At 42.6% G+C, this 72,089-nt stretch overlaps 1 protein-coding gene across 1 annotated transcript; it reads right to left on the reverse strand.

The window, feature by feature from the left end:
- Positions 1 to 1,560: 1,560 nt before the first annotated feature.
- Positions 1,561 to 37,371, reverse strand: C1QTNF7 (C1q and TNF related 7). Its single transcript, XM_037384518.1, has 4 exons — positions 37,172 to 37,371; positions 4,457 to 4,655; positions 3,294 to 3,539; positions 1,561 to 2,560 (listed from the first exon to the last, which is right to left on the reverse strand). Exons 3-4 carry the CDS (start codon positions 3,529 to 3,531, stop codon positions 1,929 to 1,931), a joined length of 870 nt encoding a protein of 289 aa, XP_037240415.1. The 5' UTR covers positions 3,532 to 3,539; positions 4,457 to 4,655; positions 37,172 to 37,371; the 3' UTR covers positions 1,561 to 1,928.
- Between the last annotated feature and the right edge of the window lie 34,718 nt (positions 37,372 to 72,089).

Below are 72,089 nucleotides of genomic sequence, written 5' to 3' on the forward strand. Positions count from 1 at the left end.
GCTGGGGTCTGGCTGGGGTGGGCAGGTCGTTGCTCGGGGGCTGGCTGGGCACCGGTCAGCGCATGGTGAGCAGTTGTGTTGTGCACCACGTGTTCCTTTCTTCCTTTCCCTCCCCTCTGGATGTTATTCTTTCCCTTCCCCTTTTCGTTATAACTGGTATTGTCATCGTTGTTAGTGGTCTTTCATTTTCATTCTGTTTCAATTATTAAATTGTTCTTATCTTAACCCTCGAGTTTTACGTTCCTTTCCAACTCTCCTCCCCATCCCTCTGGGTGAGGGGGGAGTGAGTGAGTGGCTGCGTGGGGCTTAATTACCAGCCGGGGTTAAACCATGACATCAACACAGACCACTTCAATGCATCTGAAAATGTCTGAATAACTGTTAGAAATAGCAGGTTTCTGTAAATCTGGGATGAATAAAATAATACTGAAAATTCTTGAAAAGTAAGAGCACCCCATTAAAGATTGCCAGTCTTGACTTAAAGCTGTTGAACGCTGGAGAACTCGTGATGTTCCTAGGTACTTTTACAATGATTGATTACTGGCAAAATGGGTTCCCCATTTGCAGTGGGAATCGATAGTTTCTCACTGGTGGATCTTCCTGTGCTCCTCCTATCTGATAGAAGGAAGTGCCAGCTACTACCAGAAATTTTATCTCCAGACGGGTACTTGCAAACTTCAATCAAATCACCTCTTAACTTCATTGACAAGAAAAATAAATTGACCTTGTTAGATCTTTTGTGTAAACCACATGGAGAGAATTACAACCATATCTTTTTTCCAATGTTTGAGTAAGTTTTTAAAACACTGACAGAAGTAGCAGCTTTGTAACTACTCTTTACTCCTACTTGTAATTCCATTTATCATACATCCAAAGGGCTGCAGCAGCAGCCTACTCTGATGACTCGTATTTAGCTGATTATCCATGAGGTCCTGTGTACCTTTTCCAAGTTCACTGATTTCCCGAACTCAGTTTTTCACCTTGTGTGTGAGACCTAAGTTTATTTCATTGCATTTGGCCATACTCTAATATACGTAAATCTGCTTTAATGATGTGACTCAGTTTGTTCCATATAATTTATTCTTAATACTGTAATGTTACTGTTCTATCAGGGGTTTTGGCATCCATATTTTTCTTCAGCAAAAAGGTTTTTTTCTTCCACATTTCTCTTAAAGATACTGAACAGCGTTGAAAGAACAGCAGATCCTCTTGGAATTACATGGAAAATACCCATATTGAATACTGATTGTCTGTCTCAGAGTTTTTACATCCCCTAGTTTTTAATGACTTTAAATGTTTAATACTTTGTTCTGGTTTTTTATGACTGTCATTGGGCAGTCCTCAGCTAGTACAAATCTTCATGTATTTATGAGGAGGATAGTTAATTATGAATATCATTTGTTGGTGTAAATATTAGATGGGACTGTCCTTGTGATCTGTTCAGCTGCACCCTGAAACAGGCATTCGTATTTTATTCCTCTCCTTTTTTAAAATCAATGTTTTCTCTGGTTCTATTGTATTTCCTGTCTTAAAATGACCAAAGATTATATTGCCATCAATTGTTCGATTTTACTTTAATGTCATATACAAAATAACCATTCTACATTGCAACTTAATATATTTTATATAAAATCCAATGTACAGTATCTTAGATTTGTTTAAATAGTATTATAAACATAACTTTCAGGAGGAGTCAGTCCTGGAGTGATGCAGTCTTTTGTTAATTACAGTTCCTTTTGATATCCCTGCTGTTTAGTAAAAAAATCCAGCGTAGATTCTAGAAAGATTCTTATGAACTCAGATTTTGTTCCTGTGAAAGCAAAAATAAACTCCTGATTATTTTTTTTCCCCACTTTGTGTCCCCCACACAGCTAGATAAGATCCTGTGCTGGGGTGTCCAGTTTGAATGTCCTTTGACATCATCTGCTTCAGAGCTCATCTTCATCTGATAAAGCATCAAGGTAATCTGTATCAACATATAAAAGAAATCCAGAAAACAAACTGTCTGCCCATGTTGGATCAGAAAAGAGACCATTTTGGTCAGTGTAGAAGATCTCAAGCCATACTTCATCTTCTGGCTGAAGGTAGATCACTGTGGATCCAGAAGCTACATCGTGGTTGCCTGTGTTTGCGTCAAATGTCTTTATCCGGTACTTTCCATTGTGAACCAGCCCAATCGCGAGATGCTTGTTTGCTAAGGTGATATCATAGGAAAAATAATAAATCCCTGGGATGGCACAAATAAACTTCCCTGTGGAAGGGTTGTAATGCTCCCCCTCATTGAAGAGAACTTTATTGAATACAATTGGTAATCTTTCTTCTGGGTAGCTCGTGGTGATGCCAACAGAAAAGGCAGATTTCAGCACTATCTTTCCACACTTACAGACCCCTGGTGCACCTGGCTCTCCTCGGTCTCCTTTATCTCCCTTAAGTCCAGGTGGTCCAGCTGGACCTACTTCGCCTTTGGCACCAGTCAATCCTCCAGGTCCTTTTTTACCAGACTGACCTTGGTCTCCTTTTTCTCCAGCTGGTCCTAATGGCCCAGTCTTTCCTCTTAAACCTTCAAAAACATTTTAAGTTAGTTAATCGTTGCACATATTATCTCAGTAAATGATTGTGTGACCTATTGTGTGTGCCTGAGCAAACAAGAAAAACAGGTCAGAATTCCAAAACACTCCAAAAATACTTCCAAAATCTTATAGTAAGTTTGTGAAAGGAATAGCAGGTTGGAACAGAGGACTGGGCTTCACAGCCTAGGCCTCCTTTGTTTCTATATTCCTACTTTTCTTCATTTGTTTTGATAACACGTTGAAGAATTTTATATGTAATCAGTCAATTGCTGACGGAACTAGGGGCACTGCGGATGGGAAGGACGGCAGCGTGGCTGCCTATATAATGATACTTGTGCACTAAATATCTCCTACTATTTGAGCACTTCTAGTGTGCGCCTAATACCTGCTAATCATTTAATCCTGGCTAATGGCACAAAAGAGACTTTTTATTTGACACCACACTAGCTTCATTTTCCCAGACTTTTTCTTAGCATCTATGTGCAGGTAGGCTACGCATTTACATTTATTTACACAGATTTCAGTATATGCATATTAGACATATCTAAAATATATCTGCATATTTTTTTTCTCTCACTATATATACATGCATCACACAAACCCACACAGGCACATACACACATTCATCATATATATGTGTGTATACATACATATGTATAACAGTGATGAAAAAAGGTTTTACTTTGTTGTACTACTGTGTTAGATTACACAAATGTTCAGTACCTGCACTCCCTTTTTCACCTTTTTCTCCCTTCCTGCCATCTCTACCATCTCTTCCTGGAAGACCAATGCGTCCGTGTGGCCCCGGGGATCCACTGGCTCCAGGGGGACCCACAGGGCCTGGCAAACCAGGGATGCTACAGATGTATCTGGTGTAGTAATTTTCTCCTTTGAACTGGCTTTGAACAGGTTGTTCGCTTGTGTAGATGGCAAAACTTGTAATGTAAAGCAACACAAACATCCTTGGATCTGAAAAAAATGCATACAAATAAGATTATTTATACATATTATGGCATTCAAGTCACATGCAGATGGCTGTGACTATGCTAATAAGTGTGATGCTGCAGTGCATTATGCACAGGCACATATTCAGAGATTAACCTGGGATTTCTGCATTACCAGAATCCACGTAAGAAGCAAGGAGGAATATCTGTGCAATTGGACCTTTTTCTCATCACCATATGTGTTACTGTATGTCTTTCAAGTAGCCTGTAGACGGACATAGTATAACTAGCAAATACCAGCTTTTTTGGATCAAACTTTGACATGTTAAAAAGGGAATCTGGACTTTTCAATGCAAAGTCCTTTGCTTGCATAGTTTATTTTGTCATTGGGACCTGTATAAGCTTTATGGAGAACAGCCTTCTTGCTGAAGGGAGTTTTATCTGCCGGGAGGATGTGCCCGTAGGAGCAGTCTCTCCTAGTAAGAACAAAGCTTACACCTTGATTTCATTTTGAAATTTGCCCTTATGATTGCAAATGAATCTCCAAGCTGAATAACTGCAGCAGAAACTTGCTGACCCTGCAGAAAGGATACTAGAAAGACTGTAGCTACAGCTTCAGTGCCTGGTTGGAAACCCTGCTGACCACAACACAAATAATTACTTCACCTTTAATGGGTCGAATCAGGCAGCTGCCCTGAGGGGAATGGAGGGAGTGTGAATGGGCTGCTAGTGGGATGGGGTTTTTTAAGCCTGGCTTGGACTGTCATATGAAATGAACTGCGTTGCAATATCTTGCAAGAAAATTGTTTAAAGTTTGATACATAGTATTTGGGTGTTTTCATAAACATATGAATGTAAATTGGGTTTTTCTGTTCCACCATATACTGGGAGACTAAAGAAAAAACACTGTGCAAACAGTAACATGCTGAGGATTTGCAGTACCTTATGTACAAAGGTGTCTTAAATTAGTGTTGCATTAGCAAAGGGTCAGTCATGGGTCATGTGAGATTTTGCAATTCAAGCTGTTTTTTCTAGTTCCCTTGCTGGTTTCTCAGAAGACTTGTGTGGGGTTTTCTGTTAGGGTTGTCCATTCCTGCAGAGATAATTTATAGCATTCAAGGAAATCAGAGTGCACCGGTTTCTGTGGAGAAAAAAAGAAGAAATGGAATGGGGCATTCAGAAAAATGTGTGAAATACCATCTATCTTTTTTACTGTGAAACTCAGTTTCATTCTCAAACTCAGTTAAGAAATTGCAAAGTGAATCAATCTAGAAATCATTGCTCCCTTTCCCTTCTCTGTGATACTGATTGGCATTGACTGATTGATTTAAAACCCCAAACTGTTACATTTATTTGCAGCTCATGATATTTCATCTGGTATATGGCATGGTCAAGTCTATTCAGCAAGGAAAACATCCAGCATATACACATACACAGTCTTTATGAAGAATCTTTACTGTTTTACAGAATAGAAAATTAGAAACATAGAATAGAAAATTAGAAACTCTCTTGGTATCAATGGCAATGCAGAAAAAAGCATGAAAATATTGTAGTCGGAGAGAAATAAGTAATGCTCCAAAATTATCTTCAGTGATGTATATTCTGCTTTTCATCTTCAGCATCTTGTATCAAATTGGCAGAAGCCAAACTATTAATTTTGCTGTCATTTGATAAAGCCTTACAGTAGAGTCAGGCACAACAGCCTGCAAGAGTGGATTAACATATGAATGCTTGACATTACAGCAGAGCAGCAAATGATAACTCCACAGCAGTAGTTAGCTACAAGCACAAATTTCACAGCAACATTTGCTCTGATGCACTACTGAGTATACCCAAATAAAGCTCATGGATTTTCATAGGGCTTAAATCAGGGACAACAAAGCTTTCTGCAGAGAACAACTTTAAGCACTTTGCCAGGAGGGAGCAGCTCAGAGGAAGTTCATGCCTAAGACTGCGTATGTGTTTTGCACAGAGCTGATGGATAAGAAGCAGACCTGACCTAAGGATCAAGGGCTGGAACAAAACTGCCTGTTGCCAGAAGAAGGTCTAAATCAGTAAGCTAGATGTTCCCACAGTGTTGCACACAAGCCAAGCAAAACCAATGTCAACAACCTCTGGTTTTGCCTATGTCCAGGATCTTTTATAAATCAGAGTAAGAGCCTTAACACAAATGGTCCTATCACTGGCTGGCCAGTAACCTATTGATGTGTGGTGTCTCCAGCTCCCAGACCTCCCCTGCTGTTCTTCTCATGTGCCTACAGAAAATTAATTAATCTGAAACATGTGTTTCTGCTAAGGCCATAGGAAAAAGACATTTGGGAAATGGGAGCAGAACAGGGTTGTTGAGTAAGGATGTGCCTTAGATGGCTGGAGCATTGTGGTTGGAGAAACAATTTGGGAAGTACAAGGCATGGGGGAGAATTCATGGAGCTTTCAGCTATGGGTTGGGGGTCCTAAGGAGTGATGTGGCTGTGAAACAGAGTGGTGGGACTGCAGGAAGGGGAACAGAGCTGGGATTGGGAGGTAATGGTGATAATGTTCAGGTGATGTTTACAGTCCTGAATTTAGGCTTTGGGGGGAATACAGAAGGCTGCTTCCAACAGTGGTACCCAACAAATGACATTTGGGAAACCATGCATTAGGCCACAGAATCAGGACTTCTCTTGCCCTTTGCCTTTAGACACTTGGATTTCTTCCTGCACCATGGTCCAGTTTTAAAAGGAGAGGTGGAAGGTGTCTCTGTTATTGCAGCAGTCTCTTGGAATGTGTGAATCTCCTCAGATCAAGGAAGGATGTACAGTGTTGAACCCATGCCCCTGTTTCCTGGTGAGTGCTCTAAAAGGTAAATTACAATGTTAAAGGTGAAGGATAACATATGGCCATGCTTTTGAAATTGCAGGCTGAATTAGGAGGCCAAAATCAGAGATTTCTGTTCACCTGGGCTTATGAAGTTAGAGAGTGGAATAGACCTCCCATATCCTTTCTCAGGAGTCATCTGTGTTGCAGTGAAATATTTGATCATAGAGAGTTAATTGGTAGGCAGAAAGTGATTCAGAATTTACACTTTGGTCCTGGCTTCTGGTTGTCCTTTTCAAATATACAAATTTTTGTCCATAAACTGGGGTAGGAAACAATGTCATTTATGTATACCAAATAATTTTTCTTCAGGGAAAGGCAACATTTGAGGAGTTAATTCTTTTTTCCAAATATTGAAATCCAGAACAAGCACTTGGTATTCTTGTTCACAATAACAATCATCTTCATCAAAACCATCACCAGAAATAATAATGAGAATGGTAAGAACACAGGATTAGTATAATGTTATTCCAAGTTTAGAAAATGCATTTAAATAGGTCCCAAATCCACTAGGTAGAGCAAGAGCACACACCAAGGCATTCACTAGAAGATGATGGACATGCTGATCAGTTCTAATGTGAAGTGATTTCTGGAACAGCTTTTTTAAGTGAGGGTGGCAGATTCATTTGTTCCATCATCATTCAAATTGCCCAAGCAGCATAATCACTGCCCTTATGCATAAACCCAAAAGATCATCTGATTCATTTGGTATTGCAGAAACATTACAAAACCTATTATGGACCTAATACCTTGTCACAGTCTGTTAAGGTGACAGATCTTAAGAATCAAAAGAAGCATCAAAAGAAGCATGGCCAGGTTGAAGGAGGGGATTCTGCCCCTCTACTCAGCTCTGGTGAGACCCACCTGTAGTACTGTGTCCAGCTCTGGAGCCCTCAGCACAAGAAACACATGGATCTGTTGGAGCAGATCCAGAGGGCCACAAAAATGATCAGAGGCATGGAACATCTCTCCTATGATAAAAAGCTGAGAGAGTTAGGGTTGTTCAGCCTGAAGAAGAGAAAGTTCTGGGAAGACCTTTTTGCAGCCTTTCAATACTTAAAGGGGGCTTTAAAAGGATGGGGACAGACTTTTCAGTAGAGGCTGTTGTGATAGGGCAAGGGGTAACGGTTTTAAACTAAAAGAGGGTAGATTCAGACAAGATATATGGAAGCATTTTATTACATTGAGGGTAGTAAAACACTGGAACAGGCTGCCCAGAGAGGTTGTAGATGCCCCATCCCGAGAAACATTCAGGGCCAGGCTGGATGGGGCTCTGAGCAACCTGATCTAGCTGAAGATGTCCCTGCACATTGCAGGAGAGTTGGACTAGGTGTCCTTTAAAGGTCCCTTCCAACCAAAACTATTCTATGATTCTATGATCTACCTTGAGAAGATAGTCTGTATGTTACATTCCCATCAAAGCTAGGTGCTGGGCAGAGGATATTTAACTCAAGCCTTTAGGAAATCTCACCTTATAACTAATTATTATGTCATTAACATTATTTTAAGCTTAGGAATTAAGGGATTGTAGCAAATTCCCAGTTTTGAGACTTCCTGGTATATGATCTAATTTTCTTCTCTAGTTCAGCTATGCAGGTCTTAATTCTAAAAATTTACTTATTGGCATTGTTTTGAAACAACACTAGAAGATTTCCCATGAACCTGTTAGAAATAAAACCTTGGTCAGAAGCCAGTAATTATTATTCACAAGTTATCCTGGCTGTGTTCTGACTTTTGTCTTTCCTTGCTAGCTTTGAATTCGCTTCCAATACATAGGCACAACTATTTGAGGAGAAGATGTGTTTTAAGTTCCTTGTGCAAAAAGATGTAGATGAGACAGAGCAATGCTCCTGGGCCTTTTCTGTCTGCAGCACTGGCAATGGCTTAGTGGTGCAGAACAAGACAGTCTATATGTCCTCTGGCTGTCCAATAGCATAGGTCCATACTTATTCACATTGCTTCCTTGCATCCCCACTGTGAGATGTACAGACCTTCCCCAAGTTGTGGTAGGAGAAACAAGGTGGAGAAGGAGGTAATAAGTCAGGATGAAAAGCAGAGAGAGACACCCTCAACAACTAGACTGAAATCTCGCTAGCTATGCCTGTCTTTTCCCTCTCAAAACATGATCCACAAAAATCAGTTGTGTCCACTTGCCTGAAGGGTCCAAACCTGCCATTCAATTTGCCACCAGCACTGACCTTTCTACAAAGCCTCAGAAACAGTGGCTTGCAGTTTAGCATGCCACACTCTGCAGTTTCTTTGGACTGTATGATTTTTATGCTATTTAAAATATGAGACTTAATTATGGATTTTCCCCCAGGTATTTTACATTGGTCATTCATCAGTTGGGCACAGGTTTATGCATCCCCCAGCTCGTTTTGTGTTATGGAGACTATGCTGGACTTCTAGAGCTCCACCTGTAAGACCATTCCTTACTCTAAGGAATCAAGACCACCACTGGCCACCACCACACTCCTTCAGTTAGCTGCACAATCCAGCAATCTTCACATGGCTTTACATTGTCTTTACTTCCCTTGTGTAAGAAGGGGAGAGTGACCTGACACTTTCTGAGCAGTCTGAACTTTTGATTCTCAGTCCCAGAATGGCTGATGGCACCTAAAAGGATCAGTCTTCAGTGGGAAGGAACATTAGCTAAATATTTCTGAGAAAACAATTCTTAAATGCCTTATTAGCAATGCTGGCATTTAACAGCCTCACTTGCTTAAGTTTGTACTCAGTCATGTTTGAACAGTCTCCTTCAAAACTGTATTGAATGCAGTCAGATTCTTCAACCATGTCTCAAGCCTTCATGAAAAATAGAGCACTGATAATCAAGAGCAGAAGTTCAATGGGTTTGATTTTCAAAATGTCAAAGGAGTGGGAGTAATTTTATTTCTCAGTGTCTGACTTGAAACATAGTGTCTCTGATTCCAGCCAGTCACATTACTTGGAAGGGCTCTTTTACTAAAAATGCCCTAGAAGCTGGTCAAGGCGTGTATCAGTGAGATAGTCTGGCTCAGCTGGGGGGTAATTTTAACATGAGGGCTGGCAGGTGAAGCTATTTCACTGCCAGCTGTACCAGAACACACAAATAAATGAAACCTGACAGAATTTGTCTTGACAGAGAGCCGAGAAGCTGGGCCACTTGTTTGCAGTTGGCAATTAACATGGAGACAATGTTATGTTTGCTTGCAGCATAGTGAAAAATGGCCAGGATTTAACAGTAGAATACTCAGGATACAAATATCCCTACACCTTGGATGCAGACTTCTTTAAAAGGTTTTCTCTGTTTTCTTAAAATAAAATAAATATATATAAAAAAAGAGAGCGAGACAGGAGCCATAAATCACAAGTTGTCTTCAGGGATGACCTGCAATTTGTAGGGTTAGTTATGAATCTGAACCAGAGTCAAGCATGTGGAAGTATGTAGACATCTAAAGATGAGGACAGATCCTAGAGCAGTGTGCCCATCTCCCACCTTCCAGTTCAGGCAGGCTTCCTCTTCTTGATTCCTCCCCAGCCCTTGCCAGGAGAATTTCCATCTCTATCTTAGATCATTCTGCTTTACCAGCTTTACAATGATAGAAAAGAATTGGAGAATAGACGAGGAAAACCATTTCAGATGGCATGGAAAGAGGAAAAATGTGCGCAAAAAGAAAATGCCAGACTGCAAGGCACAGGAGGACAAACAAGAACAAAACTCATGGATAAGTGCCACAAGTCATACGGAACAGACTTCCACTGCTTGTGCCTTGTGCTCACGTGTTCACACCTGGGCTTTGAGAGCAAAAGTCTGTAAAGAGCTCCCATCATGAGAGTGATCACTTTGTGGGGAGGTGAATGATGGGGACCAGCCAAAGAGAGCTCAGGGGACACACAGCAACAAGAGCTTTGGGAACTTCACTGGATTTGTGGCTGAATATGTTCTAGTCCCTGGGCATGGCTTAATTCTCATCTCCTCAAGGTAAATGTCGTTCATAAAATCACAGACACTTCTGAAGATGGACTCTCCTTCATGTAGTTGCTCCCTTGGTGACAGCATATTGTACTAAAAACAGTGTTCACCATTTAAAAAGGCAATTGTGTACACAAGAAAGCTTCCAGACCCTGAAAGGGACATTCCTCCCCCAGCACATTGTTTTCTTCTGGAAGTTCATCAAATGATATCACCCAGGCACATTGCCTTTCTGGGAACCCCACGGAAAAGTAGGCATCCAGCCAGGGACTACATTCTACATCAAACTAAGCAAAGACCAAAGGAGCAATTTAAATGCTTGGGCAGGACTAAGCTGGTTGATTTCCCCTGAAGCAAGTTGGAGAAGGCTGCCATAAACTCCTTTGTCAGAGGAGCTGTGGAGGCTGTGACCCGGGGCAGGGAGCAGCCATGTTCAGCTGCATGCCAGACTTGTCCCTGTTCTGCTCTGCGTGGAGGAGGACATCTGTCTGGGGCTTGACACAAGTACATTTTTCAAACTGCAAACAGTCATAGTTAAGTTAGCAATATTTTTAAGTGTAAAAAGGATCCCTCTGCACTGCTGCTGCAACACAGCAAGCCATTAACTTTTCCAAGATAACTGGAAATTTTGCATACATGGGCAAATCACTAGCTAGAAATGGCTTGCGCTGTGGTTCCTTCAATCCAGATGATACTGTAAACAGTCTTCAACATACTGGGAAGTGCAAAGGTAGGATAAAATATTAATTTTCTAAATGCAATATTTGGATAAGTATGCATGTCTGACAAGACTGTGGAGGACTAATTAGTTGTTATTTATATGACACTTAGAAGATGGAAGGCATTGTTAAAGCCCTATAGTATGAATTTAATTGTTTTAAACCTCTCTGAACTTTATTACTGAGAGTTTATATGTTGCAGCATAAAAGCAGGAATTTCTGAAGTGCTCCAAGCTGCGCTCCCAGGAACAGCAGACCTGCACAACAGAGCTCAGATAATACCAGTCCTGAAAAATACTCAGTACAGCTCCCTCAAAAGGTAACTGCACAATTGTGCATTTGAAAGCAGACTTAGAAAAGCAGCATTCTGGAATTAAATATTCCTGGGTAACAAATAATTTCATGATGCTAAGACCTTTGGGCTGAATTTACAAAACTTCCTGTAAATTCCAAGTTTTACATAGGACTTTCACACATATGAAATGCATCATGGGGGGAACTGGGTGCCTAAGTCTATGAATGACCATAAATGATGATTGAACCATAAAACCTCTGATATACCAACTGGAGCATGAGAAGGCTGTCTTAGCCTAGAGCAGGGGTCCTCAAACGACGGCCTACGGGCCGGACACGGCCCCCCAGGGTCCTCAGTCCGGCCCCCGGTATTTACAGAGACCCCCGCCCCACCCCCACCCCCCCCCCCCCGGGGGTTGGGGGGGAACCAAGCAGCCGCAGATGGCTGCCTGCCACTTCATCCGTGTGCTGGGCCCCTGGTTAAAACGTTTGAGGACCCCTGGACCAGAGTTTCTGAAGAAGATCTCTCTTCAGAAACTGTGCTTTGCAACACAGATACTCAGGACAGCAACATGAGACTGAAACCATGCATACCTGATGTGGCTCAATACCCAAGCAACCTGGTACAAACATACAGGTCACTGTACTATCTACTGCCCGGAGTTAGCTGAAAGGTCTCCATCTTCTGGACCCTCGGTGCACTGTTGGCATGTTCAGGAGCACCAAAGAGAGCACCTCAACATGAAACTAAAGAGTCAAACTTAAGGGAGAGGTTGTGGCTGTGAAGCTGAATCTCACAGAGGCGTTAGTCTTAGCAGGCCGTGCCTCATTGGCACAAACAATAAATGCATTTAAAAGCCTAAGCCATACTGGGGCTCAAACTGCTGTGGGGCTGAAACTTCTGAAAGCCTAAGGCATTTTGAAAGCTTAGGAAGCCTCACGTGCTTTTCAAAATGCCACCCACATTAATGTACGTCCCCAGCCTCTGGGACTGCCAGGCTTTCATGTCCACCCTGGTGGTCTCCTCCATGCTGGGGTTCTAACTTGGCAGTACAGGAGATAAAAATGTGGTCTGAAAATCAGCATGCTTTCCTGGCTGTGGCTGTTCTGAGAAAAATCCCGTTTAGTGAAGTGAGTCTACCTCAAAGCTATTACTTCAACAGTATTACTTCTATATTTATACTGGAATAGAAAAAGAAGAATTTGGCCCGGTTTAGTCACATGTGTGATTGTTATGGTTAATGTCAGATTCAGGAGATCAGAGCCAAGAAGATATAAAAATAGAAAGAAATTTATGTAATGTCTGCTTTTGGGTAATAGCACTTCTTTAAAGTATGCTTCTTCCTGATTAAATCAAACCTTTAAATAACAACTTGATTTTCAGAGAGGTTAACCTCTTTGTGACACAGAAGGACATGCACATTAGTAAGACATCTCTAAACAGTTTGGAGAATTCAATTCCATTTGAATTCTGAAACAAAGACTTGGGTTTCGATAGAAGAGCAGAAGGCACAAGGCATCCTGCCTCTGATCAGGCTTCACAGGAACACCAGCTCCACTCAAGCCCACCCTTTGATAGCCCCGTTGATACCCAGCAAGCACTCACACAGGACCTGCATTTCTTGTTGATGGGCCTGAAGTTCTACAACTTCACATCTTGTGTCGGCCAAAGGCTGGCTGCTCCCGGGGGCTGGGGGCGATGGAGCTCCCCACAGGGTAGCAGGGCAGGGTCTAACCAGCCAGAGCCCATCCCATCATCCCATCACCCCAGCAGTGACCAGGGCAGCCTGGAGGCAGCTGGGGCATCCCCAGCACCTGAGGCCAGGCCAGGACTTCAGCCTGCAGGTGGGGGTGCAGCTGGGCTGAAATGGGGTCCTGGACCATGGGCGGGGTGGTGGGACACCCCAGAAAAGGCTGGCAGGGACAGTCAGGGGTGTCAGTGCCCTCAGGGCTCTGACAGTCTGTACTTATTAAAAGAGGAAAGAAGCATTGTGATCCCACTCTGGTAGCATGAGTCAACTCTACACATATGGAAATAACAGTTTTCAGCACAAGGTATTAAAAAGTCTGTTTAATTCCATATGGATCCTTACCCCTCTCCCCACTGTAGCATTCACTGAGCCACATAGCCAACTCGGTCCTTCAGGATTTGCTCTTGCTTTCATCAGTTCTATGGCGGACTGTTTGGATTAGTAGTCTCAGTCTGGGTTGTCTGGGTTTTTGGATACAGAAACTGGTATGTATTGTGAAGATGTAAGTGTCAAGCTTGCTTATTTGAAGAAATGTTTGGATTGTTCTTACAATGCATTGAAAAATCTAAATTCTGTTATCAGACCTTTTTCTTATTTGAGTAACACTAATCTGTTTTCCTCTACATTTCCAACCTGAACATTTCAGGCAGGCAGCTTTAAATCCCCAAGAAAAAAGCTTATGAAGAAAAAAAATATTGTTTTCTAATTTGTAAAAACCTTGAAAGTGAAAAACTCATGCTGTTGTATAGAGCTCTGGAGAGCCTATCAGTCTATTTTGCTAACTGCTATAGCTGACTATTTATACTAATTGTAATATATCCTAACAAGTCTTTAAAAAGAGTTTAACGAGCATAATTTATTGAGGAGAGGAGAGCTTTGTCTTCCTTTGACTCAGATTTGCCTGACACAAATTCACTTACAAGAATGACAGTTTTTCCTGTGATATGATAACTTCAATTTGATACACATAATCATTTGTCAGCATGATGCTGTACACACTGAAATCAAATGCAAGCCTCTCTCTCTTATTAGTGGTGTATGATCAGATTCATGGAGAGGAAGAAAGAAAGCAGAGCTCAGAGTTTTCTTTCAGGAGATCTGATTTCTGTTCCTCAGTCAAATGTCTATTCCATGGCAATTATTTATTCTTACATGCTTCTATTTCTTCATCAGCAAAAAGCAATATCAATAATATCAGGAATAATACTGTTCTGCTGATGTAAAAGCAGGTTATTTCAAAAGTGCTTTTTAGATTCTGCTTTTCTTAAGTAATTGTGAACTGCCATTTCATATTTCAAATCAGTTCTCTCATAGGAGATTAAAATGGATGAAGTTAGCATAATTCCTGAAGTTTTTTCAGTACCGTGCACATGAGGTCTAGTGTGATAACTGGTCATTTACGAGTTTGTAACACAGCATCAGCTATACTTCTGCTTATTAAGAACAAAATTTGGGCTTTATGGGCATAGCTCTATTGAAACCATGTGCCTTATGTTTATATCTGGCATTGAACGTGTTTTCTCACTTTATTTCTTGCAACAAAAATTTTACAGTTTTTTTAAGTCCATCCTATCTGGGAAGTACTTTTTCTTTGGGTTTCTCCAGGGAACAGCACGAAGAAGCTGCAGCTGTCAGTCAGCTTGCCACTCTTCGGCAGGAAAGCCTGACCTTTGGCTGGTAAGGAGTGAGCTTTACCTTGACTTTGTTCTGCATGCGTGTGATACTTCAGGGTGATCTCAGCAGGATCTCCACAGGACTCCTGGATGGTCTGAAGATCAGAGTGTTTAGCAACCGATTTAATTTCACTTTCACTTGAATTTGCCCTGATCACAGCCTGCCAACAAGTCCCACCTAACCTTGAATCATGGGGTGTTAGAGTCACCCTCGGAGGTCCCCAGTCCAGCTGGTCTTCCCCACACTGATGAAGATGCCACTGTGTAGCAAATAGCATAGATGGAGACATCTTACCCAAATGCAGCATGCTGAGGTTAGCCCACATAACCAGTACATTGGGTGGACCCTAAGCTGTGTGGTGCACTGTGGCCTGGTGGTACCAGCTGGATTGCCCAGACACAGCACTAGAGGGGTTCCTTTGGGGAAGGAGTAAACGGGACACACAGGTAGCACAGAGTTATCCACAGATGACACAGACTTGGGTGCATCTGCAGTGCAAACACAGCCCGAGTTAGTGGTATGTGGTGGGTTATGCCAAAGTATACACATTTCTTAAAAGTCAAAGGGATCATAGATAACCCTCTTCGCAATTCCATAATCAGTGAACATGACTTTGCCTTATTATAGCATCTGGAGTTTTGCTCAGGTTTCTCATTCAAGTATCTACTGATGTAATTTACAATGATGACAATAAACTCAGTGTTGTTTTACAGCTGCAACTCCATGGCAGCTGTCTGCCATGAGCCTTTTTGCATTTTAAACAGTAACCTTGATTCAAATTTATTTCTTAAGAAATTCTGGCTAGTCTAAGACAATATGCCAGAATCACTTCTAATGATCTGTCCTCCAGAAATTTCCTTATAATTGTTAATACAAATAAAATTTATAAAAAAGGGGAGTCATGCAAGGCTTAGAGCATATTAACTTCAAGTTTCCATCAGGGTAAAGCGTTTTGCAATTTCCACTTTAATGGAAACCTACAGAGATTCAGAACGTATTGACTTGCAAATAAAGTTGAAAATACATAAAACATGGAGAAGTTTTCTCTTGACTTGGTTAAAATGACCTTTCCTCTCAGTGATAAAGCTGTTTAAGTTTTATGATATGGAATCAAGATGTAAAACTGAAAAAAGTTATTATAATTTAGTTCAGGCAGTTGCTTTTCGCTCAGACAGGGCATAATTTTACCACAGACAAGTGTGTGTATGTGTGCATGTGTGTGCATGCATACACATATACATCTGTAACTTCACCAGCCAAAGGGGTCTTGTTCTCACTTAGATTTTCTTCAAGACCCTGGAGGATGGTGGATGCATTTTATGTCAAATATATTATTAAAGAGGTTTTATCTATTTGACTTTGACCAATGGAGTTAATTTTCTTTAATACAGATCTATTCTCTGATGGCCTGAATTAACGATGTACTTAGATGTGTTTCTAGCTGATAAACAGTAAGCTGGTATGTAATAAGCTGCTTTGTTGTTTTTATCTTTGTGATAGGTATTCATTGGGCACTGCAGAAAGTTCTATTTTGATATTTGTGATTTTGTCTATCGCTTAAAATACACATTATAACTTGAATAGGATAACTGCAACTGAAAACTCTCCTATGTTCAAACATCAGATCTTTCTTGCTTAGAATTATCCTTTTCTTTGTGAGATGCTGTGATTTCTTATGAGACTTGTTTTTTGTCTGGGTTTGGGAAAGTTTCAGTGTATGTAAGTGCATATATATGTATGTATGTACACACACTGTAAAGGTAAAAAAAAATTATAAATTTATCAGCTCATGGGAGAGAATATTGAAATACTTCATTTGGAGACAATTTTATTGGCACAGCTTCTCTCTCTTAGTTTTTAATCTGTTTTGTTAATGCATGAAACTAGGTCTCTGTAGAAGTTCATAATCCACTGCTATTTCTTCTCCATAAAATTAATTGATGTCCCCGCTTGTTCTCTTGGGATGATTATGAAGCCATCCGTAACAATAATTTCATTATGTCTGTGTTTTAGGATTAATGTTACATATGAATGACTGGTAAATATTATCAAAAGCCCTTCTAGCCCTGTGCCCTTGCTGTCTGGCAATGCCCTGTAGCAGGCTCTTGCACTCTTCCCAAGGGTGTGGGAAGCATGCAGTGATGCTTGCCGGGAGGTTATCTTCCTGCTTCCAGTGCTCTGCAGCTGAGGTCTTCTGAACTGGAGGTATTTTCTGAGTCTTTGCTTTCTGTCAGCCTTGCTGGACTCTTTATCCATAAACTCAGAAAGAGCTTAAACTTTGGCTTTTCACAGATTCCTCATTGGTAGATTTGTTGGATTAACCATGCACAGAACACATTTGTCTCCCTTAAACCTTTTTGTCTTCTTTAAATCTTTTAAACTGATAATTTCATTTGATTCCTTCTGTTTCTTGCATTATAAAACACAGTGATTAATCTGCTCCTTAGTATGCTGCCTTTCTCAGAAAAAGCAGTAACCTTGGACTCCTTTTGATTGCCACAAATATTTCTTTAATATTTTTAATTTACAATTAAAAGTTCTAGTAGTTATATGGTCCACTAAATTGTAAAATCTTTTCCTCTAGTGTATGAACATTAGTAAGCAAGATTCTGAATGACACACAAGTGCAGCTTTCATGTTATGTCCTCAGATCAACGTAAACCCATCATCTCTAACAGAAATGCAGACATACAGCTGCAAAAAAATGCAGCCGCCTAAGACTGTGTTATCTAGCCTCTGCCAAAGACTTACAACATGGGACAGAATCTCCCCACTGTAGCAATCATCGTTCTGCTAGACTTAAAAGCCAAGAAAAGTAGTAAAAAGTAAATACAATGTTTTCCAGGAGACATCGGTGGCTCTTACAGAAAGAAAAACACTCTTTGAATTAATCAAAATTGCATTAACTCTCATGTGTTTGCTAGAAATAGCTGAAAGGACAGTCTTCCAGATACTCTATAAAACACTGCTTTGATTGGCACTTTTTTAACAAAACAATAATGGTTTCTTAATACAGATGTGTCTCATTACTATTCAAAATCAAGTTTATTTATTTACCTGTTTTAACCATAGAATGTCAAATTATAGAGACTCTTGCTTTGTTCTCCATGAGTAGTCGGCTGAACACAGTGGTACCACTGATGACCTCATGTCCTTACAACCACAGTGCTGGTTAGGTTACAGGGTGATGACATTTGCCATTCCCTGTCAGGGTGGCTTTTCTCCTTCTTTTCCTCCTCCTCCTCCTCCTCCTCCTCCTCTTGTGCCTTCCAGCACAGAGCTCCCCTCTCCTTGCTGGGCTCCTGACACTGCTGAGCTCTCCTTCCAGCATCAGGAGCCCAAAGGTCAAAATCTGTACTGCTCCCAACAGGTATATCAGGAAAGGACCCTTTTCCCCTTTGTTCCCTGTCTACTGGGATGCAGATTCCTCTGGGTTTTCTCTTTAATTGCCAGTCCCTGAGGCTGGAGGTCAGGGGGATGGAGAGCTGCAGCAGCATGTGAAGCCCAGGGGCAGCCAGGGCCATCCTGGTGCATCTCTGCGTGGCCCTCCAGATTGCCACCATGTCAACATGGGACAGAGAGAAAGGGGCAGCTGTCTGGAGAGTAGTGGTGGCAGGGAGGTGGCAGTGGAAAGGCTTGTCACCCCTGCATGATGCTACAGCTGGCAGAGTTGAGAGATGGCTGGGAGAAGTCCTTAAATGGGAACTCAGATGTGAAACTTGTTTTTCCTGCCAGAAGTCTGGCTGAAGTAGATCGTTGTAGCGTATGTTCAAGCTGTGGTGAGCCCAGATATCATAGCCATTTCTCTGTGTTTGAGGCCTGTCTTCAAACCACGACAAGGATGCAGTATGCCAGCAGTTACAGAAGAGGGACCTGTTGGAAGGTCACAGCGTGTAGGGTATAGCCCCGAGCCCCGTGCACTGCCGCTGCCCTTTCCTCATTTGCAGACTTTTGAAGACTAGTCCTCCCTTGTGAACCCTGGCAACAGAGATGCTGTGCAGGTGGTACCACTTGTGCAGAAGTAATCGCAGCCAAAACAGCCTCCTCTCCAGAGGCCCTCGACTGCAGAGAGGGCAATAATGACTCACTGCCTATTAGCAAACATAGTGTGTTTGGCAAAAACAAGGATCCTGTGAAGGAAAGAGGTTGTTTTGTTTTGGAGTTTCATCTGTAAGCTGTGGGGTTTATTTTTTCTATCTTTTTTAAATGTTTCCTGTTTCTGCCCTGTCAGTGGGTGCCACAGCAAGGCCCGAGGAGAACCAGACTGTCTGTGACTCTTTCTGTGCCCAAAGTACAAAGACCTGAAGGCAGACGGGCAGCTGAGACCTGCTGTGTGTAGTGCACGTATGGAAACGATGTTGCTGCTGTTTCCAAATGACAAATGGTTGGTAGCTCTTGAGTTTTGCATGGCTTCATTTTGATATCTTTGAGGGAAAAAGGTTGTGCAAGTCTCTCTGCGATAAGCAAAAGGGGAGTTTGTGCTCTCGCCTGGAGGACGTCTGCTTTCCAAGAGCAGCAGGACATGGCTGAGGCTCCTCAGCCTTCTCACCTGCAACAGCAGCTAAAACCCACAGTGGGGAGAGGCCAAATAGAGCCCTTGTTCAGTGTGCCTCTTGCCCATGAACTTGGACCATTTCCCAGAAACAGCAGGCAGCTCAGGAACCCTAAGAACCCCCTGTCTGCCTATGTACATTGCTGTTTATCATCCTGGTCTAGTCCAAATACCAGGAAAAGGCCAAGGGAACATGAAGTCCAATCTGACTGATGAGTTAGCAATATTATTTTCTCCATAAACCCCCCACATTTTATGAAGGGTTCCATTCTGCTCATGACTTGCCCCTTGCTGTGGCCTGTCTGTGTAGGATAAAGCTGCTCCAGTGTATCAGGCCATTTTAATGCTCGTGGTCTTCCCTCATTCTTCTGAGTTACTTTTACCTCAGGCTAAAGTTTGTAAATCTTTGACTCCTGTTTACAAATAGACAGTCTGGATAACATTAGCAAACATAAACAGTACTCTCCCTGAAAATCCCATTTTAAACACAGGTTTGTAAAGACTAATTTTATCTCTGCCATCTGTAACTAGTTAAAATGCCAATTGTTTTTCTTTAAAAGGATTTTAAGCATGGATAGTAACCATGAGGTAGATTAAAAGTAATTTAAATTGTAGGCTTTTATTAAGAGTTTAGAAAAAAATCTGTTAGAGACCTGGGTTATCTGCGGTCTCCAAATGGTGCTGAAAAAATGATAGTGCTCTCAGTTGCCATAGGAGATATTTTTCTTTTAAGCTGTATGATATGTTTTTCTAACATTTATGCTCAAACTTGCGTTGGTTTATCTTAAAATAATTTAGTTAAATGCCACATCCTCAGCAGACACTGTAATTGATCTAGAATCAACCAATTTATTTTTATTTGGCCTAAGCTGGAAAAAGGAGTTACATAAAGTAAGGATATAGTCGGGCTATATAAACCAAGGATATAGTCAGGCTCTTGTTGCAGAAATATGTGTACCAATTTAAAATGTAACTGTCCCTCTGCAGTTCATTACTGCTGTTCTGCTGGGGCTCCCTTTCTTTGTAGATTAGCTACTTCCATAGGCTGTTTAACCCAGCTGACACTGCATTAAATCATATGAGGAGCATTTGCATGCTTTGCTATCCAGTACTGTTTTGCAGGGCAGCGTAAGGGTTGGGGAAAGCTTCCCACGTAGTAAATGGCTGACCAGGGCATAGTGCAGTATAAACCATTCCTACAGTCATTGGACCCACCAAAATCAGCTGTTTCAGCTGAGACACTGGGCTTTGCACAGCTGCAGGCATACGTTCCTCCTGCTGCCCTTTCTGGGCTGTGGCCACCTTAGGGAGATCTCAGTGGGTGGCAACTTCATAAAGCACCTTGTCAGGATTCACCAGACATATCTGTCAAAAATTTAAGATGCTAGCATGGCTGATACATCCTCCTTTCCTTCTGGCCACTTTGCAACTGGGGCAGGTGAAAACAATTTTTATCCGTTGCCATTGTTTGCTAGGTGGGAGCCAAAGTGCTAAAAGTGTCCAGATGGGTGCTTGCACTGGTCTAATTAAATCAGCTTTGAAACACATCTTTAGGCTGTGGACAGATGTTAATTTTGTAGAGAGCTGTGCCAGATGAAGATTACAAGCCACACTGCTGGAGGTTATTGCCCTCACAGCTCCGCTGGCGCAGCTGTCCCAGATCCTCTTCAGCTTAGGGTGCAGACATGCATCTCAGGTGGTGAAGGCTGGAGAGGTCACCACCTGCCTGCCCATGCTGGCACCCTCGGCACAGCACCAGCTGTGCTGAGTGCTCCAAAGTGTGTCTTCTGGCCTCTTTCAGTCAAAATGAACCAGGCTGGCCTGTACAGTAGGAATAAGAGAGCTCTTGTTTGCTCTGGCTCATTGTGTCTGAAAAGGAGTGGGGAGCTCTAACTGGGCAGGGGACAGTGGGAGCACAGGGGACAGGCTTGGGTTGGCACAGCTGGGTCTGAAGGAAGCTTCTGTTTGCAGCCTTCCTGTGCTGGGGTGGGAGCAGAAACCATAAGTGGGGTGACCCACGGGTGAGGAGTTTTGGAGAGTGGCAAGAGACTCAACTGCTTTGGGCTGCTCACTTACCAAGGTCCGGGCATGGCTTAAGCTAGGGCCGCAGGGGCTGATGAAGGATTGTCAAAGGCAGTCCAATCCAAACAAGCAAGCTTTTCTTGTCAAGCAGTTATATTTTTACCAAATGTGTTAATGTGTGTACAGACAAAGTATGACACAATGTTGACCAAGTCTGGTGAGCTACTAGCTTCACTTGGCCAAAACTATCTTAGCAGACATTATTAAACTTCCTATGTTATACAAAGGTCAACTATGACAAATTAACATGCTTTTTTGTGTCTTAAACCCTGTCTGCATTAGGAACCATCATATTCGTTCTCATGACGAATCTCAGCTAATACGTATTAGCTTAAAAGCACCTTAAATGCCTTACGAAAACTTCTATGTGGTCGTGACCTTAGTTATTGAGCTGACCCATTTTCAAGCATGCTAAATTTATGGTTTCTTCCTGTTGTTCAAGAGCTGCTTATTATTAAAGAAGGCAGGTAGTGCTGTTTCCACTGAAAAGTAGGAAAAATGTCACTATTGCTGATGGTGCTGTCTGTTTCCTCAGCTCTCCAAGCCAGTTTTTGATTAAGCATACATAATGCAGTCCTTCCTTACTGCCCTTGCTGGGGGAGTATTTCTTTTGATTGCACTTTTAAAGATCATAGTTACATGCAGAAATCAGCCCTATCTTTGATTTTCAAGAAGTGAATCAAAAAGTGGCTGAAAATAACCCCAGGTCCGTGCCCCATCCCCAAGCTCCTGCCCGTGCATTGCGTGCCCTCCCCACAGGGACCAGGTGGTTAGCCCAGGAGGGCAGCCAGCTCCATTCTCTGAGGCACCTGGTTGTGTCCATCTTCTCAGGAAACAAATTACAAATCCTCTGTGTATACAAGCTACTATTATTTATTGGTTGATTCATCATTCCCCACAGTTTCCTTCAAAATCTCCAAGCAGTGAAGAAACGTGTTCCCTATTCCATAGAAACATGGCATTTATGTAAGCTGAAAGCGCTCCTGAGAACATTGATTTACCTAACTCTGTTTTCTGGCCACTTCCTAATGCAGCTTTCCAAAGTTTTAGCAGCACAGCTCACAGCCATCCAAGTGAAAGACTGGCAACAGGAGCAGCAAAAGAAAAATAGGTACAAGCATCCCTAATCAGGGCAGGAGCTGGATTTGCTGTGGCACCTTTGCTGGGTGGCACACTGGGTTTGAGCATGGCATTTGATTTTCTATGACCACTAGATGGCATAAAAAAATGCTCTTGTAGGCATCAGCTTGTTCTAGAAAAATTACTGTGTTGGGGTCATGCTGCAGTTAAAGGGGATTCTTACGTTGCTTTTAATCAAAGGCATATTTTGATGTTCCTCTTGGATGCAAAAATGTAGGAGTCATCCTCCTGAGCAAAAATTAACCTTAGCAGCAAAATTCAGCTTAAAATAGCAAGCACTGCTGAAGTCAGTGCCATTCTCAGGTGGAGGATAACATAGCAGAAGATGAGGAGTAGGGAGGTTGCTCTGCTAATTGCATTACAGGACAAGGTGCTATGAAAAATCATCAGTTCTCATCTTGGTTTTGATAATGATTCTCTTTGTAGCTTTGAGCAAATCACATAATCTGCTTCATTTCTCAATTTCCATATAAAGGGCAATGATTTTCTGCCTTGCAGTGGTGCTGCAGGAGTTAATTAATACTCATAAAGCACAAACGGAGAGAAGAAAAATACCGATGACTCCCAAAAGCTAATTGTAAGAAAGAGCTCTCCTGGTCTGTCTATCCTGCACTATCCAGCTATTGCTGTGCCACTGTGATGGTTATAATAAGATGATGGATTATGGGTAAATTTAAAACATACTGGAAAAATGTTGCTAAATGCTACTGAAACAAAGTAAAACCACTGAAAGAAATGAATTAACTTTTTTTTTTTGTTCCATTTGTGGTATAATTCATTATGGAAATTTCATGGGAAGCGAAAACAGCCTGCCTGCAGCTCTCTAAAACCCGTCTGAGTTAAAGAAACAGCCTGATGGATGATGGCTTGCATGGCCTGACCCCCGCCTGCAGTCCAGCTTCCCTCCAGCTGAGGGCAACTTTCAGTTCAAATCTGCAGCTTTGGTGCAGTCTCCGGTTCGGTTGCTTATTCATAATTAAAACTGCTAGTTACTCGGAGCGCTTTGCAGCTGCTGTGAAGGGTAATGTCTCTTGTACATCCTCAGGATCAAGATCTTTGGTGATTTCACAGCAGAAATATGCAATCTGATGATAATGGCTTCTGATATTTCTGCTATAAACCAAGACATTTTTGAATGCTGTTCGGAGCTAAGTGAAAAGGATAGGGAATCCACTGTAAATTATTAGTGACTTGGAAAATCTTGCCGCAGCAATTGGTATGACTGCTGTGGTCAGGAGATGACATATTTCTCTTTACTCTTCTCTTTATTGAGTGTAGTGGCTATGAATGCCCTAAGGAGAGCCAGAGGATTTTACAGGGTGTAATGGGAACTACTTTTCATCATTTAGAACGAAAGGGTTTAAAGGTTCAGATAAGGACAGTACTGAAAAAGAGAATTTGGCATAATGTCCCTGAGAAAACAATATTGCAACAATGAACAATGATATTCAAGCATGCTTTATACACTGATTTCACTGCCAATGAAAAGAGACTGACTGTGTGTCTTCCCATAATGACAGAGGGTATTTATGGCATAAATGTAAGTTTTGGTTTATCTGAAACTGAGTTTTATCAGCTGTCCTTTAACAAACTGAGGAATCAGACTGTGAATGAGAGACACGAAAACTGTCAGACCAAAACACACCCAACCAAACAAATGATTACTGATTGGCCTTGAAGAAAGCTGAGAAAAACATTTTTCATAACAAAAATAAGGCACTGAAATACTGTAGTTGCAGTGCCAAAGTGATTTCCAACCACTCACAAGAGTATCAACTTTGTTTTTCCAGCGATAAATTTAGTTTTTCCGCTTGTCCCCACTGCACATTTCAGTGATGGTGTTGGAGACTTTTCAATTTCCATTTAAGATTTTAAACAGCAAATAAAGTGATCTTGGCAGCCTGTGGGAGAGCTAATGCAGGAGATAGAAGATGTGTAGAAAATGGTTTATACAAAGGTTGAGTTCAGGTTCAACTACTCCCTCCAAAGCCATACTGCGGCCAGGTGACAGCAAGCACTGTGCAGCCTCAGGAGCATCCAGGAGTCTTTCAGATGGACCAGAAGTTCAATGAGATGTTTTATCAGCTTGTTTCCTTGTTCTGCTACAGCTGTGATTCCCCTGCGCCTGGGCCTCACTGGCTGCAATGCATTACCCTCTGTAGAGGAGAGGCCCTATGGCAGCACCCATCCCTTATAGCAACATGCCTCCTGGGTACATGCAGGATGAGCAGACCCAGCGTATGCTATAAAACCTGTGAACCCAAGCAAGGCCAGCCCTGCTGTGTTCATATACCAGCTCAGTGGTGAGAAGGCCCTTGGGTCATCTGTTGGAGCCTGCTGTGGTGAAGGAGATGGGGTAGGAGGAAGACAATGCACAAAAACAGGCTGGTGCTGCCTTGAGGGTTACTGCATGGTCCCTCCAGGAGCGGGCTGTGAGCCAGGCTGATGTGGCTGTGCTGGGTTTAGTTATCTCTGGTGCTGAAGATGCTGCTATGGAATAAAGTCTCTTGGGTTCCAGCTTTGGATGCTTAGCATTATGACCACAATCCTTTGGGACCCATGACTTGTCCTCCCTCATAGCCATGTTCAGTAAGTGAGTACAGTGCTCTCCTCCTTGTCAGAGACTGTGTGAGGCAGTTGCCCATCATGACAACCCATCATGCAGAAAGTGTTTTCTGATCCTGAAAACAAACCCTTTATGTAGGAAATAAAGTAACATGTCCAGCAACAGTACTTTTAGCCATTAGCATCATTTTATTCCAACTAATTAGCCTTCTGATACTGTTTTTTTCTAAATACCGAAATCTTGGTATTTTGTTACTTCTCTAAATGGAACAAACCGTAATAAAGCAATAGCAAATCAGAGATTATTTTAGTTTCAAAAAAAATTGATAAAGCTGAGATTGAAAGTTGGAAAATTAAATGAAAGGGAAGAAACACACCATAAAGAAGTACAAGCATTTGACAAATAGCTAATAGACTTAAGAGATTCCCTCATTCTTAGTGCTCAGGGAGTTTACTTATTTTTCCCTATGTAGAACATGCACAATACCTTATTTAGTAATATTTCAAGAAGCTTTTTTAGCATCTGGCATTGAGTGTAATTGTTGCAATGCTCTGGCAGCATACTACACTGTAAAGCTAACACATTATCATGCCAAGGAGATGAAAAGAAGTGGAGAAGGCTCAAGAAATTTTCAGTGCAAGGTGCAGCTCCTGCTCCAATGTCATTCTTCTGCTTTCTAGTGCTCTGACTAAAAGCATGGGAACTTTTTCCCTCTGTGTGTGTGTGTGTGTGTGTGTGTGTCTGTGTGTCTGTGTGTGTTTGCTACAAAAGTTGCTATGCAACTGATCTTTAAGTAAAACAGTTTCCATTAACAGTTGTTACATACCACCCTGAATGGTATTAACAAGGTCAATGCAGAGATAAAATAATTATTATCAACATTTCTTGTAACAGCCTAAAATTTTGTGGATATCCTTTTTGTAAAGGAGATAAAATAAACTTTGGTTCATGACATAATTTTTAGATGTAATGTATTCTTTTCCTTTCAAAACTCTACATGTGCATTATGGAGTTAAAAAGACAAGACTAAGAAAATCTAAGCTGACAGCAAATTACTATGACAAATAAATTGACAAGTCCCAAAATCTTCACAATGTTCACCAAAGACTTTGCAGTTGCTGTTCATTTTTATGGCCAAGGTGCTCCACAACTGTGGCAACAATAGCAGATGACCAAAAGAGAAAAGGTGGAAGTAGTGAAGAAAGAAAATGCATTTTAAAATAATCCTTACTAAATACCTTTATTACTGGACTCTTAATAAGCATTCAGATTTTGATATACTCTGTATATTGTCCAAGTCCACTGGGATGTGATGTAAAATCAGTGGACTAAATTATGTTCTCATTGGCACTGGTGTAAATCCAGACTAAGACATTGGACTACATTGTGTTTATTTCCAGTTTTCCAATGAGTAACCAAATAGAAATTGGTCCAATGTTCCTCAACTGTCTCTTCCACTCCCTTTTATAGGAACTACTCATGAATAACTCAATGAGAATATCATGCTGACTGCATGTTCTCCACTTGTTAGGAGGAAAAATAACACCACAATGTTTTTTCCAATATACCTTCCTAGTGGACCACCTCTCACTATGAGAATTGTGAGGTACTGCCAGCCTCAAGGATCCTGTTTCCTAAGAAAAATCAAGCTGGTGGGTCTGGGGAGCAGAGGAAGTGTAACTGTGAAATCAGGAGCCATCTGCCACCCAAAGAAACCCCTAGGTATGAGAGAATTGACATGAGAGCATCTGATCATGGTCAGCTGGAAAGTAAGGAGAGTGATGAAGATGTGAAATGAGTGGAAACTCCCACTGGAGGCCTCCGAGGGCTGGGAACTGGGGTAAACAAAGTTTTCAGTGGCAGAAGTTGGACCTATTGTTGTTCAAAAATACAAAGGCCAAGTCCTGTCCTGTCCAATACAGGATAAAACCCCAGAGCAGCTGCCTGCCTGGGAATTACCCAACTTTAGTCTGATGCTGTGTGCAGAGTGAAGTGTCTGGGGATAGCTAAACTGTCCTTCTACCCGCCAACTAAATGCACAGGGGGTTGATTTACAGGCTGTTCATTTACCCTATTTGCCAGCAAACACTGAGCCTCTGTGGAACAGACTCACCACTGCCCCACATTGTAAGTGGACATGCAGTGGTGCCTAGGAAGGGTATGGTTGGTAAGATACACAGGAGGGAAAGCATTTTGTCCTGTCTTCAAAAAATCATGCTACAGCACAGTGCAGAGGTGAACTGGGCCCTACAGAAACAGCAGGACTGAGCAGCTGCAGGTGGAAATGGACCTTTGTAACTTCATTGCCACAGATCTGCTCTACCCTCAGTGAGAGTCTGGAGATGGCAAAGCAAAGGCTTTGTTAAAGCCCAGACCTGGTAGAAGGGCTTTGCATTCCTAAATGATTGAATCAAAAAGCAGAGCATAAACCTCATAGGCAACACGCCTTGCACGAGGTTTATTTTTACTATGTGAAATCAAGCACTGGAATGTCCTGTACTGATTCCAGAAGGGTTAACACTTTCATGCCTCGCAGACTGGCCAGGCGGGACACCCACTGCTGCGGGTACAGGCTGTATCCTCATTTTCCTTATACCTCAGTGACTGAAACAGCTGTGCCCTCCTGCCTTTCTTAGCTCACCTTTCCTCTGGGGGCTTCTTGAATTATTGCTCCCACAAATCATACTTCTCCTCCCCCTTCGTTGTCCATTCCTGTTCCAAGAAACCTTCACCAATGCCAACCAACAGAATTTTTTAGTCTTATTTCTCCAGCTGCAGCTTAGCTGGCATATCTCTGAAAGGGGCACGTAAGAAGTGCGTGGTATAGTTAGTAGTATATGGTATGATTGCTAATGCCAGCTGTTGTGCCATCTTTGTGAGAGCTCAGCTCCCTGGTTTTAAAATGATGCCAGACTGAAGAGGAAGATCCTTCACTACCAATTCCAGGATGTGGCTGAAAACAACATGTAGAGGAAGATGGATGCTCTGCCATTTCATAAGGGGAAATGCTGTTCCCTTCTCTCTCGAAAGTGGTGGTACCACTGCAACAGGTGAGGGCAGGAGGGGGTTGCAGCCAGGCTGGCAAGGGCAAGGTGCTCAAACCCACCGTGGCTCAGACCTGCTGTCACCCAGCTCACAGCACCAACCGGGCTACCCAGCCTGCTGCTAGTGGGCCCATGTGAGACCAGATGGAGAATTTCTTCTTCCAAACCATGGCAAATCAACACTCTTGTGTTCACATTTTTGTTCTTCACTTGGGGAATTATTGCCTCTCATTACCTTAATAAGACAGAGACACTGTTTTAGTTGCTCAGAGCAGAGCTAAGCAGTTAACAGAAACATGAGAAGCCACTCATACTGACAAAAGGCAGCACTGCAGGCAGCTGCCTGCTTATGTGCTTCCTGGAAGAATTCAGAGAAAGTGGGAAACTTCAACAGAAACATAATTTGTTTGTTTGCCGTAATCAGCTTCTAGCTGATCTGCTTAAAAACATGTTCTTTAACCAAGACTCTAAGGTCCTACTACTGAACAATCACAGTCACCTCTTCTAATGCAGCTTTTAAAGCTTTTGAAAGATGGTAGGACAGACCCTGTTGTGTTTCATCCTGGGTTTTCTTATGTTCCTTTCTGGTGGAAAACTAGGAGGCCAGTACTGGAAAACTCCTTAAGTGATATGACTTTTCCAAGGTCTGCTGTCACAGCTTTTGTTTTTTCCAGTCAATGCCACTTTGGCAAATTAGCAGATTATGACAGGTCCTGGTGCTGTGTGGACTTTCACATTGTATATCCATCCCATACGGGGGTTCTTTTCTCCAAAATGTTCCAATTCTCTTTCTAAAATAATTTTTGCATCTCCAGCCTAGGCAGGGATTTTGAATAACTATTTGAAAAGACAAGACAGTTAAAATGCAGAAGGAAAGACGTGTTTGTTCAGGAACTGAGACAAAGACAGAAACACCTTGCTCAAGGGCACAGAGGAGCTTTCCAGCAATAAAAGGCTTGAACCTGGGTACCCACTCTGTAGCTTTACTGTAAAACACTTGCCTTGTCCAGAGAAGCAATAAAGCACCACAATGGTGAACTCATCATAACCCCAGTTTAAATTTTAAATGGATGTCTTTTAAAGGAAAAAAAAAAATAATCACATAAGTATCTTCTTCAACCCCTCACTATCCATGGGCTCCATTTCCCTCTCATATGTGAGCAAGAATTAACATTTCTGTAGTTCTAATGAGAGCCCATTACTTTGTGGCATAACCCCATCTCACCTACCACCACAGATCTATAACAAGCACAGCAAATTTATTCATTAGATTTATCCTATGTTTATTAACAGCCCATCTTAGAAAAAGAGTCAGTGACAAAAACCATCTGGAATAAACATAATAGAAAACAAACAATGTAATATATTCCATCACTCCAGCCTAATTACACTGTTTGGTGCAAATACAAGTGACAATTTACAAGCTGAACACTTATTAAAGGGAAAAATGAGCTGCGTGGGGAAGCACAAATCAAAGTAACTAATCAACACAGCCAACACATTCAGGGATTTAAGAGCCAAGGTATGGTAGTCTTTTATTCCTCCTAGTTTTCAATTTGGGAGACCTGCTGTGGTGTTGCTGTACATTATACGTTCTTTCTACTTATGAAGCATTGGGGAGAAGCACGTATCTGGTTGTTGTCTTATTTTCACAAGCTACAGCCTGTGTCCTTTAGATTTAAACACTTTTCTTGTCCTATCATTTAGGCTGGGATCAAGGTACACTGTCCCAGGCACCAGTTTTCTTTTAAGGCATCTCTCCTCTTTAAGGATATAGAAAAAGCTTGGAATTAAGAAGAAAGTTAAAAATGGTTGGAGTCAGCTAAAAGCAATGCCAATTTGACCTCAGGTTAGTTCTTATTGAGTCAATTGGTGCAGCAAGAGAAAAAGGAAAAAGGTCTCTCCCTCCCATGCAAGCATCTGAACAACACATGGCTGCTGTCCATGATTTGTTTCAGCTTGGAAGCTGGAACTGACTCATTAGATGCATCTGGTGTCCCCAGGGAAGCAAGAAAAAAACACTGGCAGCAATGAAGAAAAGATGGTAGAAGCCATCTGAAGCAGAAATTAGCCAACCATCCTGTCTGCATTAGAGCATGAACTTCAAGAACAGCATTAGGCACCTGCATGAAAGCTGAGCCCTCAAAGGCATAGCAAAGTGATACAGTGCTACAATGTGTCAGTTTAGGGAACATACACCCAGAATCTGGAAAATACCACCTCAGGCCAACAGGGGAAAACTTCAGACCTCATTACAAGGGGCAACAAGCTAGCATTGCAGTGAAATCAATTTTTACAAATACACCCAAGCACTGACCACAAAGTGGGGTCGTAACTTCCATAAATGCTAGCAAAACAGGATTCCTATAATCCTACAGTGAAAAAGTCCCTGTGAGTGGAGGAGGTGCTGGAGGAGGGGTTTTTAACTCTTTCTGTGGGGGAAAAAAGCCAGAGTGAGAAAGGGCTACACAAAGATGTCAAAAGACCCACATATTCTTTATCTGTCATAAGGAGGGAGACCAGCAGTCACCACCACCCCAGGTGAAGAAGTACTTCTCTGGACCTTCATGTGCCTTCCTTGCCTGCAAGGAGCCAAGGTCCTTTCACACTTTGGAAATGGCCATGTAGCTCAAAGACCTTCTATCCTGAGGTTGTCTTGGAAACAACATTAATCTCATGTCAAGACATTTCATATTTTTCCTTGAACTTTTTTTTTCTTTCTTTCTTTTTTTTTTTTTTTTTTCTTTTCTGGAACAGGGTCTAGTGCTCTGTTTCAGGGCCTGGTAGGCACTGAAAAATAGCATATTATCAACAATAACGTAGGCTTATTCTCAACAAAAGGGTTGATAATAAGCAAGCTTTTGTCATAGCTCATGTATGAAAAATATTCAAAACTGTTTCTGCACCTTCTATTTTCAGAAAGAAATAACAAATGTTAAATCCTTTTCTCTTTGAAGAGATGATGTCATCAATGTGGCCAGAGCGGGATGTTTCTTCATTTAAAAGGCAAGGTGCAAAGTTAAAGAAATACACCCCTGAGAATTTTGAAATTTCAGTGATTCATAACAGCCAAAAGTATTATTGCCAGATAACTGCAGCTCCATCTCTCCAGAGCCTTATCACATCATCTGTATCATCATGCAGATCAAGATGACATAGCTGTTGCTGACTAATTTCAAGTGTGACATTCACAGCATAGATGCACTATTGGGATGGTCTTTGGCACCACTTTCATCCAAGCATCTCTGCATGCGGTCTGCCTGCAGCTATCATTCTCTTCAATCAGGAAGAGAACATGAGGATGATTCTTTCCCTCATGCCCATGCCTATTCTTAAAACACAGTGTATCTAAATCACCTGTCAAACCCCACAGGTATTGTGTTCATTTATGTATCTCTTCTTGGCCTTAACTGCACTGGTATAGATAAAAGAAGGATGACTCTCCATTTGTAAATTACAAAAATCTAGGAGTATATGGTGTCCGTCAATAATTATAATGATAAAATACCTTTATTTGTAATTTATATGGATTTTTACTTTCTTGTATCACCATTTGTGCTCAGTTTGACTAGGGAATCTGAACATTTTCCTTCCTGAACAAGGAATGGCCATGAGTACAGAGCATTTTCTTTAACAAACAGAACATAGCAGCCATGGTATGGTGAACCCAACACGGTCACATAGTCTCCAGATCTTCACCTTTGTAATTGGGAATTACTCTGCTCATTTGGAATGCCCAGATACTTGTATTGTTGCTCTCTTGAACTTTGAAGGTTTTCTGTAATCCTCCAGGATTCCCTAGTCTGGATTATTTCCTCTGAGGGAAGAGATTCAGGGGGCATGGTAATGATGCTGTGCGGGTAGGTGGGAGGTTGTTCGTGCACTGAGGCAGTGATCAGGGTGTGCTGGCAGTGCCTTTGCTGTTACAGCTATGTGGTGCTGAATCTGGTTCCCCATTGCCACAAAAAACCCAAAACAGTCCCAATGCTTTCTTTTGACTGCCTGCACTGTCACATTTTCCCACATGATCCACCAAAGGCTTTCAGTGCTGTCAAGGATTTGAACTACTGATAACTGCCAAAGTCAATTTGTGGTGAACACTGCATTTTTTCTTAGTGTTATCAAGGACCTTGCAGGGACAAAATAACTGAAATACTGAGCTATCTCAGTGAACTATCTATCAACAGCCCCTCAAGGCAGAAACTACTTGCTAGAGCATCAGCTGATAAACCAAAAGAGAGATGAAGTTCAGAGGAAGAATTGTTCTAATTACCATGTAGCCTGCTTCACCATAATTTTAGAAAAAGCTGGACACAGATGTTACATGATTGCAATTACAGATTTCAGGAAACATCTTAAAAGCCACAGAGGAAACCTTAAAAATATAACAGAAATAATTCCCTGTGAAAAATGAACACAAGCAGATTCCACCGTGTGTCCCCATGTCCGTCCGTCCCCTCCTCCCCATATTTAAAGTATCAGGTATGTTAGTTACTTCACTGAACTTCAGAAATGGGCAGTCACTCAAAGATAGGATAGATTAGCTAATAGCTATTGATAACTAAGGATGACACTATCTGTTCCAGCAAGTACATTTGCCTACAGAAAAAAAGACCACGTACCGGTTGCAACCCTCCATTGCAGCAGCTTGTTGAGAGCAACTTCCAGACTAGCTTTTCATCTGCAAACTGGTATGCCACTGAACTGTTTCTTTGCCTGCCAAGACCTTTTCTGTTACAGGAACAACAGTAATGGCAACTGGTCTCTGCTGTCCATACTGGTCACCTCTGGATGTTTTGCTACTTCTGGTCCTGCGCAGTCAGTTTTGCTGATTGTCTTGTACAACATTTAGGTTGCGAGCTTTCTGGCAGGTTTGGGAGGTTTGTTTCTGTTTCTGACCCTATGGGAAGGCTATAGGCACACAACAGCACATCAAGGATTAAAAGCTGTTTTCTTTCCCTCTTGACAAAGATTCTGCTTATTTATGGGTGGCCATGGATGGACACATGTTTCCAGAATTCAGGGAAACTACCTTCAGTTTTCTACATCTTCACAGACTTCTAGTATGATGTGAATTCAACAGTCATCAAGTCCTGCCTCAGTCCTCACATCTGTAAGTCCAGTAAGTGGTATTCAGAGAAACAGATACATAGATGCTGAGGTGTTGCGCCAGACCAGAAACGGATGGTAAGGCTACGCAGAGAGAAAGAGATCTTGCAATATATACAAGAGAAATCTGGCATACATCATAATGTAATCTCTTCATATAATTTCAAGGGTTTATTTAGGGGAGCATCTCTCTCAGTTATGTTGCTGTCAGGTAGCAGAGTACCATCTGCAGTTTTCAAAGTATTTGAACATGTACAGTCTTTAAACAATTAGAATTGTCAGAAAGAAAGACAGCCCATCAATCAGAAGTTTTCACAACTACTTCTCATTTGTATGTAGATTTCTAAACATTACATTGTCAAATAATAGACTATAAAATAGAACCCTTCAACAATTTCCTTTCTTTTCTCGCCCCACCCCCCACCCCCCACCCCCCACCCCCCGCTTCTTTTAAACCCTACAGTATTGGATACAGAAGAGATCTTAAAACTTTCAAAGTGGAACTGAAGGAACTGCTCTCTTTGATCAAACTAATGGTTCTGTTAGTCCACTGTTGTCTTGAGTAATGAATGACCAGTCCCAGAAGACATATGAGTGAGGAAACCACCAGGAAATGCATAGCTAGTCAAGTCAGTAATTAAAGCAGCTGTTAGCCTTGGGCAACAGACTACAAGGGCCAGCAGCCCATGTGCTTTGCTTACATGTGGGCTACTTGGCTTGTATGTGCAGAGACGGAGACTGGCCACTAAAGTCCCAACAGTGGACAGTTCAGCCCACCAACTCTGCTAGGGCATGCTGTCCCCATCAGGCCCCTTCTCCATCCCAAGCCTTCTCTTCTCCAGCAAGGCTGAACACCAGCTATGGTGCTGTGGAGTAAAAAGAGGGTGATTTGAGGTGCAAAAAGAGGAAAACTTGTATTCTGGAACAGTCTGGCATTAGAAGTTACTGTATCCTGAAGAAATGAGAAAGGAAAATGTTCCCAGAGGGAATGGAGAGAGAGGAAAAAAAGGAGGGAAAGAGCATATCCTGCATCACCACTGATCTCTTTTAGCACCCCTCCAGCACCACAAACCCTTCAACAGCCCCATTGCTTCTCAAAGGTGGAGGCAAAAACTCCAAAGGTTGCTTAAAATGAGGCATGTCTCTTCTTTCAAGTCAGGCTTGTGCCTTGTATAAGCACTGAGGCCATGCAATAATATATCTTATGTCATTATAATCAACAAAGTTTAAATAGTTCGCACATGTCACAGACTGTCTTGAGTGATTTCTTTAAGAAATAAGCTTCAAATCTGAAAGACAGGTGGAGAGGGAGAAGAGAACTGTAGTATCTAACTATATAATGAATATCCAATAGCAAAACATTTGGATGAAATATGTTTATCTGACTTCTTTTTCTTGAAAGAAAATGAGAGTTATCTTCTTATTTGAGATTTATTCTTTCCATTTGTGTTCCCAAATTTATTCCTGGTCTAAGATCTTATGTTCCTAGATTCTCAGCTCATCGAATTTCATAGCTGTACCTCCTGAAAAATGAAACTTTGGAATAGGAAAGATCAAAAGATTTTTTTTTCGCAGTTATATACATAGGCACTGCATTATTTCCTCTGGGAAATTCTGAAAAAAAAAAAAAGAAAGAAAAGAAAAGATTTCAGCCTTTTCACAGTGTACATGAGAACAAGAATGCAATTCTCAACTAGGGCAGCTCCTTTGGCTCTTTTTGTTGCTTGTTCACTTTGACTGAGCTCACATCAGACAAGTGCATTTTCCAGTTGGTTTGTAACTCGAAATACAAGTTGAGAAATGGGGTGAAAATATCTTACAACAAATAATCCTGAAAAACGTGGTTTATTGGTTTGCAAGCTAGGAAGTGGCATCAAGCATCCAGACATGGATACTTTTCATTTAATGCATCAGTTCTGCATAGTAAGACAGAGTACATTCCTCCCCATAAAATATACACAACAAAGTATTTAAATATGTTCAAATTCAAAACCATAACCATCTGCTTATCACAGACATCTGTAACTTCAAAGCAAAGGACTATATGAAAGGTTCAGAAAGCTTTAGAGCTCAAAAGATGCATTTGCCAAGAGACTAATGGAACACATGAATATACACAAATTCAAAAAATATAACAAACTGCTGTTTTCTCCCTGGAGTACAGTTAGACCAGCTAGGTATGTGAGAGCTGAGTTGCAAAGAAAAAAAAAAAAAAAAGAGTTGCCTCAGCTCTTATCCATCTCTGTCCTGAAAATTAAACTTTCTGTCATTTTCCAAACACTCCTGAAAAGCAATGTCTTCTTCTTCCATCAGCAAAGGACCGTGACTTTCACACCGATTCCCTACATCTCTGACTCACTACTGCCAATGCACCTTTAAAATGTGATTGTTATCACCCTGCAGACTTCTTTCTACAGAGCCTTTCCCCATTGTTGCTCAGGGACGTGATACCCCAGCTTCACTGGGAGCAGCACACTGCAGCTACACAGCCTTGCATATGTATTAATTTCCTTGCTATTTTGGCACCCAGGTCTGACTGCCCGGCTGAAGTCAAGGACAGCCTCCCCGTTGACTTCAATGACCCGTGTGCATCTCTCTTAACGGACAGTGCCCCTTTCCCCAAGTGGGTCTTGCATTGCCATGAAAACTAAAATCAACAGAAGGGTTGGGAGAGGTGCAAAGCTCTTTGGGGCAATATCTATGTTCCTCTGAGCACCTGATGCAGGAAGCAATTGTGGTGGCTTATCTGCAATAAATAAAGTTGTTATTGCCCTGTGGGTATGTGCCAGATTTCCACTGTGAGCATTGGAGGGCAGAGTTTGCACCTTTCAGATATGCAAGTCTAGAGGGAAGGACTGGTAAAAGTTATTGGGAACTTGGAAAAAGTGTGAGCCAAATAGAAGGTGTGAAGTCAGAGGGATTAGATGCTTTTGGAAAAGCTTCAAGGAATGCAAGGGGGCTAGAGACTCTGTGGACAGGAAGATACCGGGAACCCTGAGCGCATGAAATTCCTGTCTCAGGTTAATACCACCTGTATCAGGTCAGTGGAGCTAATCGAGCTTCCTGGCACAACAGCCAGTTTCCATTCATTTATCACCCTGTCTGCATATGGGCAGCCATCAACCAAAAGGGCAGGGAGGACCTCACAGACAAGAAGAGAAATCTGAGATTTCAGTGCCTGTCTGCCAGGCCTATTGAAGCCAATACATACAGTAACTGCATAGAGGACAAGGAAATGTGTCATGACCTTAAACTACATGGTGAAGCTCAGAGAAAGTTGATCCATCCCTTGCAATAAACTCCAAATAACCATACAGAAAGTGATTAACTTAAATATGAGCATGAACATCAAGATATATTTTATAAAGCAATCAAAATATTTCTTCTGTCATTTAATGTTCCTCTTAGTCACATAATCTGTGACCTCTTAAATCTCACTGTAAAGCATATAAAATCCCTTAAGACCACAAGTTCAACATGGGGTTTACACACCACTTTTGAGTTCGCTGATGCTGCTTTATAAACTACCCTTCTGCTCTTTGTTTTCCTTTGCACAGGTTTTGCATTTTTCTGCCAGCTTCCCATTGTTCTTGAAATCAGAATAAAAAGAAATCAAAGAAATCAGAGAGTTGTCTGTGCTGATCACAGAGAACAGAAATGGTCAGCGATCAGAAAAGCAAACAAAGCTTGCCTGAGCCGTGTACAGATTCTGCTCCTTACACTACTCACAAGCAAAACATTTCTAAAAAGGTTATTTAGTTATTGTGCTGACGTACACACATTAATCAAAGCAACAGAAAGATAACAACATTACTAGTATTATGAAACTCATCTCAAGTTTAGATTATCTCAGAGTTTTTACGAGGCAAGAGAATATATGAAGTTTGGTTTAGTGAAATAAAGCCCTTTACTTACATGGCTTGCAAGAGCTTCCAGCAGCTGGAGTCTTTGAATTGCAGTGCATGCAGACACTGTGCTTTGCTGAAAGCCCCCTAACTTTGGCACTGGAGACAGCACATAACTCACCGGTGCTTTAGAGTGATAAATAATTTCCTTTAAAAATACCCTCACATGTTTTTTTATCAGTGGTGTACACTGACAGTAGACTGCAAAACAGAAAGCCTGTCTGGTGTTATGAGGAAAGAGTTCCCTCTCAGCTGAATAAAAAAAAAAAAAAAAAAAAAAAAAAAAAAAAGAAAGAGTCCTTGACCTCGACAACTAGAATAAATCTACTATATCTGCTGGCTCTTTTCTGAATGCATACTTGAGCAGTAACATAAGAGTGAGCGATCAGAGAGCAGAAACTGTGGCATGTACCGGTAGGGTATGAAAGCAATGCTTCTACTGCAGGCACAGCAAAATGAAAACACAATGCATATTTTCAGCCTTTAATTTGTTCCAATATTTTAAAAATAAAACAAAGATGACAGGCGTCTCTATTTCAGTTCATAGCTCCCAAGTGGCAGCGTTCTCAGCTCTGTCCCTTCTGCTGAGGTTCCTTGTGTTCCAGATGAAGTTACTGCTGACTTTCTATTTCAAACCTCAGTTTTCTGAGAATCTCTGTACCTCAGCCAGGAAATGCAACCCAGACTGAAGTTTAGCATTTCAGACATCATAAATGCAATGAATTGCCTGCAAGCAAAATGAGTGTTTTTCAGATATCTTTTCTTGTCAAAAGATCTGTTTACTTCCTTTTTTCCTCTCCCTCTTTCTTTGGTCTACTTAAACTTACTAAACTTGATAAAAACAAGTACGGCTTTTGGAAGAAGTTCTCTGTAGAACAAATAGTGAGACAAATATGAAAAGCAAGATAATGATGTAGCTTAAAATAGGTAGATTAAGTTTTCAGAAAAAAAAAAGTTCTCTGCTCCATTTTACAATTATATTTACAAGCATAAAGATATGACTTTAAACATAGTCATTCAATTCTCAGACAATGAGAACAGATTTTCTATGGAGAGGGTAAGACACCCCCCCTCTATTTTAGGCATAATAAAAGGATTAGCAAACAGACAACAAAGAAAGAAAATCAAAGTCCTGATTTATTCCATTGTATTCAGTTGCAAAAGAGGGGAAAAGAGAAAAAAACTAACCACATAAAATTAAACTTTAAAATATTGTAAATACAATATTCCTGGCCTTATGAAACATAAAGATTAAAATAAAAGCCCTCAAAACTTCTAATAAGCATTTGTAGCTAAAGAAATAATATTACTGAAGAATGATCAAATGATCTTTTTTGTCTAGTGTGTTATTCCCCTTGTGTGACAATGGACTTGAAAAGTCCCCTACACATTTTATGTGTCTGTTAATCAAGGTTTTTCTTGAATCTCAGATTTGGTTTCAGCTTTTGCTGTTGCTTCTTTTTCTGCAACTTTATTAAGACACTAAAGCACATGTAAAACTTCAGGGTTGTTTATTGGTAGTTAATTTGTCTCTTCCAGTTGCAGCTGACTAGTAGCACTGATATATTGTGTTGAACGAGAGAAGTCTCAGTTTCAATTTAGTTTCCATGTATACTCACTTCCTTTGTCAAATACTGAAACTCTAAGTCTACAATAAATTAATTTTTACTCTGTTCAGCTCTTCCTGCTGTTTTCCGCTTCTCTTCCTCCACTAACATTTTCAAAATATGAAGCACTATCAAACCATATACGTAAATCTTGAATTTCAAAGTATTGGCATTGACTTTTTTTAAAAAAATGAAGTGTCATGTTTGAAAGCTGTTGCTTTAAAACTACTGTGGGTGCAAGTATTGCTCTTTAGACACCAAAACTCCTTTTCTCTGCAGCGAGCTCAAGTCTCACACCTAGGGCTTAGTTATGTAGGTAGGTGTTGAACTCCCCTGCTCTGGCTCCTGCTCAGCCATGCAGGGCTGAGCCTGTTGTCACCTGCCGTGCCAGACCTCTTCCCTCTCTGCTAAGCCATCAGCAAGCAAGTTTTCTCCGTTTGTCCCAGTACAATTTTTCTATTTTTAGAAAATAGCTGGGAGTTTTTACTTTTAATCTTGTTTTTTGACGTGGAGGCCTTGTGACCTGGTTTGTAGGAGCAAGGCTTGGCACCACAGAACTACTTGAAGATACCCAGCTTTCAGACAGCAGCCCCGTGAGCAGGGTGTATCGGGATCCCATCCAGCTTTCTGTCTGTAACTTCCAGAGTCTAAACTTCAAATAGCTGGGAGCTATTACCTGCTTCTTTTTGAAATGTTTTGAGACAAGTGGAATATATACATAACCTCTGAGAACCAAACCTTGTCGTTATCAGTATGGACATCTGAAACATGCCAATAATTTGAGCACCAGCTAATTATGTCCAGGCGTGACTCAGTTTCTGCCCCAGGGATCTGTTTTTTGCCTGAGGAAGCAACAAGCCACAGGTCAGGACACTTGCAGCCCCCCATGCATGGACAACGTCATTTCTCCCTCAGCCCATTTCAGCCGTAACACAGCTGTGTAAACCCTACAAGACTTAGGACACTGTGTTTCACTGTGGCCACATGCAGTTGTGTCTCACAACTGGAGGCAGCACTCGTCTCTGAAAATGTCATCTGTTTTACCAAATATTGTATATGCATTCACAGACATTCATATAGGAGTTAAAACAGTTCCCAAACTAAGGGTCACAGTTAGAAATGCAGCTGTGAATGTGAAAGTGAAAGCTTGGCCAGGACCCCAGAAACTATAACACAAATAGAAATGTACGACATTTGTTGGATGAAGTCTTTGTCATGATCTACCACATAAAAAACTTGAAAAACCTTTATTCTTTTTTTTTCCCTCTCTTTCTTCCTGGTAGAAATGTAGACCTTTATATGCAAATTAAAGTCTTATGTTTCTCATTTATCTTTCTATCACCCAGAAGATTGGTTGGGCTGTGCCACCTGCAGGCTGGGAGTGCTGCTCTGCTGGCATGACACTACAGTTATCTCCGAGACACTGAGAAACTAGGTCCCTATGTCTGATGTGACACAGTCCATTAAACCGCCTTGACTGGACTTTGTTTTGAAATTGTCTAATTTTACAAACAGCTTTAAAAAATTCGGGCATCACAGGGATATACATCCTGGTAGCTGTTACTTCTGATGTCAGTTCACAAGGCTTTTACAAAGCCCACACTTAGTTACTTCATGAGAGATGCAACGTACGCAGAGTCAATAGGAACCACAAGGCTGTTTCAATATTTCCTGCAAAGGCTGGGCAACAAGGACTGAAACACTGATTCCGTGACAATGTAATATGACATGGCAGGTAAATGTCAGCTAGAGAGTGTATTTCCCAATATGGTAAACTTTCATTATCTTTAGATGGTTCATCTGGAGATAAACTGTGCCATTGATTGGCTCCACGGAGGCACAGTGCTATCTAAAGGCACTTACACTGTTTCTAGCATCAGCCTGGGGCCACAGCTACTCAAATACTTTTGGTGGAGGCATTGAGCTGCCCTAAATCAGTTCGGTCCATCATGACTTAGTTGGTCTGTCCCTAATGGAGGCAGGCTGTCTCCTGCAGTGCTACTTTGGGGGTGTGCACCATGGTCTCCAGTGCTTTGAGAGGATGTATTTGTGGAGGTGCAGTGTTAGAACATAATCACAGGAGTAATTTGGGTGGGAAGGGTCCTTTGGTGTTCATCTCATCCAACATCTGCTCAAAGCAGATCTAATCAGCTGGCAGCTGTCTCTGCAGTAAGTGCCATGATGACTCTGTTATTCAGTTTTGCATTCCATACAGCACACCTGACCTCCACTATCCCCAGGAGCAAGAAGCTGACTCAATGATTATGATCCAGAGGGATTTTGCAACCCGTATCTCAGGTAATTACAAACTTTTGCTTATTGCAATATCTGGTTGCCCAATCATTTGATTATACTTATCGGGCATGGAAGCCAAAAAAATAATATCTCACTTTACAGATGTGGACCAAGGGCACCAGAACAACATTATTTGCCAGAGATCACATAGTCTGTGCAGAGTAAGAAACTGAGTGGTGATCTCTCAGGGCTGGCATCCTACCTGCTGTCAGCTCTCTGTGCATTCCTGCTATTAGTTAGCTATTAGTTATTAATAGCCACCCTGCTATTACAGATGATTTTTTGATGCAATGGGCAAAGTAACACAGCACTTGTGAGACACCAGCTATGTATTGGGTTCCAATGCTGAAGCTGAAGCTGGAACTGGAGGAAAAGGGAAAAAGTGGTAACGCTACTGCTGTTCGCATGTGGTGGGCAGCTGTAATAGGGATCATCAAGTGAATTAATGTACTTAAAATGCAGCCCTTCTGACAAGCTGAAAGGGGATCTAAATTAGTAAAAGCTGGTTTTGGAAACTAGGAAAATTCCCTGTGATCTCCATCGCTGTCAGTGAGAATTCGTATTGTAATGATCAAAAACTATATGAAGGTGAGTATTGCTGTAACTTGTTTAAATTGCAAGCCTGGAAAAATATACTTAAGACATCTGGAATAGATTTTTGTTTTGAAATTCAGTTCATACATAAGGAGGGCTTGGGAAGAATTGAAAAAAAAGATTGTCTTGTCTTGAAAGACAAGAATGAAAATGAAGATGTTTAAACAAATGGCTCCTATGTATGGCCCTCACACTTCAATCTCACATTTAGCTTTCGGTGAGTAATACTGTTTTATGCATGGTCCCACCAATATATACATATATGTAAATGGAACATAGCTAAGAAACAATATATTACTTCTGAGAAAACCAAAAAGAATATAGCATGGGTCACAGATCTATGCTAGACTTACTGTTTCCTGGAGTGATCTAGTTAAGTTTCTTTGCAACCTGTATGTGGATATCCCATACTACCAACCCTTGCTCTGGACACTGTGCTGCATACCTGCTCAGACTTGCCAAGCCAGCCAAATTGGGACCACAGCAATATCTCACTTAAGGTGAGATGCTAATGGCACTTGTTCACATTGTCTCAGATAGTATATGGACTGGTGAATAATGGGCAAGAACTCAGGACCTGCAAATTCCTGGTGATGTTTCAAACTGCACATTAAAAAAGAAGAATTCTGACTTTTTGAAGTGTAATTTATTTTTATTTTAATATGTCATTAATATGTAAAGAGCAAATCTCCTTTTTAAACCTGTAGTGTGCAATATCTTGTCTGTATAACTTCTCAGTCTTGAAATCTGAATGGCCAGATATTGAGCTGATATAAATGAGTACTGCTGCATTGATTGCAAAGGCAGCATAATTAATTTACGCCAGCTGAAGTTCTGGCTCAGAAATGTGCAGAAGCATATATACTCCCTTTCTGGTCATGTGGATGCCACTGGAAGATGACTCCAGGACCTGACAGCTACCATAGCTTTACATCCACATCAAAGCTTATCCTTAGGCCTTTTATCAGACCCTTTGGGGGCTGAGCATTTGTTTTTGAATACTTCACTGAGCCATATAATTTAGGAACATCAACAACACATACCATTAAAACCCATCAAAAGCGAATCTCATGGTCAGATACAAATGTCCTGAGCCTGCACTTGAGGAACTGTGTGATCTTCCATTTGAGAGTCAGAAAGGATTTTTTAATAAACTGCCTTGCCTCTTAGAGGTCAGACAGCATGGAAGAAGATGCTGAAGGCAGGACATTCTTTCTTGCATTGCGGAGTGTATCTTCAGCCAAAAGAAAACTCATTTCAAATATTGCTACTTCATAAAAGGTGAGAAGGCAAAATAAACTCCCTGGGAATTAGAAAACCTGCTTTCTATCATTGAATAAAAATATTTTTATCAGCTTGTGTCACTTTCCCATCAAAATCTGTTGCTCGTGTATGTTCAACATGGTGGTAAACATTATGCTTAATCTTTTGACAGTTTAAGAAAATGGTCCTTTTTGCAACAGATCAAATCCTCTGTAAGTTAAATCTGTCGCCCTTTCTTCTCTACAGCCCTGGAAATAACAGTCAGAAACAAATATTGGTGCTCCAAAATATCATGTTCAAGATATATCTGGAAATTTGAGACAGCTTTCCTACTTCAAATTCATCAGTCTTTTCATCAGGTCTGGAGTGAGCTTGAGGCTATTTCAGACCAAGCTATTGAAAACATCAAAGAAAAATGTTCTTTTCTTGCAGTGAGCTGCAACCAGTCTCTTTGCTGCCAGTGTGAGGCTTTCTGACACAAGGGTATCTCTGGCCATGCCTCATGGGTACAGAATGAGGGAAGGCACCTCTCAAACTAGGTAGAGAAGAAGCCACTTATAGTGCATATCACCTCTTGAAATGCAGCCCAGTTTGCAAGAAGAGCTGCATCACTGGACAAGCTAGTTTAATGGCATCTGGTTTCTTCATTTGGGAGAAGGCTTCAAAACTGAAAAGCAGATTGCAGCTTTGCAGAATAAACTGGTGCTGTTGCTCTCATTGCATGTAACCTAAACCTATTAGTCTGGTTTGAGTTAATTTTTTTTTGATTGGTGGTTTGGTTTGGATTTTTTTTTTTTGTTTAGTTCCAGAAATAGAATTGCTTCAGCTCTGTTCAAGATCAGTAGTGTTCCGGTTGTCTTAAATTTTCTTCTTAAATCCAGTGTTTTCCCAGATCACTATATGGATATTGTGTATAGGAGGGACAGGAGTGTAGCAGCTCAAGCAAAGAACTGAGAGCTCTGATTCCTGTTTTTAGTGCTGCTTTCCTTCTGTTTTTCTTCTGTTCTTCTATTCTCCTTTTCACTCTTTCATTTAGCCTACTTGACATTTGGGCTTGATGAGAAGTTCCTTGCAATCCTGCTACATTATCTAATCCTACCATTTAATAGAAACAATGGAGGAGAAGGATTTCCTGATTGCTCCAACCCTGGGAGCATCCCACAGCATTCTCACCGTTCCAGTGTAAGACAATTTCCAGTGACTCCAGCATAAAGCTGCATATGATGCTATTTTGCATTTTCTTATGACCCACTCAGCTGCTGCAGTTAAACCTGAAATCCCAAACTTCCAAAAGCAGCATGCTATGCCATGGCTGCAATGTGCATTCACACGCCTGGGACAGCCTGAGTCATTGGGTCCCTTCCCGCAGCAGAGGCACCAGTGTATGAGGAATGGGGAGCACTGCAGCATCTACCAGAAGAGGCATCGAATTAATCCTATTTTTAAAGGTGTAGTCAAAAGAAATCAATACAGCTGTCCATTTCCTATGTAACAGGGCTAGGTTTAGCACAGCAACTTGCAGATCGAGCTCAGTATTCTTCCTGTTCTACCGCTTAGGTAACGAGCCCCTACACCCCTGGGGTCCAGGTAGCCCTGCCAGGATCCTGCCTCCCTCAACACCCTATTCCTGGCTGCCCAGTGACCCACAGCACCTGGGTCCAGCCCCACTGAGCCCTGATGTTCCCAGCCCGGCATCCTAGGGTGGCGGTCTGTGGGCTGCTGAAGCCCTGCACCAGGACTCCCTCCCATTCCCACACCAGGTGCTTTCTGTTTTGTGGATGCCCAGGCATTTCCATCACCCTGCTGCTGGTAGGGGTTGCCTTTTCCCATCACCTGTTACAGACACCCAAAGTCCCCAAATTCCGACCTTCTGCAGAGCCGGGCTGGTATGACTGCTGTGTCTCCAGGAGATATTAAGATCTTTTTAAGGCTACTACATCGCTGTTACTTCAGTGCTGCCTGTGCATGGCAGACGTGCTGTGGCTAGATGCCAAGCTGCCCAGAGAAGAGCCTTTTTTAATAAACAGTAACACCAGCTGTAAGCAGTAGGAACTGGTGGTCTGGAGCAGTTGTCAGCAGGGACAGGGTACATGTATTTGTAGGCTGGATGGCTCAATATATGAGCATGTGCTGAAATACTGAAGCTCCATGGTGTGGCCTCGGGCACTGACACAACACAGGCAAAACCAATAGTTCCCTCAGTCTTGTCTGAAATGGGTTTGGGCTCAGGCCCCTTCTCATCAACACCTTTAGCCACTTTGTCGAGCGAAGGCAGCCCCTGTAGGCCCCCAGCGTGGCCTACTCTAGGTGCCCACTCCCATCTTTGCTTACCGCCCGCCGAGCTGAGGCTGCCTTCGGAAGCAAGGGTGGCATGCTGGAGCTGTCACCGCCGCCTGCCTTTGCACCTGTGCGACGGAGGGCTGCAGCGCCTCCGACACGTAACTGATGTTCTGAAGGCCTAAATAAATAAATACAAGGGTTGTTGATGACAGAAAGTGGCGTCAGCCGCTTTTGGCCGGCAGAACAGGAACGTGTCGTGTTGCCTCAGGTTGGATGAGGAGCCTTAAGGCTTTAGATGTTTAGGGCTTGCAAAAATTAGAGGGAGGAAGTGCTGGTAATGATCTCTGACACATATCTGCTTCATTCATGGGCAAATTAACCTTAATTATCCAATTTATAAATCAGCTTTAAGTGGAAGGGCCCCTCCTCACCCCCCACTGCTGCATATTTGGGGATTAATTGTTTGGTTTTAGTGATAAATTAGAAACATCTGCTTCCTCTGACATGCCGAAAAGGAGGCACGCACAGCAAAGCGGCTGGCTGGACTGCTCTGGTTGGTGCTGGGCGGGGGGTGGGGGTGGTGGTGGTGCCAGGGCACCGTCCTGTCAACTTCTGGCCACAGGGTCCAACAGGATCAGGACATCTCCCCTCTGCACAGGGGCTCAGCGTGGCAGGGGAGGTGCCACAGCTCCTCCTGGGCTTGCTCAGGATGGTGTCTGGGAAGGCTGGAGCAGTGGCAAGCATATTCAGCAGCATGCTTTCAGCAGACCCTTCCTTTTAAGGGTGTCTTGGCAGTTCTTCCGTGCAAATGAAACTGTTCTGCTAGGGATCATCAAGTCTTAATGTCAAGGAATCCAAACCTTGTGCCAGAGTCACTGCAGAGGTCATGCAAGCATGAGCAGTGGTGGCAGTAAGCAGCCCGGCCAGCTTTTCTGATGAAGAAAAGGGGGGGACAAAGATGTTTTACATCCCTGGTATATCCCTGCAGAGGTGACACAACTTCATGATTGCTGAGGTGGGCTGGAAACGACCAAGAGACACAGAACACCAAAGCACTGCATATGAGCTTTCACCTCATGCAGGAGGTCTGAAAACCACCCTCCTGGCTACAAACCATTATCTGCAGGAGTAGGAAGCTGGAGCTAAATCCTGCCGATGCAGCAATCCGAATATACTCTGGGCATCATCCAAGAAGCTGCCCCTGCAATGATCCTGGTTGGTGCAACCCCACGAAGGGAACAACAAGGATTGTTTTGACCTCAGTGTGGCCTGGATTTCACTGAAGGGTATTAATACATGCCCTAATGGGCTGCAGAAACAGATGTTTCACACACACCAGTCAGATATTGTTTTGTTCAGCCTTTGACAATCAAAACTGTCAGACAGCAGCCCTGATCCTCAAGGACAGAGCAGGCCTGCAGAAAGGGAGAAATCAAGATGCTGGGTGTTTTCTAACAGCTGTTGTTCCCCAGATGCCCTCCTTTTTCTGTTGGATATTTTTCTCAGGCGGGTTTGAGGATTCTGTGCATTTAACCAAGATTTTCCAATAATGTATCAGATCTATCAGAGCAAGAAACCCCAGGCAGGTTCAGTGCATGCCTCTCAGACTGGCTGTTCAATGCAGGTCCTACCAGTTGGACACCTGCACTACACAAGTAGTGCGCAGGCACCGTTCAGGTGTGACACCCCCCCCCCCCCAAGTGCAAAGTACATGCATTTATGTCTGAGAAATTCCATGCACAGGAATTTCGAACTACAGTTCCGCTCAAAGCAGACTACAAAATCTGGACGAGGTGCATGGACTGTCAGCGTGCAGGGAGCTAACTAGGCAGCCCTGCAGAGGAAACTCGATTCTGTTAAAAAGCAGAAGGCAATCTGCCAATGCAGTTTCCAAAGCCCCATTCCAATATAAAGCAATGTATCAGCTGTAAAGCTTAAAATATAGTGAAATGCAGCCCCCTTCTAGAGAAACAAAAGAAATACCCACTCAGAGCCCCTCTGAGAGCCGTAGGTCGGCTGCTCTCTCTGGGGGTGCAGGAGGCAGGGAGGGGAGAGGTAGCAGAACAACTTGTTTCACAGCTAGCCAGGACCACTGAACCCGCCCATCTTGCCTGAGCTGTTGCCTTCTGCCTGTTTGTCCATGTACTTGATCTTTGCATTTCTGTAAGGAACACTTGGCTACATGATGAAGTGGATGATGATGAAGTTGAATCAGGAAAGGGAACTTTTCCTTTTTTTTTTTCTTTTCCCTTACCCAAGCCGGGGAGAGAAGTGAAAATTCTCTTCTTCCAGAGAGGAGTGGGAGCTGTGACAAGGCCTTTATGCAAATCTGCTTTCCTGGAGCACAGACCATCCTGTTCCCACCTCCAAACCTCTCCCTGGAATAATTTTTCACTGCCCCCACCCCACTCAGAGGTCATCTACAGACATGTATTGCCACTTTCTAGCAGGAATGTCTGCACTGAGTAATAGAAAATCAGAAAACAGAAACTGAGTAACTTGAGAGAGGCCAAAGCGGCCTTGGTCTTCCTCCAGACACTGGGAAATCAGTTCTCGGGAAGCTGCAGAGTGCCTTAGCCCATCATTTGAGCAGGGGTTACGGGATCGACTGCCCTCACTTCAGGAAGGAACAGCTGCCTGCAGGTGCCCCCCAGAAACCCCCTGTGAGGAGGTGGTAAAGGGGGAGCCCTTGGGTAAACACACAGATACGCCAGGAAAATGGAAGGGCTATGAGAGGGAGGATACCAGACTGGTAATTTACAGGAGGAAAAGGGCAGAGGAACGGAAGAGAATTTGGACACAAGTAAAGATGTGCAGGACTGGGAGGGCTGCTAATGCAGGGCTGTGATCAAAGGTTTGTTCTCGGATTTGGGGACCGAAAAAGGACAGGCTCTGGAAGATAACTTCCAGAGCACATTTGCACAGAGCTGGAGCTCATAAAGACTCAAAGGAGCCAATTGCTCTGTAAAAAAAAAATTGACATGGTATCTAGAATAAGTAATGGATGCAAAGAGTAACCTAGGTGTTTCTCTGCTAAGTCCCAAAGAACCCTTCCGTTTAGTGACAGTGAAAAAAGACTGGAAACAGCAGTCTGGGATGTGTTGAGGAGGTGGGCTCAGTCCCCAGGTGCATTGAAACACAGCAGACTGGCGCTGTGCAGGAACATCAGTGTGGGGCTAGCAAGGCTGGCGTAACATCAAGTTTTTATAGGCTGCTGAAAAGGGGAAAAGACTTTTGGTCCTGAGTCGTTACTGCTAGCGAGGAATAGCAGACGCATGTTCCAGCACAGGGAGCATCTCCCTCCAAGAAAAGGGAGAGTTTTCCTGGACATATCCAGAAAAAATTTCAGCCTTCTTTTTTATTTCCTAAAGGGTACAAAAATACACATATATATCTCACAGATCAGATACCCTGTGCTGCAGTGATGGGACTCCCATGCTGCCCTGGACCTAGCCCTGAGGCCCATCAGAAAGAGGTGGGGTGAGCAGGCTGGACACACACCTCTTCAGCCTGCCCTTCAGCCCTCCTTGTTTTTATAGCATTGTCACTCCCTGTTTTTATGCACATTTTTAAACAACATTTTGGGTCCCACCTCCGTTACTAATATCCCTCTCCAGTCACATTTTACTGAAAGAAAAATATCTTATTGAAAGAATGGTAGCAAAGACTGAGAGGAATAAAACAGAGTGCATGAATACAATACATCCGAAAAAAAACCATCCCCTTACTGAACCGTTCCTTTCCTTCCCCAGCTTTAAACTTCAGATTCTTGCCAGATGTTCCTGTTTGTTACAGAGTGTCTGATTTTGGGTTTGGGGTCTCTCCAAAGGGGGAGGGCAGAAGTGTAAGCTGAAAATAGGATGGGTGGCCTGGTGGTGTCCAACACAGTCAACTATCTCCATTAAATCTTGTTTGAGATTTGGCCTCCACTTCCGTAGGCTGCACCCCATTCGGGTCTGAGAGATGTAGACACAAGATGAGGAAGACAAATCCAGTAGATAGACGGAAGACAAGCCAATTACATTTAAGCCAGCACAACATATGGATTCTCACATCTCTCAGCCTAGGAAAGATTGCTCCCCACAGATTTCTTCTAGGTTTGCCCAGACTAAGTGAAACAACCCAGCCAGTGAGATTTTTCCCCTCTTTCCCTCTGGCTTGTTTTATAACCCTATAGCTCTTGCTGCCAGAATCTTTTTCCCATTATGTACAGCCTATTCTTCCCCTTTAAAAATGGTCCCCATTATCCTCTGTGATGAGAATTGGTGATGTACTAAACAATCCTGCCCTTCCCAACACATACACCTCACAGAAATGTGTAGACATCATATGGTCCTATCCCCCCAAGGTTTAATGAAACTGTAAAGTATCTTTGAAGACTTGAGTCAGGTCCTCTGCAGTCCTGTCCTCACTGCTTCAAGCTTTCCCATCTGTATCCGACACCAGGTGAAGCTTGAGGCTAGACAACCAAGAGCAGATTCACACTGCTTTTCCAAAATAAAATCTGAATACTAATTATGAAGAACCCAAACAATTTTTTTCAGTATTGGGAAATCAGAGTAATCTGGATTTCTTCTTCTCTCCAGCAAAGAAACTACCCTACTGATCTGCACCTCTTACTTTAGAGAGGCTGTTAGGCAGAAACGAACACCTTTTGCTGACAGTTGCAGACTGATGCCTGTAACTAAAACAAACCTAGCCAATAATTATCTCGCTTGTATCTGCAACAAGCAACCTCTAGTAACCGGAAACTGCATCTTTTTTAATGCCTCTTATTTGTATAAAAGGTTGCAGCCTTAGAATTTTCACTCCTCTGTGAGATTAAGTTTTTCTGGTCAAACTAAATTGTCACCTTATCATCTGCAATATGTCTCTTTGATAACATGGGTATTATTTGATCTTGTCATGACAGTATGTGTAAAATTGCTGGAGCGCCTGTTTAAGGACTCTGGAGATTAGGCTTACCAGTGCATGGGACAGACCTGTGAACGGACATGTCATGGAGAATTAAGGATATATGTCAGCTCTATCATAGGATCTTCTACTGCAGGCACTCTAATCCAGTCCTCAGGACACTGCTTATATGTGGATTTCAATCTACCTTGTCACTTTGCCACTGTGATTGAACCATAGATAAGTGCAACAGTGAAATGTGGAGATGATGGAGGGGATGAAACAATATGAACACTGCGTTCTTCGTTTGCATCATTCCCTGTTATTGCTGCTGAGCCAGAAGCAGTCCCTGTGGCTTAGATAGTTTCAGAAACCATCTTGTCTCCTGTGTCATTAAGCAGTATGGAGTGGAATCAGCCTTCACCACCTTCACTCTCACCTACCTGTCAGGTCGGTGGAGTATTACAGAGGGAGGACAAAGAACAGGCAACCACTAAGAGAGGGTCATATGCTTCCCAGTTCCCATGCCACATAGTTCTCACCCAGGTGGCACCTGATGGAGATGTCCCTAGCTCTGCCTTAGCAGACCTCAGCGAGGATGGTGATGGTGGGCTTCCCACGCAGCACAAAACTTAGCCCAGGGGCAGCTTCAAAGAAACCAGACTTTCAGGATTCTTGTGACGGTGGGCAGGCATATCAGCTCCTCCACTTTCAGGTTTTTGCTTTCTGCACCCTTTCCCATGCCCTCTCTGCTCTGGGTTTCTATACTTTCAAATGCATTTCATAGGCAGAGCATGGCCCATGGGACACAGCATCAGAGGGACCAACGGCCCTGCACTCCCACCAGAAAAAATCTGCTCCAGTAGCACAGCTGAAGTTGTTCCAAGCAGGGAAAGCAGAGAGCAGGCACTTGGGGGAAGAAGGGATTTTCTGCCTCTTTAATGCAGCATGCTATATAACGTAATAGTTGTGTGATATCTGAAGCAGGTTGCTGTTAGTGAATTTCCATAGCTTGCACAGCTCCAAGGGCTGTGGGTAATGCTGTGCTCACACCCATATTTTCCTAAAACTTCAACCTGAAAGGCTTCATCATTCCTTGAAAGTGAGTGGGTTAGAGAAATTAGCCACCATTGTGAGTATCAGGTTTTGGGCAGCTGGCATGCAGGCAAGCTTGCCTCAGCCTCACTGGATAATGGTAACCAGAGGACCCAGGGGAAAAAGGAAGCAAGAAACTGCTAATCCATTTACAGTCTCACCTACCCAGACCAAGGTTGTGTTTAATCACTTACGTTCAGCATTTTCTTTATATTTAACAACACACATTCTCTTCCCAGTCTGCACATAGGCACAAAGCATGCTGCTGGTAGTAGTGGAAGCATAAAAAGTTAAATGACCTTGAAAAAGCCCAACCAAACAGAATAAACACCCCAACAAACCAGCAAATATATATATATTTGTGAGAGTTAATAAGTTAAATGCAGGAGCTTAACTTGCAAGAACACAACCCTGAAGCAAAATGATTTATTTGGTATTTACAGATATTTTTTTTTGCAAAACAATTTCTGTGAAACCATAGCAACAAAGGTTAAAGTGAAGATTGGAATGATGTTGGATTATCACCAGGGAAAAAAACAACAGTCTCTGTTTCGGGTTGATGGAATGTAAGATTAAAGCTAAATAGAGAGAAATATTTAAAATATTTTGGGCAATTTAGTAATCCTAAATCCTGAGAAGGGTAGACATTTAAAATATTCCTTTGCTAGAAAGCTGTGTCCTTGATTTTTAAAACAAAATTGTCTGGTAATTTTCTGATAGGAATGTTATGTGCATAAATGTCCAAGTTATTGCTCTTCTCTTACAAGACAAGATACAAAACCAGATTTCACTGAAGCCCTACTACAGTCAATTCTGATAGAATTACATGTATTCCAGTAAAAATCTGCATTTTTTCTGAAAGGTCTTTCTGTTGAATTCCCTTCTTCAAATGCTTTCAGAGAAGTCAGAATAGGAAAGTAGAATCAGTTACAACTTACCGTCACGCTCCAGTAGATGACATCGGATTTTTCAGGAAAAGCAACATGCTCCGTCTGGGTAGTGTATGAGTTGTAAATTGAAGCCAACAGGTGAGTGTTGGTGATTCAAAATCCTTTAAAACAAATTTAAACACCACGATGACAAGTAATGCACTTTGTGAAAACTTATTTGGAGCTTGATGCTCTTGTATTGAGTTTTGTAACTGTCTGTCTCAGCTAAATAAGCTCCCACTCCTTTCCTTGGCCACTTGCCAGCTTTTCTAATTTAAAGCAACTGTGAGCTTGCTGTAAAACTCCTGCTGGAAGCAGCTTAATGTATACCATGGAGCAAGGAGCAGGCGTGTGCTCCAGACTGAACTAGTACGACAGAGTCCTAACAGGACCTGGGGCATAGCCTCCCTGAGGTAATGTTATATCATCCTTGGAAAGCATGAGAGGCTAAGTTGCCTCCTTCTTGGTAAAGACAGAGAAGAGGAAAAAATCATGATTGTTCTGGCATGTAGTCCCCTCAGTGTGGGATTTGGGAGGAGCAGCATCTGTTTCAAAGTGGAGGAAGAAGCATCAGCCTCAAATACATAAAATGCTCAGAGCTGCCAAAGGAGCTTGGTCCCCAAATTGCCCAAAAGACTCCCAGTATTTTGAGGCAGTAGTCCTTGGTCTGGGGCTTTGGAGACAGATCCCAAGGCTTTTTCCTGGGCTTCCTCCACAAGTGCAATGAGGGATGCCCCTCTCATGGGGTAGTTGGGACACCCAAGCTGAGGTTCATGACTGAGCACGACCCCAAACTTCTTGATTTTGAAGAGTTAAAAAACTAGACACTCACAGCAATGATCCTATCTTCCGAGGCACTGTCAAACTTTAAGTAACAGAGGCATGGTTTTCAAAGGCATCCACTTGCAGGGCACGGCTCTGTTCTGCTTTGCTCATTTAGGTAGTGGAGCATGCAAAGTGTTGTTCATACAGGAGAGTTGCCCATGCTTGTGTTGAATTCCTCCTTTTTGCAAAGAATTTATTTCAACCAGTTATGGTTGACACACGTGCTGTGCATTTGTGAATTGATAGAATAGGTCCCCTTTTGCAAATATTAGTTTCCTCTGAAGAGCAGCTAAAAACAAGCAAACAAAAAGGCAAATTATAAAACATAATTGTAATTTGGGAAATTTCAGAGTCTGAGCTTCCACGTGACAACCATAACAAACTATTGCTGAAAAATAAGGATACTGAAAAGCTTACTTCACACTATGCCCCAAATCACTCAGCACTTCTGGAAATGCATTCAACTGACCTGCTGATGCTAACTAAGGTGACATAAGTTTTATTGTAGCTGTTAATAAGTGACTTTGGTTTTGTATTTTCTTGCAAAACTAATGTAACTGAAGATGGAATCATTATACTGAAATTTTCAAAGGCGTTTGATGCCCCTAAAAGAGGAAATTAATCTTCTGTGACAAAACAAGTCAATGTCAAAACGCCACTTGTGAAGTGGCTATAAAAGATCTTGACCTTTAAGAACATCAAGTCCAACTGTCAACACAGGAATGCCAAGACCATCGCTAAACCATGACCCTAAGTACTGCATCTATACATTTTTAAACACGTCCAGGGATGGTGATTTCACCACCTCCCTGGACTATGTTATGGGGAGAGAGGCTTAAGAAGGAAGATGCAGTTAAAGCTTTATCAGAGGGGAAGGGACATGAGTTCCAGCATAACAAGAGTCTTAAAAGGAAGGAGTTGAACTCATTTCATTTCTTACTGGGCTTTCCAGATCAGAGGTAGGAGGCAAGAGTAAACATGGAGGAGAAACTGCAAAGCACTTCGCAAGTCTTGGAGGTTTAAGTGTTCAACAGAAAACACAGGTTGAATTTTTTTAGAAGAAAGATTATAAAAAATATGATTTTTATATAAAAGCTGCTTACTGGTGCCTGCGATAGGCTGATTTTTAATCCATCTAAAATTACAATTCTAGGCAACTATTTCACATTTTAGCACTTCACCAGAACCTTGATTTTCTTGCTTTTGGCTTTGTCTAGATATAGCTGTGGTAGGATTGAGCTGTTAGCTGCAACGGCTGAACTGGGGGCTACTGTTTGGCAGTCACGTCCTCACAGGTACAACACAGCAACTAACAGAGGTTAGGAAAAAGGAATCGTTCATCTTGGAGAGATTGCTAAGGGGAAGAAAATGCATCTTGCCTCACCTGTGTGTGCAAGTTTTCATATGGTCCTGTACATGCGGACTTCTGTTGCATAACTGATTGTTGCATGTTAGAGACAAAACCCACAAATCCGTGTAATAGATGCATAAGAATAAACATGCTCTAAGGAGTATAATTGTCACACCCTTGACCAATTGTCATCTTTGCCTTTCATGTGGCAAGCAAGCTGACACTTTTTCCTGGTGACATCTTTTAAGTCCTCTTTCTGACCAAAGCATTTTAAGATTCAGCATGTTCTAATAAATTTCAAGAATGTTTCCAACACAAGTAACCGAAGCAGGAATCAAATGGAATCCTTCATCTGCAGTGAACCACTTAAGAAGTTGATTTGCTGGCAGGAAGATTATCACTTTTTGACATTAAAAAGAGAGGGATCCTTTGATGCTGAGGACTTGGGATGTCCTGTGTTTGGCTGAATGCATTTGCATCCAAATCATACTGAATTCAATTGCCAGATGTGAATGTAACTGCTAGGATTCATCTTGCTTCAATACGGAGAGAATGGGTAGGTTTATATGGCACAGTGTACCCTAGGAGGTCACAAAGCTTGATCCTACCACAAAGCTCATCCAGAAGCCTAATTCTCCTGAGATACAGCGGTGTGAATGAAGACTGGCTTCATCCAGGTAAACAGAAATATGTCATTGTCCAGTGGCCCTAAAGGAGAAAAAAAATCAGTTATTACATGGAAATATGATGTCAAAAACATGGAAGTTGTTGTTTAGTTTGGTTGTTTGGGTTCTTTTTACGTGTGGGGGTTGGGTTTGTTTTGGTTTGGTTTGCTTTAGTTTGTTTTGGTTTGGTTTTAATAGCTAGGTCTTGGTACCTACAGCTTGGTCAGTAGCTCATAAGGTATTCCCAGGGTGATAACACAGAAATAGCTGAGATCAGTGTGAAAAATTTAGTAAATTCATGTATCACTATTAGGGAACAGAAGAGGGAGGGATATGCAGCTGCTTTTAAAGGGTGCTGCTTTCATGACCCCCAGTTGGTACACCCATCTGGAGATGCCCAGTAAGTGAATGGCTGCAGGATGGGGACACATCGATGATAACAGCTCATGTCCAGTGACTCGCAAGTGCTGGGGCTGCACACCTCAGGGAGGCATCTGGGTACCAGTAGATTAACTCCACATGCATTTTTTATCTATATGAGATGCAAAGTGCAGTTCCAACAGAGCCTGTGATTTTCAAATAAGTATAATTTATTCTAAACGTACATTTGCTAGAAAATACAGTCCAAACCTCATTTACCCCATGAGATTACCTAACTAAAGATACCTCTGCTCTGCACCTCCATTCAATCATTAGTCACCAATGTAAAACTAGCATGCAGGGTTTAAATCTTATCTGCTTGGAACAGCTGGAACAACTCTGTTATACGTACTGTTTTGAATTGAATGCTATTTGTGGCAAGCAATACAGCACATGCATTTCTCACCCTCCAGTGAGTCAGATCACCCAGTGTTAGGACTTGGAGTCTTAATGGGGCAGAACGTTGCAGCTCCATTGTCTCCACTCTACATCTGCAATTACAATTTTAGTTGGAGTTTCATTCACCTGCCTATTCCTCCACAGGACGAGGGGCCTTTTTTCTTGCTGTTTTTTTCCCTTCCCTTTCCTTCAACAGCACACTTTTCCAGCAGAAGTCTTAAACACCAGAGCCCAGACTTGCAAAGATGTTTTGATGCCTCAGGCCATCACTGGGAAACTAGTGAGATTTACAGAGCTCCTGAAATGAGTGGGGGCTGTTGTAAGCTGACAATAACTGCAAAAAGCAATGCTTTTTCTAAATCTAATGTATTTTTCTCTGGGTTAGTCTGTTTTCACAAAGCAGAAAGTGACTACTGTGCCAAATGGAGACCAAAGTATCTCTTCTCCAAAAGCTGGACATTTGTGTTTCTCAGAAAGCGTCAGGTTAGTATTACTGGGCATAAGTCCTTTCTCAAAGTTAACAAAAAAAGGTCTACCTCCATATTAGCTTGAGTGGGAGTTAGGACCTCACATGGGCTGAGGTGAAGACCCTTCACAGGTTTATAGAGACATTTCACTAAATATCCGGGTCTTTATTTCTTCCAAATCCATACAATGGTCTATGATGGAAATGGAATAAAATCCACATCTGCCAGTTCAAATCCCTTTCAGAGCATTATTATTGTCTTCGTCTCGTAGATGGCTGTACATATGTACCCTCCAGAGGCACCACAGCTTCCTCTCCATGAGGTCTCGGCATTTTGCTCTCCTTTATTTTGGAAAAGAAAGAGGAAATAAGCAGCCAGTTTATCTTCTGCTTGTATTAGCTAGATGGAATGAAAACATGCTTGGTATTCGAGATAGTGAAATAACAATGACTTGTATTTGTTTCTCTTCTGCCAAGTGCAGTCAAGCAGCAGCTAAAGATAAGTCTGAAAGAAACAGAGACCCATTTAAAATTAGCACACATACTGATCTGGGAGGATTGGGAAACCAAATACTTCCTCTGAGCATTCTAAACAGTTTTTCTTTCCTAGGTGCACTGAGTTTGTACAGATGAGAAGGCAAGCTCTGCTGGCCCCAGGGTGCCAGTGGCTAGGCACCTCTGCCCTTACGCCTTGCAGCACATGGTGTCCTCGTTGGTCCTCTGCTGACACTAGTGAAGTTCCACAGCTCTGCTGCTACTGTCACGCTCTGGGCGGGTATCCCCCAGCACTACCCACCAAAAGATTAAATCCTAGGTTTTAATTCAGTTATTACAATGTAGACCTGTTGGCATTGGAGACCACAAAGAAAGAACATGGCAGCAGGAGTACAGAAGCACTCCTGCGGTCCTTCATTCTTTGCTACGTCCACTGCCCAGGACTAAAGGGTACATTAGAGAGGTCATGTTTCTACATGCCCCTCATTCAAAACTTTTATGAAGAAAAAAACTGTAGCCATACAAAAAAGTTAACATTTCTCTGCTTGCACAGATTAGTCTTAATTTACTATAGATTTTGACACAAATATATTCAGCATTACATGTGCAAACTACTTATTTTTGTCTCTTCTATTTCAAAAGGATAGGGAAGGAAAGGATTTTATCCTGTTTCATACTCCACAGGGCTATGCATGTAGCACTTTAGTCATAAAGAAAATATTATCAGCTTTAACTACTTTCTAGTTTCCTTATTTTGTTTGTTCAAAGAGAAAGTTATCCAATTCATTATGCCTGGTTTATCTGGAAGCACTCTGCAATGTGCTAGCTGAGTGCTTTGACCTTTTGCATATTCTGTATTTGATTGGCTTGGCCATCCATCTTCTCCACTTGTTGAAACCCTTACTTAGCAAACAAAGGCCAACAGCCAAGCCTGCATGAAATATGTGGTGCAAAAGGAGTAAGTTAAGAACAGGGTATATTTCATTGTATTTCCCATAGACGTTGAAGATTATGCAGAGTTTAAAAAGTTGCCTGAGGTGCCTGGACTTCACAACTGCTGACAAATTATGACTATATTACAGTATTTTGATGAATCTTTTTGGGAAAACAATAATCTTATGTGATCCCATCACCCCAGTGCAAAGCAGTTAAATTGCTATTTCTCACAGTGATCTAACTTCTACTGTTGCTCTCTCCAGTTTGTTTCTTTCTATCTTGCCAACTCCTTTAACATAACTAAACTCAAACCCCATATTTTTCTTGTCTAATTCCCTGTAACCTCTTACTTTTGACTATTCCATCCTCACTTTGCCCAGGAATGTAAAGAGGGGGGAAAAAGACAGAGATTACCAAACTGATACAGAGTTAGGAGTTTAATCACAGCTTCCAGGCAAGGTTCTCCAGAGTATGCTTACTCTGCTGTGCCCACGTACATGTTCAGATTTGCCTTCCTGCTAATAACATCAAGCAATCTTCCCTCTACCTGCCTCTTGTGAAAGACTCATGCCCATGAGTGTTCAGAGCATGCTGCATTTCCAGCCCCAAACTCCTGAACCACTACAGGGGTGAGTGCTATGTTCATTTTAACACTAGCATTGCGAGTGCTAGGAATGGGTACCAAAGCAGCCCTAAAAGCACAGGTGGGAAAGAAAATCTACCCTTTCCAGATGAGGGCCCTTATCACCAGGCTAAAGAGCAAATAAAGTTCCCATTTTGCCAGTGATCCTCAGATTCACAACTTCTCCTCTGCAGTATGACACAACTTCAGGATGTCCAGGTAGTGGATGTCCTTTGAGCAGAGGAGTGCGTAGCCTGGCAGCCTGGGCAGCCTCTTGAGCAGCAAGATGTGAACTCCCTCAGACTCAGGGTAGCTCTTAATCTGCATATAAAACTCCCCTCGACAAATGCTATTTATAAAAGGCTATCAAACCCTTGGATGTCAGCGGCTGTGTCTATTCTAATCATATTTTACAAGGAGACAGTTCTTCAGAATAAAGTTCTTCAGATGTGCAGAGAACATCATAAACCTCTCAAAAGTGGGGTTTATGAAAGTGTTTCAAGCACTATTGGCCTTCAGCATAAGTGAAAAAAGTCACTGTAAAAGAAATTCAAATACTGAAAAGGTGGATTTTTAAGTGTACACACATGACAATTTGTGCTGAAATGTTGGCAGTCCTGTTCAGACAGAAATGTGGCATTTGGATGAGTCTCAGCCCAGTTACCCAGTCACAAAACACAAAATTAAGTTCTAACAATTAGTCACTATAGTAAAAAAGAATTGTTAAGAAAAGGCTGTACACCTCCAGTAAAGATAGGAATTGTACCGAATTCATGCAATGCATAACCAGGAAGACAAAAGCATTACAAAATACACATTTGTTTTATCTGGTGATAGTGGTTTGTATGAATGGAGACATTGAAAGTCCCTTACCTGAAGAAGGTCAGTTTTTGTATGTAACTCAGAAATTTTCCTGTCTTTCAACTTACCCAACGTGGCCCTTGATCTGTGCATCTCTCAGGCAGAAAGAGCAGCTGCCTTGTGCAGCTTGGGGTTCACACCACGAAACAGTCAGCCAGAGTCTTTAGAGCTATCTTCATAACCCAGCAAATATCATCCTCACACACAAGGCACCGTATGGTTCTCCCTTACTGCACATACAGCTGGCTTGGGTTTGAAGAAAGCATTATCTGACACCCTTCTGCAAATGATTTGAGGGTTACTCCAGGATAAAATGGCAATTGCTCAAGAAAACCAAACACTACATATGGATATGCATGTATATTCATTTCTGCTGTTCCTTCCCTGGCTGGCTGGTAGACTGTCCTTCCGGCTGCTAAACTGCTATCAGAGGGTGGCATTTATTTTTTTAAATGCTCTTTAATTTAATGGAAAGCGGATTTTTTTAATCGTTAATTGACACCATTCCCCAAAGCTAAGACAAAACAAATGCAGGGGGGCTGAAGCTCAATTGATTACAGATGGCACTGTTGTACAGCAGTGGAGCAGAATGCAGCCTGCGTTACCAGCAGATACCTAACTACAAGGACTCAGCATCAAAAATAATCACTTAAGCTCAGCCTCTTTGGAAAGACGGGAAAGATCAATGCCATTAAATTTCTGTTCATAAAACTTTATTGTCTACGGATGCCTTTCCAAGTGAGTAGGCTGTTGGCTATACACATTTCCTGACCTACATGAGTTCTCTGACACTAATGGTAGCAAAATATAGCTGGTAACTTTCTGAAATGAAATGTCTGATTCAGAACAAACAAATCACTGTTGTCACCATTAGCTTGACTACTTAAACGTGCTGAGGTAGCATAACAGCACTGACCAGAATGAGCAATTTATCTTAAAAAGCTAGAACGTTTATTTCCATTAGCAGAAAAGCCTTTCTTCCATGCATTCAAAGGTGTATCAGAAAGACCAGAAGTTTAAGTTAGGGACTTTAGTAGTCACAGCTGAAGGTTTTAACACTCATCCTAATTCTCCAAGGCGTGCTGCCACAGTGGAGACCTATTGCTACCTTTGTGCAACTGAGTATTGTTACTAACAGAAGACTGGGGATCAGGTCATCGGGGCCCATGAATATCTGGTTTTCAAATATACAGCTGTTGGGAAGCCAGCTATCACAGGGTGAAATCCAAAAGACAGACTGAACTTATCTAGCAGTTCCCTACCGCCAAAATGGGGTGTCTACGCCCCCAGCACCCTACCCTGCTAAGCTGCGTGCTCCCACTGCTGGTCCTCCCACTCACTGGACACATCTGTGGGCAGATTCAGCTCATTAACCTGGCACAAACTCACCCAGCAAGAGGTTACATCTTTCTTCTGCCAAATTAACAACCTGGAAGAGTCACCAGAGGATCCAGGATACACCAAAGGCAGTGCAAAGGGCCACAGCAGGAAGCAGTGATGGAGGGACCCCCTGTAGCAGGAAGGATGTGGCACGTGTCGGACTGTGGCCACTGGTCCTGAAGGTGCCCACTCACGCCAGACAGCAGGTTAGACATAGGTGGATGAATGTGTTACCACTCACTGGCATCATCACCTTCTTCTCTGCAGGTTGCCAAGCCTATGGCAAGTGGCCATGGTGTATGCTGGGCTGTACAAGATGCAGTTCATGACGTAGTCCAGTTTTCAAAAGCATGGCCAGAGGCAGTGATATTGCAATCACTAGCTGAGACAGGGAGTGCACAAGCTTGCCTGGACTGTGGGCCAGATCTGATTTAGGTTTGCAGGACATTTTTCATTGAATTAATGAAACAAAGAACAGAGTCCATGAGTCTTCAGTCTAGGCTTTTTGTTGGAGTGCCTCAAGCAGAAGATACTAGGACCTTATGGTCTCTTCCCATGGTGTTGTGGCTCTCAGCATCTCCCTCTCTGAGAGAGATGGAGACTGCCCAGCCTGGCTGCTGGGACATGGCACTGGGACAAAGGACTTGGAAATTCTGCTCCTTCCTACCCCACTGCTGTCATAGCAAAGGTTGGTGCCTGGGTAAAGGCGCAGTGTGGATGGAGAGAAGGTGCTGAAGCAGCAGCGGGGAGCAGCCCAGAACTGGCCAGTGGAATGGTGTGATTTCAGCCAGACCATGGAGACACTCAGCCAGATGGTTTTAGTGGAAAAAGGAGCGGGAAGGGGAGGAGAGAAGCGTTAATGCTTTCCTTGCCGCTGCCAGGAGCAAGCGCCTCTGCAGCTCCACTGCCCAGGGGTGGGAGACAGCCCCCTGCCAGAGGCTGGGTCCCCCCTCTCCGTCTTCACCCAGCCCTCCAGCTCAGCCTTCACTGCTTGGAAATGAAGGTACAAATGTAATATGAAGAGCAGCAAGGAATTTGGAAAATTGTGCGATGCGGCAGAAGTTGGAGTGGTAACAAGCCCAGAAAGCTGCAAAGACCATCACAACCATGCCCTGTTCCCAGCTAAGGCAAGGGGCTGTTTAACTAGCTCACCGCAGCAAATAAGAGAGCACGCAGCCTTAGATGTAAAAACGTGTCTGTATTTGGATATGGAAGTCTGAAAAGAAAAATACAGTCTTATATACCCTTATTTTTTTTCCTTTTTGGTGTGTGCTTCCTAACCAGTTGCTAATTTGGTCCATCTATAGTGAATAAACAGATCAGTATTCTGGAATCTGTTTTTAATTACAGTGTTGTTTCTTTTTAATGATGAAAAATGAGGATATCCTTTCTCTGTCTCATGTGACCTGTTTTCTATAGGGTTTCTATTTTAAAAAATTTCAAATATCTTTCTTTTCTGGTTCCAAAAAGTCCCTGTTCTCCACCCCTTGTATTTCCTGGATAGCACTTTAACTCCACAGTAACTAATTGCGCTGTGCATATATTTATCCTTGCAGATATGAGAGAGACCTCTAATTTCCGTAGTGCTGTTTTCCAAACTTTCTTGAAACTTCCCCAGAGACTCCAGCCAAACAACCCAGGAGTTATAGTGCTGCAAGGCAAAATAATTACATCATTAGGAATTGCTAAGAAATCATGGGCTCAATTTCTTCCACACTAATGTCTCTTGGTGACTCTTTGCGTCATTTAAGAGGGCTCATCAAGGATTTGTCTGCCAGGGCAGAAGTACCCGAGTGGACTCACACGTATGAGGCTCATCTTTGAGAGACAGAATTACTTTTGCTCCCAAATGGCCCCAAATGCAGAGAACGCGACCACAGCTTTAATTATCATGCTTTGATACCCTCTCCACCACTAAAAACCTGTCCTTAGAGTGAAATGGAGCATCTGAAAACTGAAACCATTTTTGTAGGGTATTTTTGCTATTTTAAAGCAGCTACTTCTCTCCACTTTCTAAGTCTCTCTTAAAGACCCCTCAAAATCACTTCTCCCAAGAAGTGAGAGTAAAACATTTTTCTCACCCATAAGATAAACCTCTGAAGATATGAAACTCTGAGGTATCATCTGGGATTTTAGGGAAACTCCCCTCCTGGCCACTGAAAGTTATCCCTGCAGAGGCCCTCAGATATTGTGAAGGGCAGATATTTAAGGACACATGGTATCACAGAACTCACAGGACAGTAGAAAGAGAGCCAGGCAAAACAGCCGAGGGAAGCAGGGAGCAATCCACACGCACCGGAGCAGCTTTTGTGCTGCAGAGTCCTGGTGTGAACCAGAGAAGGAACAGAAGCAGCAAACCCTGCCTGGACAGGTTGTCCCCCCACCCACACCCAGCTGCTGGTGAAGCCAGTGGCAAGAATCCCACCGGCATCGAGGGGATGTGAGCTGGAGGCGGGAGAAGGGCATTCCGCTGTGCGCGGGTGCGTGCTCCCCCTGAACTTGCTCAGTCATCCAGAGCCAGGACGCAGTGTGTGGCACATGGCACCGTTTTCTCAAAGCCAAAGGCCATTCCACTGAGGGGCAGGTGAACACCTACCCCAGGTCCCCTCCTGATGTCACTGTTGGGTGCAAGGAGAAATAGCAATTTTTAGAGGGCATGAGGTATATCAAAGGGGTTTGAACCTCACTTACTAAGAAAGAGATAATTTTTAACCTGTAACTTCTTGAATAAAATTGGTGGGGTTTTCCCTCCAACATGACACAAGGACATGACTACAGCTTAATGTAATGAGAAACTCTATACATTTTGCTAGTCGCACCAAGAAAGGGAGCGTGTCTTGACTTTTCCCCTTGTATACCAGCATATACTCTCTATCTGATCATTTCCCTCTATTTTCCACATGAACTAAACTACTCTTTCCCCCTCTATGTTAGAATTTGGCTGTGTGTATGGTTTTTACCCACGAACAAGGAATCTGCTATTTGCAAACATTCCCATTTGACACCTTTCACTACTGGGTAAAAAAGTCTGTACCATGGTTTTGCAGCTCATGAATTGTTTTGATTTAGCTGTCAGTCGGGAGAACAATTGGACTAGGCTGCTTTGAAATAATTTGCTTTTCTCTTTTTTTCAAGCAAAAAACAAAAGTAAAAATGGAGGAGGATGGAAGAGCTGTTGGAAATAAATATTTAGTTTTTTGAGCACTGATGTTAAAAGACAATGAAACAAAAAAAGTCGGCTGTTGGGAAGTGTGGGAGGCAACTCCTTCCTCTGCATCAGGGGATCTGAATCCCTCCCTCCCTCCAGGAAAATATCCTGATGTCCAGCTGTGAGAATATTCTTGGGTGGATCCTCTGAGTCTTGCTGACATAAGTTTAGCTTTGCAAAGGCCAGGTAAATGTTTTCAGCACTGAAAATTATTTTATCATTGAGAGGGTGAGGGCACTCCCCAGTGATGAGGGAGGCTCCAGTTCCCAGTCACTCTTCCTGTGATTCAAAGCAAAATCTCAGCATGAGTTCACAAATTCTCATCTGCTGCTTCAAAACGATTTTATTGCAAGAACAAATTATTAGTTCCCCTGCCCCCTCCCCAAAGAAAAAGCAAAGGAAACAGAATACTCCGCTGTATTCCAGATAGTCTGTCTCTTAGTTTAATAGCTCCTTTTAATCCTTTAGTAAAAAAAAAAGTGACATAAAACCAGCATTTGCTGTTGTCACAGTTGAATTCCATAGGGCAGAAATGATCGTCAGTGCTCCCAAGTCAGTCACTGAGGGGAGTGTTTGCGGCTAAGCAATGAAGGGAAGTCCCTCCTTCTTCATATGTGTTGCATCAGAGAGGGAAGATCTGGGCTGTCATGCTTGGGGCAGGGGACCTGTGGGGATGTGGGGATGTTGGCATAAGGGGAAGAAGGGATGCACGGATGTATAGATGCAGGGATGTTGGGGTGGGGAGAAGAAGGGATGCAGGGATATGGAGATGCAGGGATGCTGAGATGTGGGGAAGTGGGGTTGTGGGGAGATGAGACCCTCCTTCCTGACATGGAAAATCCTCACAACTCCACAGACACATTTGCTCTGTATGCCTGAGAATGAGTCCAGTTCTCTCTGCAGCATCAGTTCCCACAACAACCTTTGTTGTGGGAACATAAACCAAGCAAATTTTCCTTCAAATGAATTAAACCCAACACCATTAGGGAAAAAATAAAACCCAACAAAAAGCCAAAAGGCAAAAAACCGTCTAAGCTTGTAGTGGCTTGTTTGCTGCCCCTGATGAGAAGGGTTTAGGAACATGCCTGGGCTCCAGCTCTAGGGAAACTGGCAGAGAGTCACCCGAGGCGGGCTGTGGGCACAGCTCTGGCTGCCCAGCCCCTGCCTGCCCAGCCAGGGTCATCCCCGGCGGTGGAGGGGACGCTCTGGGTGCCCAGGGAAAGCACAAACTCTGCTGCCCAGATGCAGAGAAGTCTCTGCAAAGGCTTGAAATGTAAACTCCTCTCGCATTTCCATGCAGGGTGAGCAAGGCAAATCAGAGGGATTTTTCTTTTCCCTAAGACAAGTCGAAGGCCTCTCCATCACCTGGAGGTGAGATGGAAGAAGCACCCAGCCCCAGGACGTCCAAGGTTAGCTCGTTTTCTGCCTATTACTGCCCTCTGGTGGCACTATTGAAAATACCAACATAATTTTATTTGTTGGCTGGGACTGCCCTTTAGTCCCCCGTTGCTTTCATTCTTAACACAGAATTTGCCTCTGATGTGCTTGACTGCATCTCCAGCTTGAGTAACCTCAGACTGGTGATGCTAAAACATAATTGTGTAGTTACCAAGATTTTCTAAAAGCTCTTCCGTCACTGGTAGGGGGTTTGGTTCTGATGTTTTACCCACCTAGCCCACTCAGGATGGGACCCCCTGCAACTACACCAAATTGTATCAGCCCAGGATATGCCCTTCTTGGTTCTGCACACCCTTTAGGGCACTCTTTGAGCAGTGTATCCCAGTGGATAGGCTTCAATGCCCACCTCGCCCTGTGTACAAGCTGAGAACATCAGTTGGTTTACATTCCGAAGACAAGGTTTTGTCCAAGAAAGGGTTTTTTTCTGAACCCAGGATAATAATGAACTGGTTGTTCCAGAAAATGGATGGAGCAGATCTGCCCTACAACAAGCTTACCATTACGGTTTCCTGGCATCCATTTTGTGCATTTGAAAGGACCAAGACTAGGAGTCAGCTCCACCAAAAACAGAGGCAACCCTAAAGGGATGTAACTGAAAGCTTAGACATCTCTCATACAGAGTTAAGGAATGAACCCCACTTGCCTATACTTCATCTGAATTTGGAAAATATCCACATCTTTTCAGTAAACTTGACTAAACTTGGGAAACAGCCTCCAAAAGAACAGACTGCCCACAGCTTTTGCTGGTGTGAGGGTTTGCTGTAGGAAGGCTGGATGCAAGGGTGTCAGGGTGAAGCTGCGGGCCCACCATGTGGGATGGTGATGGCTGGCTGTGAAAGAGGAGGAGAGCTAGAGCGTCCCAGTCTCATAGGCCACCTCCATGTCATGCAAAGTGTAAGCTCTTTTTCCTCCTGTTAAAAAAGGTATCTTGCCTGTCAAATATTCATCTCACCAGTCCTCCCCCAAGGCAGTGGCTTGGCCAGCTGAAGTCTGAAGATGTTGCCTTTGCTCCCTCTGCACATACCATTGCTCCTGCTGGAGAAGGTGCAAAGCCTCCAGCAAGTCATTTTGATGAGACCTTGTCTCTACCCCACAGGAAACTTTAGTGCTAACTGTACTAAAGGTCCTGAAAGGTAGTAACCCAAGTAAACCAGCTGGCATGGTCTCTTTCTGCAGCCAGACGACAGCTAGCAGCCAAGCTACCTTGATCTACCAACACTATCTTCTGCTTCATGGCCGTGTGGCAGATCTGCTCTGTAAATAGCACAGGATGGAAAAGCATAAAAAGAAAAAAAATTACACCTGTAGTTCCAGTTTGAACCATTCAACCCAGCTTTTCACAAATTCAGAGAAGCTCTTTCATAGAGGTTTAAAAATAATTGTTTCATTTCCTAAATGAGGGTTCAGACCTAACAAAAAAACCCAACCCAACAGAAAAGCAGAGCTCATATCTGAGCCCGGCTTTATAACACCACAGAAGTGAGATGAGCAAAGCCTACCTGGCATTTCAGAGTCTCCTGCTATTGGCAATATCTTCTACGCTTACAGGCTCTTGGGAATCCCTAGGGTCAGAGTGAGAAAAATCACATTACAGTGCCTTTCTGGTGGGAAGCCTTCAACCCCTGGGGCTGTGCAGAGGAGAGAGAAAGGACCAGAGAGCTCATAAATGCCTGCAAAGATCAAGAGGCATCTGCTAGGCTGGGAGAAGGAAGTAAAGCAAAGCTGCAGAGGAAGAAAAAGAGACCTTGAAATGAATTTAATGTGCAGGGAAAGCAGCAGAGCTGAACACAGGCGCTGAACCCTCTGCTGCAGTAGGAAAGCAGAAAGTACATCCATCCATAGTCCTTAACACTGCAAACTAGTCTGGGAAATTAATTCCTCATTATGGAGATAAATATGCCAACAGAATGAGCTTAGGTTAATAGGGATAAAGAATTGGTCTTAGCAAGAATGCCGCTGCTGAAGGATGGTGCTGAGCATGCCGCGGGATGCTCAGGCACCAGCCAGCCTTGTTGCGGTGCCTTGAATGTGGAAAGGACAAGGAACTGATGTTTTGGGCATCTGCCTGTGGCTTTGATGGCAGTTTTATCTGATGAACTGCAGGGCTGGGTTCAAAGTTTGGAACTGGAAATTTTATACAGCGTCATCTAGAAGATGCCTTTTTTTTTTAGTAAAACAAGGTAGGAAGAAAGCCATGGTCTTCAGTTTGTTTTCAAAGCCCTCGCACTCAAAGGAGTGCATTCTTCTCTCATTTTGTTAACATCTCAAATTTATTTTTTGGAGATCTGAGATGTTAATCCCCCCTGGTATTTTCAATAGCAGCTGTGTGGCACACCTCTCTCCTGCTGATGAAGGCTAAGATGTAATTTGGCTTGTTGTTTCACTCCAAGAATGGACTTAGTGTATCACAGGGCTTTCTCTTTATTTTTGGATATACGATTATGTGAATTCAGTACCTGTTCAAGATCCCTGCCAGCATCTGAAAGTCTCTCGAGTGGGATCAAATACACATTTTACTTCAGCAATATCAAGCTCCCAGCACTGTTGTGGTTTCTTCTTACAAAAATTTGAATTAGTAACAGAATACAGAAAATTTAATAATAAACTTATTTGTAGAAGTGGAATTTCAGGTTGCTATTATAGCCAATCACTGAAAAAGCCCCAACAACTTGACCTCAAGATACATGATTAAAAAAATTCTCTCTGAATGCAGAATGAGAATGTTACCTGCTTTTTGGGATGAAAGCAGTAAAATGGAAGAAGCAAGATGGATATCAGTTTACCGACCATTTGAAATAACTGAAAAGCCATTTTTAAGCTACAAAGTGCCACTGCTGTGAAGCTGAGTAGCACTTTTCTTCCACTATAAATGGGGTGGATTAGGTGCTGCTGAGGTTATTTCCATGTAGAAATAGCTCACAGGCAGGTGTGGGGAGAGGGGACACAAAGGCTTGGGGAAGGAAGCTGGGGTTGGGCTGCAGAGGAAGGGGACAGGCGGCAGACGCAGAAGAGACTCGTTTTTACTGGTGTGCAGGATTAAAGAAGCCATATGCAGGCTAGGAAACTGGGTACTGATGTGCTCATGACAGCACCCAAACACTTAATGGCCATTAATCCGTTTTTCCTTAGGACATCTCCTGTGGGAGCACAGTGCTTTTATCCTTACTTTATGAATAAGCAGGGAAGGCAAGAGATTTCACCTGTGTGGTCCAGTTGCTCCCCATCCCTCCTGCCATGGATGCTTTGCTGCAGGTCTGGTGGGGGGTGGCTGGTACAGTGTCCTACCCCCCCTGGAAAGAAGCTGGGGAGCTGAGGGGGGTTGAGCACATGACCTGATGGGCACAGCAGCCCTTTAACAGCCTGGAGCATCCAGCTACCATTTTGGGATTTAGTAGGGTAACAGTTCTTCTTTAGTGTTGAGCCATCCTGTGCCAGTGGGAGATCTCTAGGACCGCCAAGTGTGCTACATGAATCTTGTAGCACTTGGCCTGAGCTGTGATTATATCCAGATTTACACCAGTTTCTTCCTTTCTTTACTTCGGCCTCGAGATGGGGATGCCAGCTGAGGAGTTGGAGGTCACTTGAGGGTGCACTGGAGAAAGCCCTGGAGATAGCTTTCTGGAGGATTTGGTAGGTTCATGTTAACTCAGTGGGTGAAAAATACAATAGGTGTGGAACTATTGTATGCTCTTCATCTGAGCCAATAGCGAAAAATGTAGAACTTGTGAAAATACAGGTATTTTACCATTTAACTTAAAATACTGGTGGAATGAATTAGCACACGTAAAGTCACTAGGCTAAAAGGTATAAGAGGTACACACCAAACACATCCTCTATATATCTCTGAAGGATTTTTAAATTACAGTGAAAGCGGTGTTCCAATACCTTTAATTTCTGCAGCTGATAAGCTATATTATGTTCAAAATAAGTAAACAAAAACTAGAACAGTGTTACGCAGAGGCGAGAGCTCAGATTTTACAGCAGCCTGAGCTGAGTGGTATGGTTGCAGACACTGCATCTGCAGAGCTCAGAGCCTCGGAAAATTTAAGGATGTTTTTATTGTGAATCATTCTTTTGTTTAGCCTTTGAAGTGAACATTACTCCAGCAAAAAGGCAGGCATTTGTCAAAAAAAGGTGTCTGATTTTCAGCAGTAGTTGCGCAGACCTGTGCTGTGCATTTCATTTCTGTATTGAGGGTTTATAGTAACTGCTTTGGTCAGACATGCCTGGAATATATGATCAAACCGTTTGCAGTCCCAGTTTAAATGTATTTTGCGTCATTCTTTTGTCTCTCTTACTCATCTGGTCATTTGGAAAGCTTTCATTTGCACATTTACAAGTAATGTAAGTTTTTTTCTCTTGTCTACAAGCTCCTGGAAACAGATTTTATTACTGCTACTTGCATTTTATTTGGGCTATGATTATAATAAGAGCACTTCCAAACATTCAAAATTCATGAATTCAGCTATTCCCAACCCCAAAAGATAAAATGTTAAATACAGTAAATGTGGGAGTCTTCATTTTCCTTCTAGCTTTTGAATCTTTTGGATGAAATCAGCCCATGTTTTCAAGTTTTTCTCTGTAACCAGGAGAGTTAAAGGCTTTCTATCACCCAGCCCAGTTTGTCCTCAGTTTTTCAAGCACAAATGCACATGGAAAAGAATAAGCCGGTCCAAAAGTTGGTAAAAATCTTTGTGAACCATTTGCAATCTCCAAGTAGGGCAGGAAAATAACCCTATAAGAACTGTTGCTAAATAACAGCAGATTAGAAGCTGTGTAAAAATATTCACATCCCAAAGCCAAACACACTAAACTCACTGGGCAGAGAAATTTTTGGCATCTTTACTGAAAAGCAGCTTTGCTACACCAAAAAAAGAAAGGAAAAAAAAAAAAAAGGAAACTAATTTCCCTATTGGATTCTTTCCTGCTTGTTGGAAATTTATATGAGGATGTGCCTTGCAGGTGTTACAGCTAAAGCTTTGGTAAATTAAACAAACTACCGGGTTAAAGCAAATTCATTCTGCAAAAACAGGAACTGCAGCGGTTTCTGTTTCTGTCTCACAAACCCAAAATGGGGGCACAAAAGATACTGTCTCAGAAACCCAAAATGGGAGCACAACGTATTCTCACATGAAAGCTTGGAAATGCTGCATCCCACTGAAAGATGTGAGTGCGGTGTCGGGCTGCAGGATCACACAAGGACAGGGAGGGACAAGAAATACCCCAATTTATTCTTGCTGCTCCAAGCTGGCTTTTAATATGAGCATAATTTACTGGGACTGAAGATGAGCTTTAAAACAGACAGGCTGTTGAATCCTGAGACATTTCCACCCACTCTGTTTTCACTGCATAAATCAAAGCCTGCCTTTGTTCCGCAGGGGTATTGTAGCAACGTCTAGGAGTTCATATCAGTGATTGAGTTGTCTTTGAGCTAGCCACCCTGCAAAAAATAAAAAGTAAAATCCTTCAGAGTGGAAAGTTCATGTGCCGTGTGCCTGGTTCAGTGGGCGCCATCCAGAGCTGCAGGCATAGCTGGAGTCCCTGTTACACCAAAACAAAACCAGTCCATCTGCAGCTCAGGCAAAGGAGGGAGAAGGCAATAAACAGCATACTCATCAGCAAGTTATAGTGGCTATACATAATGTGTAGATAAAAAAATCTATGGGAAAAAGTGTGTGTGTGTGTACAGCACAGAATAACACTAAAACAAGGGCTCCTTGCAAAATACAAAGCAGGACTGTTGGCTTGTAACTTGTCAGTTGGACAGCTGGCACTTCTCAGGGAGCATCATAGCAGCATCAAGCTTCTGTGGAGGAAGCAAAGATCAGCCATGTAGTTATGATGAGGGGCTGTTCCCCTCTTTCTTCCTGAACAGGAGAAGCTGCCTGGGGAAAATATGAAGGTATTTGAGAGAAAAAACTGAACAAACGGTAAGGAAGGTCAGCACTGCTGCAGGACCAATGGCTGGGCTCCGTGCTGTGAGGGGGGCATTGCAGTGCCTGAGACTGCGCTGCAAGGGGTGCAGCGGTTCTTTGGGGCCCTTCCTGCCACTCGGGAGGGGCAGGTTTATCTGGTTTACCTCTGAGGGAAGGACTTCTACCTATACCAGCCGGCAAAACTTCATTGATGTAGCATGACCTGGCCGTGCACTTGAGCACTTGGGTGATCAACAAGGCAGTGTCATGCTTGGTTGCATCCTGACAATGTGCTCTGCAGGTCTGTGGGCTGGTATGGAGATTCCACCTTCATCCAAAGTCCTCATAGGAGAGGCACCATCCTTTGTAGCCACTGTGAGAGGGGCTCCTCACACCTCCATCCCTTTGTACCTGCTCTCTTCCCACCCCCCCGGGCTTTTTCTCACTATATCCACACACCTAGACCCCCACCGTTTCCTCCTGTCTTCCCCTAACTCTCCATCCCCCGGTATTTACTGACCATCTCCTGAAGTGTAAACCAAGGGGTTGTCTTTCCTGCCCAGGTTGACAGCCTCATTTCTACCCCTGCTGAAAACCATGAAACAGCAGCTGTTGAGGGCAAAATGGTAACGAAAGAGCATGAGGATGATGTACAAAATAATGAACCTTATAAAGCTGCTGTTTCTTTTTACTCAGTTGTCATGAACAGAGAAGGGGAGCTCTAATAACACTTTCCTATGGAGTTTATGGCCACAAGATATCAATGAGGATAAAAGCTTGAGAGATCAGAGTTTACTGATCCCAAATCAACAGAAATTATATGCACAGTTGCATCCCTACAGGAATAAGGACTGAGACTACTGACCCTGAGCACATACACCCCGTTAGCTGACAGGAGAGCAAAAATATTCTCTCTGTATGCAAAAAATACCATTCCTTCCATTCTGAAATAACTGGTGTTGCCTCCCGGA

Source organism: Falco rusticolus, chromosome 1, assembly GCF_015220075.1.
Source record: "Falco rusticolus isolate bFalRus1 chromosome 1, bFalRus1.pri, whole genome shotgun sequence".
NCBI classification, from domain to species: Eukaryota; Metazoa; Chordata; class Aves; order Falconiformes; family Falconidae; genus Falco; species Falco rusticolus.

What these genes read in the sequence shown, in the direction of transcription:
- C1QTNF7 (XM_037384518.1), bottom strand. Translation starts at nt 3,531, where the DNA reads ATGTTTGTGTTGCTTTACATTACAAGTTTTGCCATCTACACAAGCGAA. An exon ending in AGGTGAAAAAGGGAGTGCAG is followed by an intron (nt 2,561 to 3,293) that starts GTACTGAACATT and finishes ATGTTTTTGAAG; the next exon opens with GTTTAAGAGGAAAGACTGGG.